General features: G+C 35.1%; 2 protein-coding genes and 1 pseudogene across 2 annotated transcripts; 1 reads left to right on the forward strand and 2 right to left on the reverse strand.

Moving 5' to 3' along the window:
- Nucleotides 1-23,485: 23,485 nt before the first annotated feature.
- Nucleotides 23,486-28,283, reverse strand: LOC150107601 (P-selectin-like). The gene is made up of 5 exons (XM_090391416.1): nt 28,114-28,283; nt 25,067-25,255; nt 24,276-24,467; nt 23,925-24,113; nt 23,486-23,807 (listed from the first exon to the last, which is right to left on the reverse strand). The coding sequence occupies exons 1-5, from the start codon at nt 28,250-28,252 to the stop codon at nt 23,563-23,565; spliced, it is 954 nt and encodes a 317-aa protein (XP_090247542.1). The 5' UTR covers nt 28,253-28,283; the 3' UTR covers nt 23,486-23,562.
- Nucleotides 28,284-29,512: 1,229 nt separating this feature from the next.
- On the forward strand, nt 29,513-29,666 carry LOC150107602 (U2 spliceosomal RNA; annotated as a pseudogene).
- Nucleotides 29,667-32,067: 2,401 nt separating this feature from the next.
- On the reverse strand, nt 32,068-51,754 carry LOC150107603 (P-selectin-like). The gene is made up of 9 exons (XM_090392135.1): nt 51,694-51,754; nt 51,554-51,577; nt 38,004-38,174; nt 34,625-34,804; nt 34,115-34,294; nt 33,782-33,961; nt 32,845-33,024; nt 32,447-32,629; nt 32,068-32,270 (listed from the first exon to the last, which is right to left on the reverse strand). The coding sequence occupies exons 1-9, from the start codon at nt 51,752-51,754 to the stop codon at nt 32,068-32,070; spliced, it is 1,362 nt and encodes a 453-aa protein (XP_090248261.1).
- Between the last annotated feature and the right edge of the window lie 20,335 nt (nt 51,755-72,089).

The raw sequence follows: 72,089 nt of genomic DNA on the forward strand, positions 1-72,089 counted from the left end.
GTACTTACTGACCAGTGTATTACACACGCTAACAATTCAGTTAATTAACTGAGTGAACGCATGACATGAAATTGACCGATTCGTGCGTCTAGCAAACTACAAGTTATGGGCGTTTGAAGATTTGTGCCACACGCGAGCGTAGACCAACGCACGCGTGCAAAGGCACGTTGCCTCAAAAGAGCAGAGTAGATAGCGGAGGACGGAAGACAGTTGGGATGTGATTGTAATAATTTAACCTGTCATTTCCAACGCCGTACCTTCCCCGACATGTCTCTCGGCTCAGCAAAGTTTTGCATACGAAAGAAAGTCCCCCCCCCCCAATAAACTGCTGTTTCCACAAGCTTACAATTCCCAAACAGTAGACATAGTAATTGTGTTGTGAACAGCAATCAGATTTTAAATTTTCATTAAAAATGTTATTTTTATATTAAATCTGTTATCTAATTTATGTGGCCAACTTATATAAGGCAACAAACGATATCCTAAACAATTAATAAAATATAAACTAGATATAAAATATATTAAAAAATATTTGAATTTATTAATTTTTAAGGTACAGGGCAGTTTATAAATCACTTCATTCATCATAAATCATGGCAATTCGAGATAGGAAGGGTTTTGTTTTTATAATATGATCAAAAATATTATAAATCCATCTATATTTTATAGTCAAATATATAAAGAACTTAGTGGTTTTTATCATATGGCGAAAGACGTTGGGTGCACGGTATGTAAGCACTAAAGGCTAATATGAGCCTTATATAAATAAAATCAAATATATAGGTCACTTAGACAGAGTCCGTGTCTCGAAACTTTTACAGTTGCTTTAAATTTGCGTATAAAATATGAATGCATCAATAATATTCTCTATTTAAATATCTTATTTATGTCAACTTGAAGGTTCGGGCTCTATATTTTAGTATAGGAATCTTTTTATTTCTTAGATTCAAAACATAAATGCTCTCTCTATAATTAGATATAACTAAGACATATTAGGAATTTTAACTATAACTCTAATAGAAGTATGCGGAAAAATCTAATAAAATTTTTTAAGATTTGATTTTTATTTTTGCATTCTAGTATTATAGCGTAACAAAGCACCCGTTATTATCATACAAGTATTTCAGTTGCAATTCTGAAGAATACCAGCGATACCTTTTTGTTACTCAAAAAACATATGACTATGAATTACATGAATTTCAAAGACAGTTCATGCAAACAGGGTGACCACCCAACAAAAATATTTTGTACCAACTTATGCAGGAAAAATGTACTAGATCTGAAAAAAAAAAGTACTACATTTTTATTTGCTTTTGTTTCACTCTATTTAGGGCATTTTACGATATTACTACTTTATTATCATAGATGAACTCAATGTAAAACCGTTAAATTAACACATGTACGACAAATCTGAAAAGAAAAAAGTCAAACACACTTTATTGTAGTCATCTATGAGTCCAAGAGCTGAAGTTGTCAACAGAAATCCTAATTGTAACTCGAGCACTTAACACGTATTAATTTACCATATAATATTTATTCATATTCTTATTCATATTATTATTATTATTACGTGACACCTACAAGGAATCCAAAATCTGTAGTTGATGAATGTTTCAATTTTTCTTTTGTCAAAAGGAGTTTATTCATCAAGGGAGTTTGTAGTTGATTTCTAATTTTATTCTTATTTATTGTCACTGCTGGAAATATTCTTTCAGTTGCTACTGATGAATGAGGGAGCACAGTACAGCTTTAACTAATGTTGCTAAATTAGGAATCATTTGTTCTCCTATAGCATTTTTCATTTCAAAACACCATGAATTCGTGACATTTTTTCAATGCTTCTACAGTCTTCAATAGACTGTAGAAGCAATGAAATTGCCATTCTCTATCAAGCCCTTCATAATGTCCCTAGATATTCATTTTCTACATCTAAAAACTGACCATTGTTGGCTGTATTGATCTTTTCAATGGGCTCCAAATTATGCTGTGCATCAATAAAAAGTGGTTACTCATATTAAAATATGTAATTTTTTTCACTTGTTTTCATTTTTGTAATGATCTTATAATGCACGAGAAGTGTTTGAATAGCGAGGAATATAATTATTTGCATTGGCTAATGCCAGTCGGATTGTGTGGGTATGGGATCAGGGGGAAGAGAAGGTTAGCGAACAGTGAGAGGGAGGAGGGAAAAAAGAGAAATCATGCTTGTGTCACTGAATGTAACGTATGGGGAGGTGGGAAAGAAAAGAAAAATATTAAACTCAAATGTCTAACTCTCATGTTGTTGTTATTATTCGGAAGGAAGAAAGTACTAGAAGTGGTCACCTTGTATGCAACCAAAAATATTTTGAACTTTGAAGTCTGTTGATGTTGCTTTTAGTCGTGTGACCCCAGGTTGGAGAGTCGTAAGTTAGTTGCGGTCTGATTACCGATTTGAAAAGGAGGATTTTGTTGCTTATACTTAGCTATTCCTGTTCAAAAGTGGATATAGCTGTGCTATGGTCTGATTACCGATTTGAAAAGGAGGAGTTTGTTGCTTATACTTAGCTATTCCTGTTCAAAAGTGGATATAGCTGTGCTATGGTCTGACTTGCCTTAGTGGCGACACTATCCATATCCATATATGACTTGAAGTTTAGACGTCTAGCAAGATGAACTCAACCAAACATATAGTCCTTATATAAGGACTGGCTTAAAGGGGCGAAGCAAGAATGCTTTTCATCTTCGCCGTTATCTGTAGTGTAAGGATAAGGTGTTTTTGAGCTATTAAAGCTCTGATCATGGCAGGAGAGTAACAACAATAGCCGAGCCTCAGTTAGAACTTCATTGGTTACAGTATTTCCATCCATTACTCTCCAAGGGTATTGCCATATTTAAAGGTAAAGCCGTCTCTAAAAATTCGGACGATCCCTAGGCCACTCAATCGTGGGAGAAAGACCGTCCATCTCAGCGTTGGCTCCACTCACTGATAGCCTTCCACCCACACACCATCACCGGGCAGAACCGCTCATATTCTTCAGAAATTGAGCAGAACTGCTCAATTTCTGAAGAAAGCATTCAGCGACAAAGCCCCTCAGCGGGCCGTGCCGGAGACTCAAATTGCTCCCTTAAGGCAAAAACCTTAAGAGAGCGAACTCAAAACTCTCGAATCTCAGCGCCCCTGGAGGGTAACAGCCGAACCTCAGTTAAACTTCGTTGCCATCCGTTACCCACCAAAGGTATTAATCACCGCATCTCACGGTCGATTACCACCGTCAACCAAAAATATGCTTTATACATTTTCTGAAGTATTTCAATTATTAAAAAATCATTATGGCGTATTAAGAATTGTATATAAAACAGCAAAATATAGAGCTAAAACGTTTTTATTTGAAAAAGAAGATGGCTTTTTCGAGAATGTTATAGATCCAATTATATTTTATATTTTATAGCCAAATCCAAACACAGTCATTACATGAATTTCAAAGACAATTCATGCAACCAAAAACATGCTTCATACATTTCAGAATAAATAAATAGCAATAGCAATTTGAGATAAGCAGTAATAGCAATAAAACAATAAATAGCATAATTATAAATTGAATCTATTAATTATATTATTTATTTTTATTTGTCATATTAAGATGAAATATTTACTACACAAACTAATACTATTTTAAAGTATTCACTAACGTATAATTATTAGAAAGCGTTATTTTGATTGGTTTTAAATTCTGATGAAAGTTTTATCTTCTCCAATTCTTAGTACACCATAATGATTTTTTAATAATTTAAATACTTCCAAAAATGTATAAAGCGTTTGCTTTCGGGATATATAACACCTGAAAATTGAGGAGAAGAAAATTCAGGAGAAAGTCCTTTTTAGGACTTCCAGGATTCCAGGATAACAAATGGTAATGCTGTAGCCAATGAAGTTTTAACTGAAGGCTCGGCTATTGCAGTTACCCAGCCATGACTAGAGCCTTTAGCTCAGTAGCACTCCATGCACACAGATTTTCTTCATTCAGATGACGGGATAAAGAGTCAAGGACTCAGTCCATCTCCCAGTTCTTTTAAGAACTTTAAGATATGCTTTCGGTTGTATGAACTGTCTTTGAAATTCATGTAATGAATTTCAAATTTAATTTTTCATTACATGGCCAGGACATGATCATTGTAGTAGCAAATTAAAATTTTGTTTGGGAAATTAATTTCAGATACATGTTTGTGTGCTATCTATATCTATTTCTTCTTTCCCTAAAATATTTTGAGAAAGAAAAAAATTAGTGCAACTCTACAGACGTGAATCAAAATAGGAAAAAAAAAGGAATACGAAATGGCATAAGTAGGAATAGGAGAAACATTAAGTAAGTGAAAGATTCAAGGAGTAGTCACCATCAGCTGACAGACTCAGTGATGGTGACCTGAGTGGGTCAGTATACCACCCTAGCTGATACCTTCAGATCTATTTAGTCCAATTAAATAAAGGATAAATAAACTATGTTAAATAAATTAACAGGTAAAATAAAATCAGAAACAAATTCGACGATCTTAGTGCAAATTCATTAATATAATAAATACTGAAACAAACACTCCACTGTAATTCTCTCCAAGGTGGCAGGATCAAATCATTAAAATCGTCTCTTATAATACACTCTATAAAACTCAGAGATAAGATGTATACAATGCACAGAAACTATCCTCTCGATGATTATAACGAGCACATCCTCAAACAGGAAAATTCTCGAAATCCAAGATATGACGGTATATAAATGACTATTTTTAATTTGTCGCTGATGACAAACTCGTTTCAAGCTTGCCTACTGGGGGGGGGGATCCTGGTGGGTCCTGGCGTGGCTGTTTGCCATATTTTGTTCCCGGATTACTGTTTACGGTTTCTGTTCCCCCCAGTCTTTCAATGTGCAGTGTTAATGTCACCCTTCAAGGGTATGTCAACATATTGTAGCGATCGAGTACCCCCCCCCTCTAATCTTTGGGAGTGGTACAGTAGTAAAGAAGTTCCGCAGACTGAACAGACGACATGTATTTCCTTACTCGTTTTCTCTTTACTATTGCAATATGAGAGAATGCGATTAAGTTAAAATTCAAAAAAACAAAACTTCGTGCTATAAACACCAACTTACATCACACGAATCATCACCTGCAGACATTCAAGCCTAATCTTCTATTTTAAATTAAATCCCAAATCTCTGTTGTAGTATTTTGGTACTACAACAACGTCAAGTGGGGAGCTCTCCATGACTTTTATTTCTCTTTTCCATAATGAGGCCACTGTTTCCGTTCTTGAGATCCAGATACTTGTTGTGATCATGTTACAGTAATCATCCGTGGTGAAATGGAGGCTTTCATTCCTAACTCAGTTCAGAATTCTTACCTTATATCCAAGCCATGATTTTCTAAAAAGTGGTGTGCCAGGACGTAAGAGGCTTGAGACAAAACTTCAGCTTCATTCACACTCTATACTGAAGACCATCATTAAAAAGGCCGAGTCTAACTTTGATAGGGCTAACTCGCCATCCTTTCGCAAAGGGAGGCATGCCTTCTAGTCCCTCGGAAAAGGCTCTTGGAGATAACTTTTGTCCATCTATGCTTCTATCTCCTCTCGCATCCAAAGAGTAGCATTCCAACATTGCTTGAAGATAAGGTAGGCATCATTCTTCTCATTCAACTCCTGCATAGATGGTGAAGGCAATCGACCTCTGTCATTACCTGGAACATTGCATCGCATGCATTCTGTAGCCTTCCGCCAAAAATACATTAGAAGAACCTGAATACCAATAAAGGCTTTTGTCCTGAGGGAATCCCATGTTTTGTGCTCAAGAGATATGCTCCTGAACCAATATCTGTTCTTTATTATCTATACACTCTATTATACTCCGCTGCCATCCACTCTACAGCACATCGAACACGCCCAAAAGGCGATAAGTATCTACAATCCAACTATCGATCTATTGTCTCACCTCAGTAGAAGTAGTAGTGTAGAAGACCATTAGCCAACTTAGACACTTGGAAAACTCCTAACTAATCAACTACCACCAATGTGGATTTCGACAATTAACGTCCACAGCAGATCTGACCTACACCTCCTACCCCTGGACATGTGACACTTGACATTTGATAGGATGTGGAATCGAGGACTTCTCATAAAATATACATTATATGGTCTGCCTTCTTTCCATCGGAACTCCCACTTTTCTCTCAGGTCGTTCACTACGTGTAATGATGGAAGGTGTTCTCCCTTCATATTTTCCTCTTAAATAGAAGCGACTCTGCTATTTCTCCTACCCTCTTTCTTATATAGATATAAATGACTTGCGCTAACTGACCTCAAGCCTTATTCATTGTTTTACTATTATTGGCCCTCTACACTCATCCTACTCCAATCGGAGTAGGATGAGTGTAGAGGGCCTCGAATGCGGTACTCAAACATTTCAGTCTTCGAGGTAATCTACGATAAGTGCCCTACACGCTGATATCCACACGATCTCTCACTGAACGGTCAATGGTTTTAATATTCAGTCTCACGTTGGCTGTTTTCTCGAAAAAAAATATTAATTCTTCTTCATTTATATTTGATAATGTTCAACGTAACATTTTCGGACTGACTCTTAACGTCTGGTATGATCACATCTTTAGCATTTTCAGTTTCCAAAAATTGACATCCTGTTCGCTCAAGGAGTCTTAAGTACAGTAGTTAAAATATTGCTCTCATATTTGGAGTTGTGGAACTAAGACCTCTCTAAAATTCTTAATGCAGTTCAGAAGACAGCTCTGGTTGAGTTACGACCCCCAACTCTTTCATGGACGGCCGGTTCCATATTATATCTATTCTGAAGATATTTCAATGGGCGCTATTCAGCAGAACTAGAATCGGTTATGTCTCCTTCCCCATTTCAACTGAACCTACAGGGAGACAAGTAACAGCTTCCCAAACCCTTTTACTATTGAACTGCTAACTCACCCGTCTTCTACGCTTATTCATCTTTTATTCCATCTACCTGAGTTCTGTGGAAGAGCCTTCCCTATGAAGTATTCCCAAAGGACTACAAACTCTAGATTTTTAAGAACAATACCAATGGATTACTTTGCTCTTTATCCCAACCCACACATACATATGGAACTTATTCGCTACGCTTGCTACCTCTGATATGTGGAATGATTTAAAAACAATACCAGAATTGTTACATATACTACAATAACAGAATTTAAGAAAGCTAGGATAATAGGAAATATTTGATAAATATAAATTAGTAAAAATGAGATCACTAAAAACATAGTCTAAAGTCTTCTTATTTTAGAGTTTGTTTTCATAAGCACTCTGGTCAAGCATTCTAAACTTTTTAAAGTTTATTTTTATATTTGGCTCTAAAATGTGGATAGATACATAATATCATCCATTTCAATATAATAAAAATGGATTAGTTGATTTTTAGGATAAAAAAAAAACAGCTTTTCCAAAAGTTAATTGAAATTTACAGATAACCGAAGTATAGAACAAACATTGCTTACCTTCGAAAACTTAATTTATTCATAACAAGGTCAACACCAACTATCTTTAGCAATCTTCCAAGACCTACAGAAAGCATTTGAAACTGCATAGCATGAGATTTTAATTAAAAGAAACTAGACGCCATACAAATTAGAGATCGCTCTTGACTGGTCTGAAAGTTATTTAACGTCTTGCATAACAAACAGTAAAATAAAGTAAGCAATATCCTTCAACTGAATTATTTTCCACAGGATTTTGTTCATGGACCAGAACTATTTATAATTTGCATCAGCGACTTCCATGATCTACAATTATCAAGTAAAATAACACATCTTTTAGATGGCATTGCATTAATATTCGCTGCATATTCTGTAAATGAAATGCAACATTTCAGATCTGGCAAACACAGAACTGAATATATTGGCAAATCGTTTCCACGCTAATAAACTACACTCAAAGTGTAGTTTATTAGAAAATCCTACATTTTGGAAAAATAAAATGTAGGATTTTCAATCTGAGAAAAACCCAGTTGTAAAAACCAATTTTTTTCGTCTATGTATTCTTACACAACGTGAATTAATAACTGCGTGGATGTAGAAAACGTGTGCCCGTATGAGAATTATTACATAAATGTAAGATATGTAACGAATATGTAAATATTAGACAAGTGAACGAAGTTATTAAAAGACCATCGCATCTTACGTTGTACTAATACGTAAAATTCTATTCGAAGAATTTTAAAAGTCGCTTCGTGTGAGGAAAAAACAAACAAACTTAAAACCTTAAAGAAACGTCATTTCACATATAGCTGATATGCAATTAAATACTAATTACTGAGCCTGTACGTTTATTACACCAAATATAATTTTAACCATTAACAGTTTAAAATGTTTTAGTAGCATAGAACCAATCATGTCACTTAACCTACATTTCAAACAACACAACATTAAAACTCTTTTCACCTTGACAAAGCTAATATGATGTGGAAGGGCAACTACCTGAGTGCCAACTGGTGAGCTTCTTAAAGGCAACTGTGAGCTTCTGGGTAGTTACTTTTTTTGCTGAAGATTTTTCGGCAGAGAAATGATCTCTCTCTCTCTCTTTCTTGTAATCGCGAGATTACTAATGATAAATAGGACTATTGTAATATTGACCTAAGCGTCTTTTAATTTATCACGTCTCAACAGGTTAGAGGTCCATCTGATTATTTGAGACTGAATGCATTAAACCAAAAATGTGCTCAGTTTTAATAAGATGAGCTCAATCGCCTGAAAGACAGAAGACAGCTCTGGTTGAGTTACGACCCCCAACTCTTTCATGGACGGCCGGTTCCATATTAAACGTTTTAGACACTTTAATGTTTTAGACACTTTTAGTTTTACATGTTCTGGCCTTTCAGAACAAGAAACACAGGTAATCTTCTACATTGAATCTTTTTTTTTAATTTATTACTTAAAAACAGATTTGAAAATTTAAAGTAATGCCTATTAACTCTTTTCCGTGAAATTTTTTTCTTTGACAACAGAACGAACAGATCACAAAAATATTTAAGGATTACGAGATCTTTGTCAAGAATAATAATTTCGCGGTGGAAAAGTTATGCAAACTGTCCATCTCATAAAATCCAGCACACTTAAAAAGTTGACAAGGATTTGAATACATCGCATGAGAATACATCAATTTTCCTATCGGAATTTTACACCATTCTACCCGAATATACTGTAGGTAAGAAAAGTAAAAACAGAAAATAATTACCAGGTTTTGTGGACCAAGGATGCAAAGATATTCCAGAGACTGAGGAAGCCACAAGCATTAAAGTTTATACAAATCAATAGATACGGTGCCCACTGAAAGCAAAAGTGCGGTATATCAAAAAAAGAAGGCGGAAATACTGACAAACACGTTCAATAATACAAGAATAATTATCTGAAGGATCACACTGAGATCTTTGATATACTAGTATGAACAGAAACATTTCCTTAATAATGACGAGGCAACAATTTACTAAATTTCAGACTTTCAACAACATCTATATTGCTGCCAAAACAAAATTCAATTGTTATGTGATTTCCACTCACGAAAACTTGTACGCCTATAGTACATTAGTATCTTAGGTGGTCTAAGGTTGTTTTTTCTATTTTGTAAAATCCATTTTTATTTATTTTTGTGTAGTCTGCAAACCCTGCTGTAGAGACGTGCGCTCCCTACGGCAGGGTAGTGGTATCTAAAGACAATTATGGAATAATGCTGAGCACATTTGGAGTGGAAGGTCATTTTAGAGACAAGAATAGGGAAATGATTCGAAATTATACAAAATATAGCCTTAAAATGGCAAGAAGTAAATTTTTTGTAGAATGTAATCCAAAGACAGGTTCACTTTCCTGTTATAAAGGATAATAACAATATTGAATCTATCGAAAAAAAAACTACTTTTAAATGATTGTCAGATAATCTACATAATATTTTTTATTTAATAAATTGTAACCTATTTGGTCTACTATTATTTTATATTTAATTTATTCTTAAGATTTAAGGTCCTTAAAAGGACTGGCTAGATGGGCGAAGCAAGAATGCTTTTCATATTTCCCATTATCTGTAGAGGAGAGTGTAAGGATAGGGTGTTATTGAGCTATATAAAGCTCTGATCATGGTAGGCGGGTAACAGCAATAGCCGAGCCTTAGTTAGAACTTCATTGGTTACAGCATTGCCATCCATTCCCCCCCCATGGATACCCATTTTAGTCGCCTCGTACGACATGCATGAGATACAATTGGATCTGATATGTAAGTAAAACCCTCTCTAAAAATTAGAACGATCCCTAGACCACTCCATAGTGGCCGAGAGATCGTTCAACTCAACGTTGGCTCCACTCAGTGATGCGCCCTCCCACCACCGCTGATATTCCAGGGATAAGCCTACACCGACGAGGCCCCTCAAGGGCCACGCCGGAGAATACTCTTCCCAGATACTTAAAATGCTCTCCCAGGGCAAATCCCCCCCCCCCCCCCGAAATTAATCCCTCCCCTCACCGGGAGCAAAATTCCAGAAGAAACCCGAGAGAGCGAAACTCTCGAAACTCAGCGTCTATTTTAGTCGCCTCTTACGACACTCATAGGTTGCGTTGGGAATACTTAAGTAAAGCCAACTCTAAAAATTAAGACGAACCCCTACGAGTGGTCAAAAGACCGTCCAACACAGCGTTGGTTCCACTCAGTGACGGACTCCTCCACCACCGAACAGAACCGCTCATATTCCAGGAAAAATCATCCATCGACAAAGCTCCTCACCGGAGAACACTTTCTCCGGAGACTCAAATTGCTCCCTTAAGGCAAAAACCTTAAGAGAGCGAAACTCAAACTCTCGAATACCTGCATCTATTTTAGTCACCTTTTACGACACACATAGATTGCGTCGGCGATAAATAAGTAAAGCAAACTAAAAAAATCAGTTAGGACGATTCCTAGACCACTCCATAATGGCCAAAAGACCATCCAACTCAGCGTTGGCTCCACTCAGTGACGCCCCCCACCACCGAGCAGAACCGCTCATATTGCAGGGAAAGGCATCCACCCACAAAGCTCCTCAGCGGGCCGCGGAGAGAACACCCTCCCCGGAGACTCAATATGCACTCCCAGGCAAACCTCCTGAAATCTAACTCCCCTTCCTCACCGGGAGAAAAATTCCGGAAGAAACCTGAGAGAGCAAAACTCTCAAAACTGCGTCCATTGTCAATTTAGTCGACTCTCACGACATGCTTGGATTTGGATTGGCGATAATTAAGTAAAGCCAACTAAAAAATTAGTTAGGACGATCCCTAGACCACTCCATTGCGGCAGAAAGACCGTCCAACTCAGCCTTGGGCTCCACTCAGTCACTGGCTCCCCCCCCACGAGCAGAATCGCTCATATTCTATTCCAGGGAAAGGCATCCGCCGACAAAACCCCTCAGCGGGCCGTGCCAGAGAACACCCTCCCCTCCCCGGAGACTCAATATGCACTCCCAGGACAACCTTCCGAAATCTAAGCTCTTTCCCCCCCCCTCACAGGGAGCGAAATGAAATTCCGGAAGAAACCTGAGAGAGCAAAACTCTCGAAACTCAGCGTCCATTTAGTCGCCTCTTACGACATGCTTGGATTTGCATTCGGAATACTTAAGTGAAGCCAATAAAAATTAAGACGATCCTCCGCACCACTCCCTATGACTGGCCGAAAAACCGTCCAACTCAACGTTGGTTCCACTCAGTGACGGGCTCCCCCACCACAGAGCAGAACCGCTCATATTCCAGGGAAAGGCATCCACCGACAAAACCCCTCACCGGGCCATGCCGAAGAACACTCTCCACGGAGACTCAAATTGCTCTCTTAAGGCAAAAACCTCAAGAAAGCTAACTCAAACTCAGCGTCCAATTTAGTCGACTTTTATTACACTACACACATGGATTTACGTTAGGGCTATTCTTATCTCGGGCCACCACACGAGAAAAGAATTAAGGTATAGTATTGTTCTTATTATTATTTGGAATATGATAAAGGCAGTTTAAAAATTATTTAATTTGTTCCAAATAATACTAAATAAGATATGAATATTTTAAATCTATAATGGAGAATATTATGGATTCATCTATATTTTATAGCCAAATATTGAAAACAATTGAAAAAGTTTAGAAAATTACCAGAAAGCTTATGAGAATAATCTTCGGCATTGGAATTTCCTTGGTTGGTATAATACGCAAAAGACAGATTTTTTCTCCGGAGCCCGTATGTTCTCCTTATAATATGTTTCAAAGGTTTGATTTCTAAGCAATAGTAAAATATAAATATAGGTGCTCCTGGGAAGCATTCATGTCTTTTATTTAGTGTCAACCATAGCTGGCTATAAAATATGGATGGATCCATAATATACTCCTTAATTATATATTGTGTATATGAGTTTGAAGCTTTTTGGTGCTATATTTTAGTATATAAATAGTTGTTTTTTCAATTCAAAATATAAATGGTCTTCGTGTTTTGTATATATACCATAGCTCTCTGACGCAATAAGTTAAGATGAAAATATATTCAAGAATTAAAATTTTGTTTATTTTTTTATTTAGTTGAGGTTTCATCAGTACTTGTTATATTCATATGGTTAAAGCAGTAATAATCAAGCATTAAAATGTGCTTGATGCTTGAAACACTCCTAAATGACGACTGTAGCTTTTTCAATAAACATTACTAAACGTTAAAAAGCAACTCTTGCTCACAACAGATTATATATAATTAAGACATATTAGAAATTTGAAATGTAAGGCAAAGAGAAATGGGAAAAAATGTAAATAAAAATTAGAATCACCATTTTTATGAATGTTTGTCATTCCAGGACTATAGCGTATATATTTTGAGTAACGACGAGCTCTAAACATCAGGCAACTATGTCCGTTGAATAATTTGCTATTTCCTTTTGTTACCAATTAACATACAAATATTTAATTAAAATATTAATTCTAAAACGTAAATATTAAAGTATGAATCAAATTTTTATAGAGGATATTATAGATCCAATTATATTTTATAGAAAAAATATTAAAAGAAATAAAATTTTCAAAAATTAGTTGTGCTTAAAATAATGCTAATATAACGATGACAGTAAAATCTATAGAGAGTATGCTGATTTAACAGAAGTAACCCAATTGATGATATCCTCATTATTTATAATGACGAGAATAATTAAATCAGTTTATTAGCAGTATTAATATAACGAGATATTTATTATATAAGCTACCTTTATTTTAAATATTTTTGAACTTTATTATTTCGAGCTCTTTCGAATGGCTTAAAATTATTCCGAACATGGTTTTTCTAGTTTTTTATACACCATACTGTTTCTTCATTAATTAAAATACTTGTAGAATAATAATACAATAAGTTCCATTGGTAATTGTTTCCGTTTCCTTGCTGATTCCACTATTTCTATTAAATCTTGAAGGATGCTCTTCTTTTTTTTATCAAGCGAGACATCTTCACAAGGGGCATGAATTCCATATAAAAAAATTCTTACGCATTGCAAGGAGGCTTATTAATCATGGAACATAACATAAAAAGTGCTCTTTACTTTGTATGTATTGATGATGTCATCTGCATGGCTAAAGAACCATACTTATCCAGGAATTAAGTCAGAAAAGAAAGATTCATAATCCTCGAATATTCAAATAGCATTGACGTCAAAAGAAAACAAGGATTTCCCAAGAGACACCAAATAAAACATAAAATAAAGGAGTCTGACTCTAAGAGTAAACAAAAGAAGAGACCTAGCTGGAGGGCCTCATGGGAAAGCCACACCCTTGATATCCACTCGATAGCCCTCTGTGGTCATGTTGATTCAAGGGTTGTTATTCAATATACTGTAACCAGCACACCGTATGTGATGGGATCCCCCACCTGCAATCCAGAGGATGAGCCGTCTAGGAATCACAGGGTGATGGAGTTAAATAATTGGTTCAAATGTTCGGTCTAAATTTATCGTAACTGCAAACTTAATTTTTTTAATACTTCAAAAACTTTTTTTTTTATGTTTAATTGAAAATAGTCCAAATCGATGACTTGTTACATAAACCAATCAAAAACTGTCACATTTATAAAACGATCATAGAAATTATGAGCGAAATTGAACATTCGTAATCTATCTATACTTCACTAGCAAACTTTGTCTGCTTACATTCGGCTAAAGAATTAAAACAAAAGTATAATTTCTTGTCAAGTATCGTATACTTTATAACCAAGGAAAAACACTCTACCTATAGAGTTCATGTGCACAGCTAAGGGATATGTTATTGATGATTCGATATATTTAAGGAAAAAAATCGATAGAAATGCCATAGAGATAGTTTTAAAGGTTTAATTTCGAAGTATGAGAGAATAATTATAATTTTTTACAACTCTGCTTTCACCAACCGACCGCAACTACACCAACGTCATCTACCGCCGATCACCACCACTGATATTTCCAGAGACAATCACGAACATCCATGCGGGATTCGAACCCGCAGCCTCTTGACTGTAGAGCAGACACGCTAATCACTCGGCCAGCCATCATTAATTAAAACAAATCCACTTATTTAATGATATGATGTGACTAATTGATCAGTTTATGCTCATATAAATCACAGCATTAAACATGTGCAAGGATTATGTTAATATTACCTATCACCCACTGTTTGAAAATTAATCTATATAATAACTATGTAATTCACAAGCTCTTGTGATGGATCACATATTTGTAGTGATAATAATTGGTTATATTAATAAATATATTAATAAATATTAATAGATTAGGGTTAAAAAATTCGTTAAATGTTATTTAGGTTTATTTATTAAGAAATTTAATTTCTTCAGAAATCATTTCTTATACACCGTAATTTATTTTGAATAATAATCAAAATAAGTTCAACAATACAGTAGGAACGACTATTTGTTTTAATTGCTGGGAGCAAATGCGATTGGTTTTGTATAGAGAACAATTTTATATTGTTCTTGTTAGAATTATATACCACGATGCAGAATTTAACATGCCTATAAATTGGGCTTTCACATGCAATTTTTTTCCATAAACCATTTCCCGAACATGCTGTGAACAACTCATCCTTCTATTATCTGTAGCATATAGTAACACGAACGTGAGTATTCCATATTTTTTTATCATTTCCCCAAAAAGGTGGTCATGACAGAAGGGTGTAACCAGCTGTACCGAATCAATTAAGTAATGACAGGAGGTGGATGATGAAGAAGATGACGGGAAGGATTACAGAAACACTGTGGCAACCATTTCATAAATAAGCATTTCAGATATTTCCCACTGTTCTAGTATTAAGATAATTGCTTAAGAAAGAAGATTAAGACGTCGGCAAAGCAGTTCCTAAAGTTGCTTCTAAGCCGACAGGAAACAAATAAACAGAATTTATTGCAATGCTAGAAACAAAATTAATAAAAATAATAAATTCTAAGAAGTTGCAATTAACATGGTTATCGGTTGTATGTGTTAAAAATATGAGCCAGTCTTCCGTAATCTTGTTACCAACCAACAAGAAGAATAGATAAACTAATGAAAATATGTAAAATGAGTTAATAAAGGACATTTCAATCGATAGCATATCCTCATCTTGTCGGGCGGTAAAATTAATGAAGGCTCACTAATTAGTGCAACTGTAAGCGTGCAGAAATGCCGTAAGAAAAGCCGATAACAAGGAACTGTGTTTATTAGATCTCCCACGTGCTCTGATTGACATCTGCTCAACCCCCTTTGTCTCCTCTGCAGGCTTTCAAACACTTGAAAGAATGCATATTGGGTGTTACAGTTAGGCAGATTCCATTATGCAATGAACTTTAGATGAGATATTAGCTAATGATTAATTGTGTCTTTCTTCTACCCAGAACGTCATCTTCAAGTTTTCCATTTAGTCTTTGATAATGGTCCATGTGGTTGTCAATTACCTAAGAGAATGACTTGCATCCGACTTAAGTATTGCGAAATCGCATATTGGAAATAAAATTTAGATGGCGTGCGTGTCCCGCCATCTATCGGACAACCCCTAAACTATCACGAAACCTGTTGATAATCCTTTCATCTAGGATGAAAGGATTTTTCATTACATTTTATTGATGCATTTATTTATTATATTAATTTATCAAGCAATTTATTAATTATATGCATTTAATAAATATAATTATTGACTAAATATATCTATTTTAATTAATAAATTGTATAAGTTATTTATAATTGTGTACTTTTATGTTATATTCTTAAAATGTTTCAAATTCATGATATTTCATAGTATTCAAAAAAAAAGTTGCATTTGCAGTTGTAGAATATTTTATGTTATATTCTTAAAATGTTTCAAATTCATGATATTTCATAGTATTCAGAAAAAAAAAGTTGCATTTGCAGTTGTAGAATATATTATCTAAAATACTATGTAGGGAAAAATGTGATTTTCCTTTATCATAAATGTCTTATTAACTCGTCTGTGGTGTCTATATTCTCTTGTAGACAGTACAATATTTAATTTGATATACAGTTTAAATTTAATTAAAGAAAAATATGTCAGCAAAAAAATAATGCTTAGATTAATTGAATGATGACGTTTTTATCCTCAGACTGTCTTGTAAAATCCACTTGTTCGATAAACTTTAGTTTTAAAAGCATGATTTATAATTAAAAAAATATGTAGGGCTAGATATAGATATTAAAGCTAATATAACTAGTGGCTCCATCTGCTGACCATTTGAAACACTATTCACAGTTCGAAACATAAGCTAAACCATTCTTGTTGGAAACTTATCGAGTTCATTGCCAAGAATGCGAGTTACCGAGAGATGAATTACGAATTCCATCAAAATAATGGATTAAGGATTCAATTGGGCGCCATTCCTATACTCTAACAACATCTTTTAAGATTTGAAAATCGCCTTAGAAGACCTCGGACACTGCATTCCACCAAAGTCCATCAGAACACCCCAACTGGTCTAATTAAATCGGCGAATTCATTTTCGCAGCTCCCCCCCCCCATTTCATTAGATGTCCTGTTCGACTCGCAGTGCAGACAAGCCAATCAGCCTCCGGACGATTTGTTCTCCCTAATGGCCTTCGATCTACGCTATTAGCGTGATGCCAAATGTGGCAAGTCACCAAGTTGGCGAGATTAACATACGTTGCAGTGGCAATATCAAGCCATCCCCCTCCTTACAAGAACACACGCCGGGAGACACAATGACGCCTAATTAAAACTAATGGCTCCAGAACGAATGAGCTTCCCTATTCGTTACCGGGCTCGAATCGTGTGGTGCGAACTTAGATCCTAAAAGTCTATTTATATCGTATTGTGTGTGTGTGTGTGTTAAGGGGGAGGGGTATCAGTTATTTAATATATCCTTAAAAAGATTTAGTTATTTCAAGGGCAGTCTAAGTACAGGTTGTGTAAATTTTTATGGAAAAATCTCGTGATCTGAAAAAAAAAAATCTTTATTCGTAAACAAAGTTTTAACCTATCGGATTTTGAATGCTGTTGCATGTTGCTTTTTAAAATTGTTCAAAATTAGAATAAAATATCTTTTAAACAATAATATATTAACATATTTCAAAAAATAAATTACTAAATCTTAAAACTATTTAGATTAATTTAAAATAAATTAAATTAACCTTTTAATTTTTAATATAAAGGGAATATAAAAATTTAATTAGCAGAAAGAGTTCAATACCCGATGTGTTGGGGGAACCTTGAGATGCGGTGATTGATTCATTCAATCCAATACCCTTGGAGGGTAATGGATGGCAATGCTGTAGCTAATGAAGTTCTAACTGAAGCTCGGCTATTGCTGTTACCCTCCTGCCATGATCAGAGCTTTAATTGCTTAATTAATAACACCTTATCCCTACACTGTCCTCTACAGATAACGGGGAAGATGAAAAGCATTCTTGCTTCGCCCCTTTAAGCCAGTTCTTATAAGGATAAGGAGTCCAATACCCTTGGAGGGTAATGGATGGCAATGCTGTAGCCAATGAAGTTCTAACTGAGGCTCGGCTATTGCTGTTACCCTCCTGCCATGATCAGAGCTTTAATAGCTCAATAACACCTTATCCCTACACTGTCCTCTACAGATAACGATGAAGATGAAAAGCATTCTTGCTTCGCCCCTTTAAGCCAATGCTTATAAGAATTGAATCATCTTGAATTTGTGAAATTTCGAATTTAATCGCATAGCAGCCACAAGTAGTATCCTTGCATCTTGTTTTTAGGTATCTTTTCAGAGGAGATGAGGTTTAATAATAAGAATATGTGTATTTATTCTCTCACCTCCATGTGATCAGAAAAAATTCTTTTCTGTTCTTGAATTTTGTAATGGCTTTAATTGAATATTTTATTAAAATTCAACCTGAGTAACCATTAGTAAATTCACTATTTTCAGTTTTTCTTTTTGTATTTCGTAATTTCTTTTTATTTGCTATTTGAAGGGATGTTTCGGTCTACCCTTTTTTTGCAAACCGATAGCAAAGAATGAAGATCGGTATCAAGATGTATATCATTTATTTTTTTAATTTACTTACGATTTTATTTATTTATTTTTATGTTGAGCCCATACATGTGAGGTTGGCTGATCAACCTGTAGTACCTACATGGGTAGTGAGTTAAGAAAGGAGGAACTTGTTTACATTTGATCTAAATGACTGTATATTGTATTCCTTGGGAAACATAGGCAAAATAGAGGGGAAAAGAAGAGGAGGCAGACCAAGGAAAAGCTTTCTTGACCAAGTCAAAGACAGCACGGGTTTGAGAAGTTATCAGAAGGTTAAGAAGAAAGCCAATGACAGAGCGGAATGGAGGAAATTGTTGCTGAGCTACCAGTCCCAAGACTGATGCAACTGATGGTGATGATGGGAAACTTAACAGGGGAAGACCGTCCCACAATGCAGCAGTTGCACGGATGAAGGAAGTGGAAAAGAAACTTGTTCTGTGGATTTTAAGGTGCACTGTGAAGGAATGTTGGGCGGAAGCTATACTTGTTCCGATGGGCTTAGTACAGAGGTTGATGCTGTTTCAGATAAATATTTCCCATGGAAATATTTATAGAATATACAAATTGCAGAGCCGAAACGTCTATGTGAAAGTGAGGGGAGCGATGGGACATTTATCAGTCTAACTGCTCTCCTCTGTATTGAGTCAAGCATTTTGAAGAGCTTTTAGCCCCTCCCCCATCCCATATGTGGGAGCAGTATTCAATAGCTGCGCGGATTTGTGATTTGTATAATGTTAACAGCTGTTCAGGGGTGAAGTAACGTCTTAAGCGAAAGAGAAATCCTATTTTTTTAGAATCCAAGGATGGAATAGTTGTGAATGCGTTTATGCCAGGAGAGGCTTGGTGCCAGGATGATTTCAATTTGAGTGTTGTCAAAAATAATACTACGAAAAATAGTTCTTTTTTGGTGAGAAATGAGACAGAACTGGATTTTACTAGCATTGAAATTGACGACGTTATCTGAACCCCATTGGAGGATGGCTTGGAGATCAGAATTGAGGGAGTGGTGGTTGATATTCTGTAGGTTGTGAGTTGTGTAGAGTAAGGTTTATCAAATGAAAGGCATTAGCACAATGTGCTGTCATATGCAAAGCTGTGTGTTGGGTGGGAGGGCAACTGAAGTAGGTCATTGATATGTAGCAGGAAGAGGGTTAGTGAGAGAACAGAACCTTGTGAAACCTCAGCATTAGTTGAATGGTGAGAGGATAAGAAACCATCCACCATCACACACATATACTGCGAGTCCAGACAGAAAGCTGGCAGTCCAACTGCAGAAGATCTGAGACAGACGAAATGATTGAAGTTTGTTAGTAAGCCTTTGTGCCAGACCCGGTCAAAAGCTTTGGAGATATCAAGAGGAAACCACTTCAGATTCGCCAAGCTTCTCCATGGCATTTGTCCAGAAATGGATGATGTATGAGAATAGATCTCCTGTTCATCGGCAGCGATGTAATCCATACTGATGGTCGTTTATTAGATGGGTGCCTTCGAGGAAGTGTAGGAGTTGAGAACTGATGGTTCTCTCCATTACTTTAAAGAGAACTGAGGTGAGTGAGACAGGGCAGTAGTTTGATGGCAGTAATTTATTACCCTTCTTGGGAATAGGTTGAATATAGGCCAATTTCCGGCTGTGGGATAGATACCAGTGGACTATGGGAGTATATACAGGCGACATTACACAATATTTTTCTGATCTCTTTCTGGTAAAAGGATATAGGGGGAGGAATTATATGTTGGGCATCTGGAATGGTTGGGAGGCATTTACCATTGTCATTTGAGGCCAGGAGGAGTTTGGCTTTTTCTGTGGGCGATAATGCAATATAGGGTATAACACCTATATCCAACACCATTCCCATTCCGTGAGTGGGAATAGTGTTGGAAAAAAGTTACGACCCATTGCTTTGGCAAGTGACCATAAGACACAGCTGCCATTTGAACAGGTATCAAGGTTCTGCTTTTTTCTCTTTCAAACTCTGATTTGGAAGCATTCATAGTTTCTTGAATCTGTTTCGGGCTTGAACGTAAGCACTAAAAAAAGGATGGAGTTCTTGATGTGAATAGTTATGGTATGCTTGGCTTTCCATTTGTGCAGCCTTGGTACATCTTTTGGTCAGGGAACGGCAATTCAGAGAGGTGTTCATGCCGGTGAGGATTACTTTGGTGATACGTTCGGTGCATATGTTTGGGTTGGAAGCAACAATCGAACCATGGAAATGGTTGGACTGCTGCTTCCAGCCTGTCCCACTTGGCACTGTTATAATGCCAAACTACTCTTGTATGGGAGTGACTATGTAAGCGTGGTTGCATGGGGGGGGGACTAGATTGTGGTAGGAATTACCTCGGGGGGGGGGGGGCTCACTAGATTTACCGTGTATTTGGAAGAGTCGTTGGTGAAGAAGAGATCTAGGGTGTTTGGGGAGTGGTTCGGGTTATCAGGTTGTTCATTATTTTAGCGTTATGAATACCTTCCACCACACTCTCATGAGAGATTAAGAACATTTGCGTATTCATTTATAATTTATTTCATATAAGATTTTAAAGTAAAACTATATATTTAAAGTCTATCGCCATTGGAAATAATTATATGGTTTAATGCCAGAAAGATCACTACTGTCTATTAGCTTTTGTTTCGTTTGTTTTTGCATAAATCAATTTAATTGATATATGCAATCAATCAATCAATCAATTGATTTATGGTTTGATTGATTAAATCAATCAATCAAACCATTTTAATTGAAATAAAGAATCCATAGGAATAACGATGGAAATTTTCAAAGAAAAGATATTGAACGAATGAAAACTTAACATGGAACCACCTAGACCTTTTCCGAAAATGTTTCCATCAGTAAGACATTTTTTTAAAAAAATAATATTTATGAATATATTGCCGGATGATAAAAGGGGAAAAAATCTATTACTGAACAAGGGAAGACTAGGTTCGTCTATCTAGAAGACTTCATCGGGTGAAAAAAAAATAAAAAAACGCGAAAACATTACTCGAGTACAGTTAAAGGGAGATGGAAAATCCTGTTTTATTTTATAGCCGGGTACGAAACTCGGATCGAAATTCATAGAGTTTCATGCCGAAAAAAATCGGCGAGCCCAAGTGTAAGTAATCACTTGGGTAGTACAACAACACCTCTTCTCGTAATGTAAAACAGTATATATACATCTCTTAGGAGCTGTGTTTTACATTATGAGAGAATATTAATGTTAGTGACGGATCTTGCTCCACCTTTGCTTGGAGTTGCCCTGGTGTTGTACTACCCAAGTGATCACTTACACTTGGGCTCGCCGATTTTTTTCGGCATGAAACTCTATGAATTTCGATCCGAATTTCGTACCCGGCTATAAAATAAAACAGGATTTACCATCTCCCTTTAACTTATGTCGCCGGTAAAATAGCCTTTTGCCTTATTATAGTAGTAATTACTCGAGTACATCTATCATAGTTTTAAATTATTAACGGATTTCTCATATTAGAAATGCATTCGCAGACTAATGGCGTTGTGGTTCTCGTGCACGAGAATAGCAGAGGAGTAACAATCGGAAAGGCTGTGGCCAAGGTGAACAGGATTTAGTGCAATTTCAATATTTCTCTTTCGAGTTCATCAGAGCATTTGCTAATAATTTCGCATTTAACCCAGTTTACGAAGTGTATGGTGGACTGATGGTCATTTGGATCAGCAGAATTAATCACATGATTGATAAGGCCGTAGCCCTAGTTCTACCGTAGGTAATGTTTATCCATAATACGGTACACACCTGGATACTTCATATTGTTATGTTTAGGTTTTACTAGGTGGGATCGAAACATGGTTGGGGGATGGGTGAATGAATTACGTATCTTATATTTCTTAGGATGAGCCTCCGTAGCTCAGTCGATATAGACAAACCCCTTTGGTCGGAAAGACCCTGAGTTCGATTCCCGTTCAAGACATGAGGAACTTTTATCTGGTCGGGTTCGACTAAAGGTGAGTTTTTTCCGTCCCTCAGAACAGTCAAACCGACCCGTGAACACACACACACACACACACACACTGATCTACAGTCGTAAAATACATACTTAATCCCTCATTAGCAGGGCTCAACCGGTTCTAAGAGACGATGGAGGAACCCCCCATACGAATGAATAAAATTTCTTAGGATTTTTGCCGACTTGTTTGAAATCAAGGAAGAGATTATGAAATAAAAGTGCTCTGTTTAGTAGTCCCAAATACGAACAACTATATAATATGTCAAAAATAGTATAAGTTTTATGGTTGTTTTTTAGCTGCCTGATTAAAAGCCCTAGTTGGAGGAAAATCTTACTTATGTGTGCCAAAGACAGTCTTTCTCAGGATCCGGTTGAAGAAAGGCCTAGAACGTTCCTCTCTTTTTTGGCAATTGGAAGTGGATTACAACTGTCTTTCTTACGGTGTATAGTAAGTTAATTCTGGATTTAGGAAAGATATCTACGTTTACCTTCATTTATTAAACCCTATATTATAATCTCTAATATAATGTTTGATCCAAATTATAAGATGAGATCCAAATAATGTTCGCATCTCAATTTAGGTTAGGAAGGAACTCGTCCAAATAACAAATATAATAAGCAAAGTTGAGATACAGATTTCACAACATTTGTTACACGAAATCATCGATTTTTACAGCTAATCTGAATTCTTTTATAATTTGTTCTTCATGATACAAGGGGGGGGGTAAATCAAGTGATGGCCATGTTATCAATTTCTTATTACCAATACTCTTTACATATGGGAGCGTCTTATATAAAATGCCAATTTAATTTGTTGTCTTAATTATAGATGTCTGGTGATGAATAGTAATATTCTAAACCAATTTATGGTGTAAATTTGATTTGCATTTATATGAAACACAGTTTAAATGCTTTCCGATGATTTTATTAATAAGCACGCAAAACAGTTAGTAACCTACAGCCAAGTCCTGAAGCCACGAATGTTTATTTAGATTTAAATAATAGTATGTATCCAGCTACAGAGAGTTGATTACGTTTTGTTAAAAACAGATCACCCTAGAAGTAAAGTCCACACAGGAACCAAACGGTAATAAGTGTGAGTCGTCGTCGTCCTTGGCTTAACACAACTTGCTGCTTTACCAGTCCAAATTCCAGCTTGGTTACACGTCCTCACCTGCGATCCTTGTAGAACATAACCGTTGTTGCAAAGAGTCACACATTTTCCACCCATCCTGTTACTACATTCGGAAAGTCTACCGTTGCGCGGAGGATCCAAATAAGGACACCCATACGTATCTATAAAGAAGAATGACACGAAGAATTAATCCATTGAAAGATGGAATGTATTTCATGGAAGAAATGAATAGTTATTAAAAGCATTCAAAGAAGGAATTGAAGTGTTTTGTGACTCACCCAAACATCTTGGTGCTAAGGAAGACCATCGTCCTGTTTCTTCGCACACTAAAGTTCGTTGTCCCACCAATTCAAAGTTGTCCGCACAACTGAACACACAGATTCCTCCGAGCTTTCCAGGCGAACAAATACCACGGATTCTACCATTGTCGGGAGGCATTAAAGATGGACACGAAGTTGAGGTCCTACCTAAAACGACACGTAAAAAATGCAAATGTAACGAGATTCAATTATTTTCATTCTTAATTTCTTTCTCTATCTATCAATGCGTCTTTACTTATTTAGTTTTTATGATGGTATAGTTATATTTGAATCCAGGTTGAGTATACGGAACTAATTCGATTCGCTTACCTTGGCAAAAGGGAGGACTATCAGACCAGGAACCATCTTGCTGGCAAAGTAACGTATTTGTACCAATTAACGTGTATCCAGGAGTGCATACAAAACTACAAGTACTACCGACGACCCCAGGATTGCAATTACCAGACGTTAAACTGTTGGCAGGAATTAGAATCGGTGCACAGCCAGTAATACTGCCACTCCCTGAAAATGAACAGTGCGAATGATGAACGAGTGGAATAGGCGAAAGTCATAATTTTAGCACATAAAGTTTGATTATAGTGAGAACAATGATATGACAGAAGTTACATCAAAAAAAAAATCAAATCAACTAACGCCTTTTATTCCTTAATACCCTATCTAGCTTTTGGAGACTGAGTGGGCAGTTCAATCTCCACCGGTAGCCAATCAGAGATAGCTGGCCGATGTCAATCACTAATTATAGAAGCCACCGATGAAGAGGCTGGCAAACAAGTGCTGCCATCTCTTGGTACCTAACCCTAACAAGATATGTCACTGTCTGAAATAATGTGGGTACTACGGTCGATTTTCTTGAGTTTACGGGAGGAAAAACCCGCTTGCCTGTGCCAGAGATCGACTAACTCGGGAACCGGTCGAAGATAGGCTTAGAAAAAGTTCCTCCAGTCAGCGACTAGACTAGAACCTAGGTCCAATTTCAAGCAGCCAAGCGCAGAGGACGCAAGCGCCACTTCCACTAAGCTACATTTCTATCATATTTCAAATATATCTACTAGAACTCGTGGCAATAGACAGAATGTTAGGAAGTACAAAAACAAACTTGCTTTGACATTGTGGTAGTCGTCCACTCCACTGGCCATTGCTAGTACACAAGAGGCTTGATGATCCAACCAGTAGGTAGCCAGGCGAACACGTGGTGTTGCATCGTGTTCCAGGTACGCCTGGAGAACACTGACCAGATTGAAACCCATTTGGAGGAGGAATCAAAGGAGCGCAATTGGTTGTAGAAATAGCTAAAAGAAAATATCTATCACACATTTGGTTCAAATGACCAAATATCATTGCAAACAATTACAGGACTTGAAAAACTCTACATAAAATCAAAGTCCGATTCATTATTAAAATATTTACAGTTTGGCAACTACTGATTGTTCTAAAATAAATTTTAATCTGAATGCCATTATTTAATCTCAGAAGATAAAATGCTAAAATTAAATTCAAATGCTTAAAATTTAATCACATCTATTTTTTAATTTATTTATATTTAAACATTTAAAGAAAAACATATTTAATTAAAAATTAAATATAATTTTACTACAATTGGGATGGATCCCACATTGTAGCTGAGATCGGAAACTATACATTATATTAACTTATATGCATTAAGATTTACCTGAATGATGACGAAATTTAAAAAAAAAATATTATAAACACTGAATTGAACATGTTTCCACATCTATTAAACAGACTAACAAATAACGATCACAAACATATTCACATATAAACAAATCAAAGAAAACTAAACACGTAAAAATATACTTACAAAATATGGTACAACACAAAAAGAAGAATGGCGAACATTTGAAAAATTACAAGACATTTACGCTTTCGAAACAAAGAACGTTGAAGCTTTTTAACAATTTACAAACAGTTACACATTAAAGATTTAAATCCATTTACAAACACCAAAACACAACATTATTTACAAACATTGATCACTTAACACAATACGACATGAACATTTCGCTAAAAGCAGATGTAGGAATTTTAATAGTTCTCGGAACTTAAAAGACAACTATTAAAATTAAAATTAAAAAAAAAATTGGTAGTACATTTCGTATATGAATAAATGTAATCGAATAAATAAGCTTGCTAGACTGGGAATGTTTTTCTTTATAAATGATTATTTCCTTACATATCGTGTGGTTATATTTCCACAATGGCGCATTCTAGTTTTTATAAAACTCAATAAGTACGATGTTTTATGTTTTAGATAAAAACAATGCAATATAATACAGAAATATATAACTAAAGGGGTGTCCTTCATTGCTGAATTTGTGCTCATATTTATTCCGTGTACATTAAATAGTATTACTGAATAATGTTATGTTGAATAAATTCTGTTAATATAAGTTATTGTTAAATAGAATCAGTTACAAAACGTATTTTTATATAAATAAATTAAACTGTTAAATGTAAAACGTACAAAAATTATAAATCATCATAATATTAATCGAAACATTAACTCTTATTATTCCTTAAAACTTCCAAATTCAGAACTTTGCCCTTTAAAGAAAAAAAAATCATGAATCAAAATTTCCGTGTAGCAATTTTAAATATAAATAATAAACAGTTTTCGCAAAGAATTCTACCCGAGAAGTTATTAATCGTTACTAAATTAATAATTTAGTAATTATTAATAACATTATTAATAATTACTAAACTCTAATATAATAATCTAATACAAAATAAACGGTTTTCGCAAAGAATTCTACCCGATAAACTATTAATCATTAACTTTAATCTAATATAATACAATGTGAATTTCTCTTATATATTAAAGAAAATAATAGGTGTGTTAGAGAATGCACAAGTAAATATAATTTTGAATTTATTACTTTATTTTTAAGTAAATAATTAATGTTTTATTTTAGTGATATAAAAAGTATTAAACCCAAGTATAAAATTTCATGGTATCTTTGACATATATATATTTATATATAAATATATAAATATATATATTTATATATTTATATATATTTTTTCTATATTAATTAAAATCAACCTATTCCAAAGTTATTCAATTTAACAAAGCATTGCCATCTCGTGCCCAATTTTGGAATTAATTGTAATATTAAGCATATTAAAATAGCTTCATCTTGTCAGTGAACAGAACGAAATGGTCCAACTAAAGAATGCCTGACATCTGTTAATTGTCCTGTAACAAATAGTTTCAGAAATATATATTCATATTATGTAATGCATTTGTTTGATTTTACACAAGAAATCTTAATTTTAAATTGTAATTCTACTACTCAAACTAACATATTGTTTTCCGTTACACACACGGGCATGCGCACATAGAAAGAGAGCGCACGTTCGCGCGTGTGGCAGGGAAAGAGAAATATTGATTATTGAAAATGATAACATGAAGAGGGGGGGGATACCAGAAATATCAAACATCGAAGAAAAATTAACGTACATAAGCACTTAAAAACAATACGATTACGAAGTTTTAGTGGTAAACATATATTTGCAAGCATGAAAGGATTCAAAATACATTTGCAAACATGAAACAAAACAAAACAAACAAATTTACGAGCATACACTGACTCAAAACAAAACAAACACGAAACATTTCTAAAATGGATGAAACAAAATAAATAGACAAACGCCAAATAGTTCAAAATATATTTACATAAAACGAATTTTTATATGAAATTTTTTTTAAAAAAGTGATAGAATAAAAATAAATTAACAAAAAAGGTTTCGTAACTGTGAAATTGCACTGAAATTTATAATTAATAGTCAAAAATATTTTTAAAAAAATACCATAAGTAGTCAAAAATATATTTACAAAAATTCCAACATTTAAAATACAAAAGAAATAATTTAAACAAATAATTGATGTCTATTACTTATTATTAGTGTCTCTTAATTTATGGATTTTTTTTTATAATCATTACTGTGTTACCTAAGCCTATTTGCTTTATAATAGTCAGCAGTTCATTTCTGAGGATAATTTGGCTAAGAAAGAAAGAAAGACCGCTGATATTAACAAGTGCTTATATTATTAAAAATATCTCTTTATTCGTTGAATATATAGAGAGTAGTCAGAGAACAAGTTAAAAAACAGACAAACAAACATTACCTTCACATTTTGGCGGTGTCTCTGACCATACTCCATTTTGTTGACATGTAATTACAGACGACCCACTTAGTTGATATCCTGGACTGCATGTTACGCGACACTCCTGACCATACATTGCACCTGCACAATACCCTGACATAATAGTGCCCTGAGCGATGCTCAGACCTGGACACATGATTCCTGAAAGAAATCGGTATAAAAGAAAGTATACTTTAAATGCAACATTGATGCTTCTGATGAAAGTTATTCTAGAGCACTCGAAACGTCAACAGGTATATACTCATACCACGTAAGTATTACTTCATTTTCTCTCTTGGTTTAATCGTAAATACTATTCTCAGATTATTACGTCAAAACATCTGGAAGAATGATTACATTATTTTTAAATTGCAACTTACTACGACAATTTGGAAGAGATCCGGACCATGTACCATTCTCTCTGCAGGTGACTGTTGCAGATCCCGTGAGTTGATACCCTTGTCTACAAGATGCGTAGCATGACTCTCCATACACGCCCGGATTGCAAACTCCTGATATATTTCCCCCTTCTGATATTTGTACTGCAGGACAAGTAACCCCTTCAAATATAATAGCATAATATATTTATACTATTATACAAGTATAATATATGCTTGGTATAATATAATTACTGCAGCATTAGTTATTGTAATACTACAAATTTTATTAAGATTACAGAATTATATGATAAAAAATCTATAAAAATGCACGCACTTTTTTAGAAAAATAATTATATTCTTTAATTGGTTTAGCTAGAAGATTAAATAACACAGGGTCCACGTTAATAATCAAAGATTTCACGTCTTATATATTTTGTTTGGTTGTTCATTTGTTCGATTTCACTTCTCTTATTACTAGATGGCAGCACTATATAGGACTTATACTGCGAAATATTTCATTTTCCTTTTTTTATTTTTTTATGACAGGACCATAACTCCGCAAAGAGAGACCTTCTCGAGCATCAAAACTTTTTTTGTTGTTTTACATATTAATTTTTTATTAATGTATTGTTGATGAAGAAACGATTTCTAAATTAAAGGTAAAAGCCAAGAAGCATTCTTCACTTGCATGGGAAACAGAATGAGTATTTTTTTTCTGGGGATTAAAAATTCATTGTTAGCGTGTTACTTTAAGGATATTATTTTATTTTGAATAAAACATTATTGTACTTCAAAAATTAACATAAATTTATAAATAAAATCTTACATATTTCTTTTGATTTTAATGTTAAGCCTAGTTAGCTTAATACACCATTTATCTGCATAATAAAGTTCTTATTATTCGTACTTCGAAAATCAATTTTATTGCGTTGTAATGTAATACATTACATTGCATTTTAACTTTATCTTCGAATTTCGTGAAACTTCTGGTATAATTTTTCATCGCTTCTCGGCCTTTTGGCTAAGATCAAAGTGTAGTATCTGTTCTTATCAGCTAAGAAGAAAACGTATCTGTTCTTTCGGTAGTTATCGAATAAGGGTCTCATCGAGGCTCTAGATAATTAACTGAGTAGCGGCAGATATAGTATAAACCCCGGACTGGGGCAAGAATAAACACTTGGTGGTAGAGGGAATAGTGTAGGAGACCCCCCCCCATCATGTCCTCTGTTTTACCACGCATCAGGACTCTCGGTATAGTAGCAGACGCTAGCATCCCGAAAAGGACGTTTGCGAAAGCTTTGATTGACGCTTTAGGTGCAGACAAGATCTTTGGCTTTACCCCTTATGGGGGCAGGAAGGTACCAAGTAGTAGTAAAAGACGACGCAACAAGAGAGAAACTATTGCTAGGGGTGGAATGTCAAGGAAAGACAGTTTTTCCATTTGTAGTGGGAAGTATTGTAAAGCCCTTACAAATAGATAGGTTCCGTCTAGAATATCTAGAGGAGGGAAACGACATCATTAAGGCAATATTCTCCAAATGGGGAGTAGTCAAAGTGGCCACCGATCCAGATATCTGGTGAGGTCACTGTACTAATAGAAATGAAGACAGAAGTGCCAAACTTTGTTGTCATAGGATCGGCCAGGGTAATGGTCAATTACCCAGGCGTAAAGTGGCAACTTCAGATGCGGCTCCTTTGATCACCTAGGGGCAGACTGCCCAAAAATTAAATGCAAAAACTGCCTTACAACAGACCATGCACTTGAAAAATGCCAGAGCTTGCTTTAAATGTGGGTCCAAGGACCACAAAGTTGACACCTGCCCATCGAGAACCCATGCAGAAAGGATGGGAGGTGCTATCACGCCAGTCACAGTGTCATCAGTAGAAAAGACAAATGATACAGAACGCGAAGGGAAGAGTTTCCAACCCTGAAGGCCGCGCTCAACACAACAGCAACAAAAAGCCATAAGATGAAAAACAAAACCTGCTAAGACTTCAGAAACGATCAACAAACAGTAAAAAGAAACAGCCAGAAATCAAGCTGCCACCAAAGAAACTACAAAAGACGAAAAGGAAAACCACAATGACAAAGCTACTGCCGAAAATACAGAAGAGGGGGAAGCAGGAAAAAATGGAAACAACCAACAACACATCCAAACGACCAATAAGCCGAGTAGAAGGGGGGAAACAAAAAAGCCAAAATCAGATAACATTACGCCAGAAGAAACAGAGATCGCCTACCAAGAAACCCCCTCCCTCCCATGCAAAAGCAGGTAAAACCTTAAGTCATCTCTTAAAAGAAACCCCCATGATATTGGAAAAATTCAAAAAAGCGGTAGAAAAAATAGGGGAACATGTACTCCTCCTCACTGGCAAAAATGGTCCTAAGGTAGTGAGTGCGAAATGGGGTGACCTATTCATAGAGGATATAAGTGAGATCACTCCCGAGCAAGTAATGGGACTTCTGGACATAGAAGAAGAGGCGGAAATAGGTTGTTTTAGAACTCTTTCCTCGATAAATATGTCCCGGGGAAGTAAGTTGGCCGAAGACGCCTTGACAGCCCATAACAAACGGAAGCAGGAAGAATCAAACCGTGTCCTACTTAATGAAAGGTCCAATAACCACCCCGTGGATTCCTTTGCATAGTTTCACTAGTCTTTAGTTCATACAGGAGGGGGTGGACCTGAGAACCCGAGCTGCGAAGGCTGCAGGCGGTGCAGCTCCTTGTGGGATGCATCACTCGGACCAGGCTCTTCCCCCTTTCGTTTTAGTTCCAAATTTGAAATTCACTTGTCCTTTTTTTGTCTTTAGTTTATTTTGTCTTCTCTTTTATTTGGTTTTGCTTTTTTCGTTTGTCAAACATCTGCAGAGATGGTTGACAGTCGAAGGCTGTAAGAACGGATGTCGGCAGATCTGTTTGGCCACAGACCTCTTAATAGGTTATGTGGCCAAGCAGGTCGACTGAGGCCTCTTTATTACCCTGCTACTATCCTACTCTACCATTTTCTCTTCCCCTCTCACTATCTGCTGACCCTCAGCACAACTTTTAGACTCCATAGGCTAGTGACGAAAGATATGAACTCCCATTCTGCATTTTAACTTTAGCACTTCATACAAAAATATATAATTCTAATTGTACACACAATTTTAATTAAACTGTGGTTGTAATATAATGTAATATATTACATTACATTAACTTAATGTAATATATACATTACAATATAGTACTTCCCGTTATGGGTAAACAACTTAGTCACAGTAAATAAAACGGTTTAATAAAAATACATTTTAATTTTAGCATTTTATACAAAAGTATGTATACACACACAATTTTAATTAAACTGTGGTTGGATACGAAACAGCAACGTGTTTTATATCTCGTTTCTAGGACAGTTAATTTCACTGCATTATAAGCGCACACTGAAGCACATTTAGTGGTGCCATCTAGGAGGTATTTCTGATCCTAGAAAAATCGAAGTGTGCAGGCAGAAAGTAAAACATGCCCTGAAACAGACATATTAACATAGCGATTCATAACTTATTTTAGAGAGTAATCTAAATACACGTATTTTGCTCACTTATGCAAGAAGGAGCTGCTGCAGACCAAGTCCCTGTTCCTAAACACTGTATAGTGGCAGTGCCCTGAAGTCTATAGCCAGCATTACATGTCAGGGTGCACGTTTGTCCAAAATAGCCAGGAGAGCACACACCTTGTTGCTTTCCACCAGTAGGTGCTTGTATAGCAGCGCACGAAATTCCTATGGAGAACATGTATTCATTATTAAAAAGTGTGGGGAGTCAAATATTATTTTAAATTGTAAAATATATTAAACATTATATAATTTTAATTACAAATGCGCACAGCAGCAACTTTTAAGAAACAAAATGTTAAAAATAAAATACATTTTGTATATTTCAACCATGCAGTTCTTACTCTGGCAAATAGGTGGCGCTGGATGCCATATTCCATTGTGCGTACAATTCACAGTTGGACTATTTCCTATCAGTCGGTATCCCTCGTGACAGCTGAGAGTGCACGTGCTGCCGAAGACGCCTGGAGAGCAGGAACCAGAAAGGGCACCTCCTTGAGGAGCAGCCAAGTTAGCACACACATTTCCTTCAAAAGATAATAAAATTAAAATTGGTCGCAATGGTTCAAAACTATTAAAAAGCTATTCTGAAATATATCTGCATCATATACTAAAATAAGAGCATCAGATTGTCATATAAAATATTAATAGTATAAAATCAGTGTATTAAGAGATAAAAACACCTGACAAGTTTAGAAAATGAAACCATATGATTGATTGCAGGTTACAGTTTGTTACTTACGAACGCATTGAGGGATAGAAGAAGACCAATTTCCACTTTTCAGACATGTTAATTCTTCAGTCTGACTCGAAGAGAAACCATCTTTACAGATAACACGGCAAGTTGATCCATAAATGCCTGGATTGCATTTCCCTTCCAAATGACCGTCAGGTGGCGTGCTAATACGAGGACATTTAATTCCTGTAATAAACGTAGTAATGACATTAGACTTTCTTATGATATATATATATAAAATTCTTTTGCGATTTTACAAACATTTTTAATATTTTAACAAAAAGTTGAAATCTCATAGCCAACATCTACGCCACGCTGGAATTTGAACATACGGCATGTTGGTTTCATTCATTTTGTTTTCCATTATTTATTTATTTCTTTTATTTTAAAATAAAATGGGTTAAATCCTTATTTTTCAGGGTGACCTTCGTCAATGAAATAAAGATAAACACGAAGAAAGCTAATAAATCATACTAGAGAAGGGCGATTTTTTCCTCATGTTATATGACGTCATAAGGATCTTCTTTCGAAATGTCTCTGAGCTCAGGGAAGTTCTTCCCCTTAGGGTTTCCCGATAATATCTTTTTAATTTGCAATGACCGAGTAATGGAAATCGGTAGATTATATATTTTCCAATTTTCTTTTAAATTCTTCTCACTTTTTGGGTTGCTCTAAGCTTCGGTGACTGCAATCATCTCTCTCTCACTCTTTCTTTCTCTCTCTCTCTTTATTGTTCTTTCATTATTCGTTTAAGAATTTCTTCTTCCCCCTTTCTCTCTCGCTCTCTCTCTTATTCGCATTAATAGTCTAATAATATTATTTTTAGATTGCAACTTGACATTATTTTTTCATTGCAAGGATAATGGTATTGAAATTTTTTTTCACATTTCTTCAGTTTTTTTTTTTTTTTTAGGAGAAACAGACTAAAATATCCAACACTTACGTTGACAACTAGCACGGGAAGATGACCAAACTCCGTTTTCTTGGCAGGTGAGTATTGGTTTACCAACCAGATTGTACCCGTCTTTACAGTATACTTGACATGTTTGTCCGTATAATCCTGGTCGACATTCCCCACTTAAGGTGCCACCTCGTGGTGTTGTAATGTTAGCACAAGTAATTCCTACGAAAATAATTGAACATATTCGTTAATTTAAAAAAAAATTATTGCCTTCTTGTTGTATTTGGTATATAGGTGTTAAAATGTTATAGTTTTAAACGACAACTAAAATAGTGAAAATTATTTGAATCTCAAGTGCATATTGTTGGTACTTACTTTGACAGACAGGCGGAGCTGCAGTCCACATTCCGTTTTCTTGACAAATGATGCTAGCTGTTCCAGTCAGCCGATATCCTTTCATACAACTTATGCGACATATTTCTCCATATCGACGGGAAAGGCACTCGTCATTGACAAGAGAACCATCTGGAAGGTTGATGCTGGGGCAAGTGATGCCTACAAGGAAGCGGACGGAAGAGGAATTAGAGCGGGATAACAGGAGGAAGCTGAATTGTATTCGCATCGATCATAATTCACAATAAGATGGAGAAAGAGAGAGAGAGATGAAGCAAAGGTAAATAATGAGAAAATAATGAAGAAATAAGGCTCGAAAAAGAGAGCGAAAGAGATATTAGAGAGAGAGAGAGAGAGAGAGAGAGAGAGAGAAATGAAAAGGGAATAAACGAACAAGAAGAGAAAAAAGGCTGTTATTCGTTTTTTTTTTGTATTACATTAAGATAAACACGTTTTCACATGATGTATTTCTAACAAATAGACGTCACTTACTCTCGCACACGGGAAGTTCCTCGCTCCATCCATTTGTCTCTGTACACGTCAGCACAGAACTTCCCCTTAGACGATAACCTTGTTCGCAAAAAAATTGACATACTTTCACACCATGCTGCTGGGTACACTGGCTGGCGATTGACCCGTCCGAAATGGAAATCGTATCGCTGCACACGGCACCTGAAAATTAATTATTAATTCAGCATCATCAATGTTTGATAATTCAGTATAATAACAGGAAGTTAACAATGACGTATTTCCGGATTACTGAATGATCTCGGGTTTTGCGAATTACGAAAAGTAAATTATGGTCAATTTCTAACAATGGAATTATTCCAGATAAAAATATCAAGCAACCGAAGTCTATTTCGTCACAGTGACGTCATCCTTACTTGGTGACGTCACATGTATATTAATTTAAGCGCTAAAATTAGGATGACTAGATCGATCGTAGATATTTCGAACAGCAAATTTTTATGCTCTTGCTTTGCAGTCACGTGCTCTTACAGACTGACGAAGAAAGGACAAGCGATTCTAACAGTCACCCCATCTAAAAAGATAATATAAAATAAGATTTGAATTAGAAAAAAATATAGTTACCAAAGATCTACTACTGTGAAGGATATTATAAAGATATAATACACTGCAACGGTTTTAATAATCATTTATTCATAATAATTATCAAAATGTAAAATAAATCATGTTGATATATTTAGAATATTGCCTGTGTTCTAAATTTGTAAAGCGTGTTATAAAAAATAAATCTTAGTAAAAGAAAAATGAAACGAAGGACGGAAAATAAATAAACATGGAATTGTGTTTAACTGAATGAAGAATCTTAGTTTCAAATAAAAGGACGAAAAAGAAATAAAATATAGAAACGAAGTGTGCAAAAATGAGAAGGCTATTATAAATTCAAAATGAAAAGAACAGAAAACAATTGTAACGAAAAAGGTATTTTTGCCTTCAACGTCTTCCTTATAGGAATTTTTCCCGATCTTTTTCGTGAAGAACTAAGAAAAGTTCTTCACGACTTATCTCAAAATTACAAATTCATCATTTAGTCTTTTTGTGTTTCAGAATACTAAAGGATATCGGAATTTTACCAATAATAATTTGGAAGTGAATGTTTAAATCATTCTTAGTTGTTTTTTTTTTAAATCTATGAACTACTCGTAGCTATCATAAGAAGTCGTTGATATAATATTCACTTCGAATCAGACAGATCTCTTTTATTTACTTTATTTATGTTAATGGATTCAGTCATCGATTAACTAACAATTAGTAATACTTAATTATAGTTACAAATGTACATTATTTAGAACTTTAGCTACACTTTTGTTTCTAATATAAAGGATTATCAGAGCACTAATTCAGCTTGGAAAGAAACCCGTTTAACAGATAAGCATTGGGCTAACTAAAAGAGAGAAAGTATGAGATGATTCGATTTATCTTTTCCCTTTATGCTACTTACGTTGACATCGGGGAGGCTGACTTGTCCACCGACCATCTGCTAGACACGTGACCTGCGATGACCCCAACAGTACGTATCCACTGGCGCAATAAAACGTACAGGAATCACCTGGATAGCCTGGATTGCAAGTACCTTCCATTCTTCCATTGGGGGGTGCATAAAGGGACGAACACGATCCCTGACAGTTACTGCATTTGGAAAGCTCTGTATTAAAATTATAAACAGAAACGATTAAAAAACTCGTGATCATAAATAAGAATAGAACATCTTAAAATATCCTAAACTATATTTTGCATGATTATTTTTCGATGGGCTAACTAAAGCGTTTGGTTAATTTAGACTGGCTTGTTACAATTTCTGTACTGTTATATTCAAGGCATGTCATGTCGCAATTCACTAGAATCATATTAATAAAAAAAAGGTTATTTCTTAAACTTATTACAAGTACATCTATTATTTTGAAACGACATTACTTATTTTGTATTTTTTGTGATTTTTATGAAATACTTATTTTTGTGCTTGGATCTAATGTATTTTACAGCTCCATAATCTTTTCATGTCGCAGCGAACATAGAGTTATCTCTGTACACAGTTTATATACTTTGTATGCAGTCTTTCGAAATCAACTGCATTTCATTATTGTCCACATTGAATCTGTTTTATTGGTCTTTGTAAAATATACAATTTAAATGAGTGGATTCTTTAAGTCAACCGTGCACTATGAAATATATAATTACTCGATATACAAATTTCACGATATCATTTAAATGAGAAAATTCTTCTAGATCCCTTAATGTTTCTATTGTTCCCATATCCGAGAGGCTCCCACATACAATAATAGTACCGTGCGTGAGGTGGGGAGGAATACATGTGTGGGTCAGGGAAAAAATCTGACATTAAATTCCTTTACTTAACACCAAATCTGATATTTAATGAAGTATTTCATTCAAATAATCGTAGTAAAAAAGTAACTTATACAACAATCAATCATAGACAAAAAAAAGTCCTTAAGAGGACTGGCTTAAAGGGGCGAAGCAAGAATGCTTTTCATCTTCCCTGTTATCTGTAGAGGACGATGTAGGGATAAGGTGTTATTGAGCTATTAAAGCTCTGATCATGGCAAGAGGGTAACAGCAATAGCCGAGCTTCAGTTAGAACTTCATTGGCTACAGCATTGCCATTCATTACCCTCCAAGGTTATATTTGATCACCGCATCTCACGGTCGATCCTCAGCCAACCACCAAAAAAATTCATTACCCTCCAAGGTATTCGATCGGCTCATATCACGGTCGATCTTCAGCCAACCACCGACAAAAAATTAAGTTCTTAAAGTTCTTAAAAGAACTGGGCGATGGACTGTCCTTGACTCTTTATCCCATCATCTGAATGAAGAAAATCTGTGTGGGTGAGATGTTATTGAGCTAAAAAGCTCTAGTCATGGCTGGGTAACGGCAATAGCCGAGCCTCAGTTAAAACTTCATTGGCTACAGTATTGCCATTTGTTACCCTGGAAGTCTTAAAAAGGACTATCTAATAAACATTCATAATATTCATAATAATAAAATCAGTATTGATAAAGAAAAAGGGTATATTAATAAAATTCATTTAGATTTAATACACTTTCTATTTCTATAACTGTATATATAAATTTTACATAAATTATTTTATTATTTTATATATAGTATATAATTAAAATTAACTAATTTTAAATAGTTGTTAATTCCATTTTAAATGGATTATTTTGATTCTACCCCGTTCTCAGGAGATTTACACAAAATCAATATAAACCTGAAAATAATTCTCTCAACAGTGGCGACCTCTGATTTATACAACTCAAAATGCAAGTACTATTTATTTATTTAAATTTCGCTTCTTTAAGTGTGATCAAAGCACTTCCAACTTACCGCAATAAGCAGGAGTTCCACTCCACGTTCCATCCTCGAGACAAGTACGAACACTGCTTCCACGCAACGCATATGGCGCTCGACAGGCAAAATTACACTGTTCTCCTACAAATCTCCGACATGGTCCTATGGTATGCCCATTTTTAGGTGAAAACAGTTTCTGACATCGCACTAGAAATAAGAATTCCAAGTAAGATTAAATTAAGAAAGATAATTGATTTTATCATTTGAAATAATGAAAAAAACAACAACTTGGATCTTCCTCAAAAAGAAATTAATTAAAAATAATTGAAATGATGATTTCATCAATTGTTCGTTTTCAGAAGATTATTAGTACACGCAACTCCTTCACATTCTCCTTGCAGTTTTATTCTTTGAAAAAACAAGGCAGAAAGTTGTTGCTTATAGTCCTTGTAAGGACTGGCTTAAAGGGGAGAAGCAAGAATGCTTTTCATCTTCCCCGTTATCTGTAGAGGACAGTGTAGGGATAAGTTGTTATTGAGCTATTAAAGCTCTGATCATGGCAAGAGGGTAACAGCAATTGCCGAGCTTCAGTTAGAACGTCATTGGGCTACAGAACTGCCATCCATTACCATCCAAGGGTATTAATCACCGCATCTCACGGTCGATTATGTTTCCTCCACAGAAAGTCGTTGCTTTCAGCTAGAATTTTTCTGAGAAAGATATTCAAAAACGTTACCGGTGTAAGACATAAGACTAGTCTCCGTAGCTCAGCAGGTTTCGATGAGGCCGTACTTTTAGAAAGATTTGGGTTCTAATTCCATCTTTACATTCTAATTCTAGAAGGCAAATAACCTTTACAATGACTAAGTTAATCGCGGTCGGTCTCACACAAAAGTGGTCGAGTTTTTTCACTTCAGATATGCTGGTTAAATTTTTTATTCCATACACAAGCGAACCCACCAAAGGAAAAGATATTAAAGAAATGAAAAACGAGATAGCGGCAGAACATGATTGTATCACAGCAGAGGTTCTAAAATCTGACACGACAACAATCGCAAATATGCTCTACCCGCTGTTCCAAGATATCTGGGAAAAAGAGACATTTCCTAGGGACTGGAATACAGGAATAATGGTAAAAATGCCAAAGAAAGAAGATTTTCGGAAACTGTACTAACTGGAGGGGCATAAACCTGCTATGTGTCACCAGGAAGCATTTCTGCAAATTTATTCTGGTTTTAGGCCAGTAGATCATGTATAAACCATTTTAACCCCTTAAGAATAATAATCGAACACTCGGTGAATTTAATCCTCCTTTATATTTGCTGTTTGTGGATTATGCCTTCGATTTCATTGCTAGAGATTGTGTGTGGAACGCACTTCAAAACAAAGGAATGCCACAGAAGATAATAAACCTCATACAGGAAGGATATAACAAATTCCATTGTCAGGTGCTGCATGATGGATGTCTGATACAACCCTTTCAAACTGTATCTGGAGTGCGACAGGGATGTCTGCTATCTCCGTTATTATTTATACTGGTGCTAGATCAAGTTCTAGAACAGACAGCAATGAGACATGCCAAAGGACTATCATGGAAAATAAATAAAACTTTGGGTAATCTAGACTATGTAAATGATGTATGCCTAATTGCTCACAGAGATGCGAATATCCAAACTAACCAATTAGAAAAAAGAATCACTGTAAGTCGGTTTGAAAATAAATACAAACAAAACAAAAGAAATGAGAACAAATGTGAACAACAAGACACCAAGTACAATTGAAAATGGAAAAATCGAAACTGTTTCACATTTTACATATCTTGGCAGTGTTTTATCTGCAGATGGAGGAGCAATTAGAGATGTTGACATAAGGATTCAAAAGGCAAGTAATGCAAATGTAGATGGCGTTGGTGTTAGATGAAGGTTGGTGGAGCAGTGAGACAAAGAGTTGTAGAGTAGATGTCCTCCCTAGATGAGTCTTTGGACTCCCTGGAGGTGTGATATAATAATAATAATAATATGCTAAGCTTAGTAGTACAGTATGGAAAATGAAAAATATTCACACAAATACAAAATTAAAAATATTTAATGCATGTACTAAATCAGTTCTTTTATATGGATGAGAAACTTAGTTAGTTTTGAAGGAAATGCAGAGAAAACTATGCAGAGAAATATCATCATCATCATCAAATTCCTGCCATGCACCCTCAAGGAGTGTACAGGATATGATAGTACTACATGAAAAATTTACATCATTACTAACTTCCTATCTACAATTTTCCTCCAAATCAGTCTATTACTTGTCAAGACTTCAACATTATCAGATCTTATATTTTTATCATTTAAGGCACTTTGTACCGTATCAATCCACCTATATCTTGGTCTTCCTCTGGGTCGTTTTCCTGCCAACCTGGGAGAGAACACTTGCTTTGCTAATATTTCCTCATCCATTCTGTTTAAGTGACCATACCACCTGAGATTAGCTCTTCTAACGCATTCCTGGATGCTGACAATGTCAAAACCTTTCCTAATATCCTCATTTTTAATATGATATTGCCATTGATGCCATCTGTTCGTGCCCCTAATCTTTCTCAGGACTCTCATATCTGCAGTCTCTAGTCTTTGGTCAAGTGTTTTACTTCTGACCCAGCTCTCAGATCCATAAGTTCAAACTGGTTTGAACACTGTCTTCTATACAGCTAATTTAGTGTTCCGACTAATTTCTCTCTTATTCCATATGAATTTATTCGACTGACTTCCTACCATACCAGCGTTGTTGATTCTGTTGTCTATTTCCATATTTAAGTTACCATCTTCACTAAAAATCGTGCCTAAGTAGCTGAAATGTTTTACTTCTTCCTCAGGTTCTCCATTCACAACACAGTTGATATTTTCAATGATTCTGCCTGTTTTCATTTTCTTTGTCTTTTTATTGCTGACCTTCATACCATATCTATTACAACAGCTATTCAATTTAGTCAGAGAATCTTGCAGACTTGTAGCAGATTTATTTAGAAGTATAACATCGTCCAAATAAAGCAAAGAGCTGACATTGACATCTTCAATTCTGATATCATGTTTAATACCACTTTCCTTCATAATGTGATCCATATAGGTAATGAATAATAGAGAGGATAATGTACATCCTTGTCTCACACCAGATTTAACATTAAACCATCTTCCTGTACTTCCTTCAATTCTAACTGCTGACTTACAACTCAAATGAAGACTAAGTATTGCTTGATGTAATGCCCCATTGACACCATATAACTGCAGCATTTTGAATAGCTTCTCTCTTGGCACCTTGTCATATGCCTTTTCCAAATCGACAAAACTTAAATACAGATCTTTGTTATATTTCCATGATTTCTCCACTATTTGTCGTAAAGTGAAGATTTGCTGACAGCCTCTATTTGACCTGAATCCAGCTTGTTCTTCACCAAGCTTTTCTTCCACAATTCTTCTCAACCGTTTCTCAAGTATACTTGCATATATCTTAACAGGAACACTCAATAGGTATATACCTCTGCAATTCTCACATTCAGTTTTATTTCCCTTTTTACATATGGGTACTATGAGAGCTCCACTCCAATCGTCTGGAATTCGTCCCTCTGTCCAGGCTTTCTGAACTATGCAGTGCAGCCACTGTAAGACTTTTATACCACCATACTTCAGCATTTCTGGTCGAATATCATCTACTCCTCCTGCCCTTTCGACATTTCAAGCCTTTGATGGCTTTTTCTACTTCAAGTATGGATATGTATTCCTGACTGCATGCCTGGTCAGTGTGTTTTTATCACTGTGCTGTCATCACTGCTTGTTTCACTTAGCAGTTTTTCAAAGTAATTACTCCATATTTCAAGGATATATTTTTCTCCTGTTTTCATGTCACCTTTATCATCTCTAACTCCTTTTACAGCACTCTTTCCTCCATTCCTAAGCTTCTTCAACAACCTCCAGAATATTTTGCCACCTTCTTGATATTTATTTTCTATGTTCTTGCCAAAGTCCTCTCATGACTTTTGTTTAGCTAGTTTTACACACTGTTTAGCTTTCTTACATTCGTCTCTGTATTCTCTAAGAGCACAAGCTGACTTATTTGCCAGGAACGTTTGATATTCTTTCTTCTTTTCCTTCACTGCCTCTTTAATTTCCTTTGTCCACCATGGAGTTCTGATTTTTCTATCCTTGCAGACAACCTCACCACATGCCTCTCTAGCTGAATCAATCAGGGTTTTCTTCAAGGCTTCCCACTGAATCTCCAAGGTTTGGTTCCTGTTCTCAAACTCTTTCATTTTTCCTTCAATAATCTTTGTGTATTTTAGTCTACAGTTCACATCTGAGAGCTGCTCAACTTTTATTCGCTTTAAAACTTTCTTACATGTTATTCTTTTCAATATGAAATTCAATTTTATCCTGCTCAAGACTAAATAGTGATCACTTCCAATTTCAAATCCTCTGAACACTCTGGTGTCCTGCACCAGGGAGAAAACATCACTATCAACAATAACATAGTCAATGAGACTTTTCTTATTCCTTGCCTCTTCTCTCCATGTGAATTTGTGCACATTTTTATGTTGGAACATGGTGTTAGTAATAACCAATCCATGTCCTGAGCAGAAATCCAACAGATATTTGCCATTATTATTAGCTTTGCTCTTTTCTCCAAATTTTCCCAAAATATATTTGTATGTCTCACCATCACTTCCTACTCTACTATTTAGATCCCCAACTAGGAACAACTTTTCCTTTTTCATTGTGTCAGTTGCTTTTTCTAGAGCGTCAAAAAATTCCTCCACTTCTACCTTAGTAGAACCTTCTGTGGGACCATAGGCACAAATAAGTCTCATTGTCCAGTTCCCCATTCTCATATTTGCCCACATTACTCTACTTGAGATTGACTGCCATTCAAGAAGATTAGCCTCGTATTTTGTGTTGAATACTATGGCTACTCCATCTTTTCTTTGATTGTCATTTCTTGAATATAACATTTTGTATTTATTGCTCAGAAAGAATTCGCCAGTTTTTTTTTGTTTGTTTCAGTCACCCCTATTATGTCGATCTGGTACTTATCTAATTCCTCCGCTAGCTCCATTTCTTTGCCATTCAGGCTTCTTATATTGATAGTACCGATCTTTAACTCTGGTGATGTTGAGTTGGGGTGTGTTTTCAGATTTGTTCCAGTAGCTGACTTTTCGCTGTTCGCCCTAGTTCCCTGGGGAAACAACGGGGGCCTTGTTTAACCGGGCGACACCCCAGCCGGCATGGAATTTTGTCATGTTGTACCATCATTTTGTATTTTGGTTTAACCAATATGTATACAATTTGGTCGGCTAAATTCCAAATTGCCAGCCCATCCTCGTTCGTTCAGTATCCAGGTAGATACCCAACAGGGTGCACCACGAGATGGTGAGGATTGAACATTAGGTCAGAAGCACTGATCAGTTCTCCGCATTCCTTTAAAGGCTATGTGGAGGTCTCCTCTCAATTATACAGCTTTGACCCTTATGCAGAGAAAAAAAATATATATATATATACTATTTTAATAAAAAATTAAACAGTTTTTATTACATACTAATTTTTTGTTGAAAGTGGCTGACGATGTGGAAAAGAATATATGAATGAAACACTTCAGCTAAAATGCTCGATTTCTACGGTACCTTTTACATTCATATCCTCGTTTTTTTTAAACTATGGAAATGGATAAATCCTGGTCAATTCTTTCCACTAACGCTGCAGTAGCCTAACCTACACACTGAACGAAGTGTATTGGGTAAGTGATACATACGTAATAGCTTGTTGAAACACCGCTGTAATCCCTTCGAAAATACTTCGCTGCTCATTAACATCAGCTTCAGATCTGAAAATGCTCTTGTTTTACTGTCGCAATCAGACACGATGCCTCTTCAATCAGCTGTGAACTTACCTTTTGAAACATCGCATTCCACCACATCCCAAAGCATCTCTGGGATCCGGTGGAAAATGAAATTTGGTAAATGAAAGAGCCAGTGCGTTAACATGAAATTTTTATCATGGCCTGGCCACTATTTCTGGAAGACATTTGTGCTTGTGATGTGACGCGCTACCTGTCGGAAAAATCTGGAATATGGAGAGGTTTTTTATATCGGTGAGATATATTCAGCCATTCGCATTCGAAGTCAGGGCAGTGTAACTTGACTTAGAAAGGCCTAATAAAGTTATTTATATTAATTACAGGATTTGAATTTAAGAATCTCTTTCAATGAAAGACATACAAGGATTTGAATGAGAAGTAGAATTAGTTTAAGGAAAACATGCAGCAAAGAGCTCATTATGCTGTTGTTATGTATAAATGCAAGCACACTCATACACCAACAGAAATAGTTATAAATAAATATCATGAAAAGATATAAACGTAAGTAAATAAAAAGTAAGTAAAAATAATTTAAACGAGTAACTTAACATGAAAATATATAAAACTGTAAATAAATAAAGCAAAAGAAAATAAATAGCAAATTAAGAGATTAATATTTCTGAATTTCTAAATTCAAATCCAAAAAAAAATAAAATAAATAACTTATCCAAATCCATATCATATCCAAATATAATATTAAGATAAATAATAAATGTATTTTTTTTTACATTTTATATATAAAAATAGAGCGCTAATTATAAAAAGTGAAAAAGAGTTTGAGAATTAGCATTAGAATTTTAAATAATAAAAATGATTAATTTCTTTTTATATTCTGTTCTGAAACTGCAATTTCACATGTTGCTCATTGTTACCATTCATTCACCTTTGCTCTGAAATGACAAATAAGCTCAAAATACCTCACACACAGTTTTTTTGCTTTGTTTTTATCTTTATTTCATCATTTATTTTATAAAAGATAAAGAGACTTCATATTTATATTATTCATTTTTAAATTTTAAGGTTTTTGTTTGACTAGATGGGTGAAGCAAGAATGCTTTTCATATTCCCCGTTATCTGTGGAAGAAAATGTATGGATGTGGTAATATAGAGCTATAAGCTCTGATCATGGCAGGAGGGTAACAGCAATGGCCGAACCTCAGTTAAAACTTCATTGGCTACAGCATCCCCACCCACCCTGGGTACCCATTTTAGTCGCCTCGTACGATATGCATGGGCTACAGTGGAGCTATTCTTATTCTTATCCCGGCCACAACGCGGTGTTAAATTTTAAGTCCTTATAAGGACTGGCTTAAAGGGGAAAAGCAAGAATGCTTTTCATTTTCCCCGTTTACTGTGGTGGACAGTGTAGGGATAAGGTGTTATTGAGCTATTAAAGCTCTGATCATGGCAGGAGGGTAACAGCAATAGCCGAGCCTCAGCTAGAACTTCATTGGCTACAGCATTGCCATCCAATCACCGCATCTCACGGTTGATTCTTTCTAAATTTTAAGCCCTTAAAGGGGCGAAGCAAGAATGCTTTTCATCTTCCCCGTTATCTGTAGAGGACAGTATAGGGATAAGGTGTTATTGAGCTATTAAAGCTCTGATCATAGCAGGAGGGTAACAGCAATAGCCGAACCTCAGTTAGAACTTCATTGGCTACAGCATTGCCATCCATTACCCTCCAAGGGTAGTAATCACCGCATCTCACGGTCGATTCTTCTCCCAATTTCCGAGAACCAAAATTTTAAGAAAATTTTACGTCATTCTTATATTGGTCATTTATGAAGTAAATCTTAGGGTGTTTAAAGATTGCACATTTATTATTTTCACATTTTACGCATTCTATTCAATATACGTTTGACATATTATATAAGTTTAAGCCAATGTTCAAGCAGCATTCTGATAGCAGACATTAGACCAGTGGTCGCCAAAGTGGTCGATATAACATTGTTAGGGTTCGATTCGGGACAGGGATCAATAGAAAAATATAAGACATCATTGTACGGGTAATATTTAATTCGGTTAACTTGGATTACCTCCATCCTGAATGATAACGCAATTAAGAGTGAATCGTGGGAACAGTGACATGAATAGGACCTGTAAGATGGAGCAAGGTCATGAAAATAGTTACGGAGGCCAATCAAGTAGGCCAAAATGACGTATTTACCAATAAAGGGATGTAGGTGGTTTTATATAAATATATTTTAGATATTATTTATTCCTCCTATCAAATATGTAATGTTAAGAAGGACGTCAAAAACAAAAACGTATCCCTTTGATGTTAAGCCAATATAATAATATTATACATGCAATAAACACTGTAACTCTAAAATAAACAATCTAAAAACTCACGTAAGCGTCTTTTTTTCTTGTCCTATTATAATTACGTAACAGTAAAATAGAGGGAGTCGATAAAAAGTCAAGAAACTCCTGAAGGGGTCGACGGTCAAAGAAGTTTGGCGACCCCTGCCTTAGACCATTTTATTCCAAAATAGGTTTAACGTAGTACAAGGATTTCATAAAATTCATGTCTCAATATACCACTAAAGTGTAACAACTAACAGCCAACGAGATTGACTACGTAAGGAGAGAACTCAATACAATACGTGTGATATCATTTAAATAAAACAAATTATAATAAATTATGAAATATATTTCTCGTATAGTATAAATAATAATATATATAAATTAAATAAATAATAATGATTTTCTTGATCTATATATTTGTAATATTTTTATCTTTGTATCATTAGTACCAAAAAAAAGATACCAATATCTTGAATATTGTATAAAATTTGATGTTGATGTTATTGATCCATTCTAATTCAATTACATATTTCCTGAGAATTTGTAAGATTTTGTAAACTGTTTTAATAATGTATTAAAGAATAAAATATTTTGTTATAATACTGAAAACGAAAAAAAAAAAGGATGAAACTGAATCAAATAAGAGGAAAAGGAAACGAGAAAAAAAAAGAGAAAAGTATATAAAAGCTAAAAATGACTTGCATGCATTGTAGCGGTACAACGAACTATCACATCCTGGTGATGTTCATATTTAAATGCATCCCATAATTTCTTCTCTCATTGCGAAACTATACGATTCATCGTCACACAATTCTGTGTTTGGACGAATCCGCCTTCCATCACGACACATCTGCTTAAACAGCGCACGTGTCACGCACACACAGATGAATCAACATCCTGATCATCGCCATGAATACATTCAACTACCCACAACTAACAAAACGACTGGCGTGCACTTCCAACTTCAAGCGAGGGAGTGTAAATGGTAGCTTTCTCCAATTCTTGTGACTACTTAACGAGAAACACATAAATGGCATGCAAGGCACTCGAATTGGGACATCTGTCAGATATTGTGATTTTCGTTTGCTCATTTACGTAATAATGACATGTTGAAGGCAACGAGAAGTGTCAGAGATGTTGTTTCTTGATGATGAGAGACATCACAAACAAATTTCGCAGAATAAATAATTTGTTTCTCAAAAATAGAACAAAGTACGGTTTGTATATATTGTAATGTGTTCTCTTTTGTTAATATACGTAGAAGGATTGATGAGAAGATACAAGTTGTACATAAAAACTAGAATGGAAAAATGACCTGAATTTGGTGTATCAAGCACTAGTAATGATGTAAATGTAATTGTTGCGATATAAATAACACTGAAGTCATTGCATATATGGGTGATTTGGATTAGATACAGATTAGAATGAGCACATTTTTTTAAATTTCATATAATGTCGATGTACTCCGAATCGGCTAAACATATAATACTTGGTAATACTTGACGGAATTGCACTTTTGGAATCGTCTATTATTTATCAGTAGAGTGTTTCAATCATTCAAAAAGGATAAAGGTAATCTTTATCTTTTTGGTATCAAGGATCTAAAGAATACCAGGAAATCATTCCTCTGACTATCACTCTACTACTACCACCTTCTTTTTGCATTTTATGACCAATGTATGATGAATCCATGTTCATCATAATATTCAACATCAGAACAATATTCAACCTTTGAATATTGTTCTCAATATTCAAAGGCTCGAATTTAAGATTTATAAAGTGTTAAGAGTTGAGCAGGAGAGAAGTGATGTTTTGAATGAAAGAAAACACTACGTTTTTTTTTGAGGTATGGATGTGATATCTTTTAACACATCCATACCTCATAGAGACTATGGCTGCGATGTCTATGCCTAAATAAGCTACGTGGAAAGTCGTTCCAAGAATAGTAAGCAGATCTTGAAAGAAATCGGAACATTATCAAAAGTAAAAGTGAGTGAAGATGACTATTTCTTCCGGATGAAAAGACAGGATTATAACTTAATAACATCGAAAATCTCTAGAATATCTTCACCCCCCCCACTTGAGAATGGTGAAGAGGTTGAATCTTGCTAGAATCATTTGATTAATTCAAAGTTTTTTGAATGAAAAAGAGGAATAGAGAGTAGAAGATACGGATAAGATTTGAACTCAGAGAGAGAGAGAGAGTCAGTGATTTAGGAGGAAGAGTGTGGGAAAGAGTATAGAACTCTGGAATGATAGGAAATCATCCACCATGACACACAGTGAACTAACGGAGAGAACTGACAGTCCATTCGCAAAGGTCAGAAGGGAGGCCATAGGATGGTAGCTTGTTCAAAGGGCCTCGATGTCAGACTGAACCAATGCCTTGGAAATATCAAGAGCAACCATTTGAGTTTCTCTAAATATTTCCTTATGTTGTGTCTTAAGTGTGTATTGTTAGCAGGTCTGCTGTAGATTCTTGTAGAACAAGAATGGCGGAATACTTATCGGTGATCAATAATTAACTGATGGATCCCAAAGTAGTGAAGAAGATAGTTGCTGAGAATACTGAGGTGGTCAAGACAATCGAGCTGTAGTTGGGTAGCTGCTATTTTATCTCCTTTATCAGAGAAAGGCTGGATAAAGACTTGATGCCACTGTTGGATAGATAACAAATGAGTATGGTAGCTTATATAATATGGAGGTAATTTCGATGTCAAGATGTATGCTTCATCTTTAGGAGAAGCATACATCTTGACATCGGCAGAGAGAGAAGAGGTGAAAACAAAAAAAGGGTAGAGGTTACTCGCGACAGCCTTAGCGAGGCACCAGGAGGCTCAACTGCCATTTGAGCAGCAGGAAAGCTTATAGCAGAAACTGCTTAAACGCGTCGTTGATTTTTTTACTGTTCACACAGGCTATACTGTAAGTGAAAGTAAGAAGAGGAAATTTTAATTTGAGCCATTCAATGGTTTTGCCTTGGACTACTTTGGTACATTTTAGGAACCGGGACTTGGATAGAGATAGGGATTTAGAGCTAAGCGGGAAATGAAAGCCTCATTCCGGTAATGATTATTTTATTATCTAATCGAAGCAAATGTCTCAGATTTCGCTCTGCTGATAATAAAACATAAAATAAAAGTAGTAAGTATTTTAAATATTGGTTGTTTTTCTCTCTAATATTTATATCTAAATTTTTCTTAGATATAAATATTAGAAAACAACTTCATGACGGTTACCCAAAGCAACATGTACGTGGAGCGGCTCGCTGGAATAGGAGCTTGGATTTCATAATGACTCAGTGATGGACATATCAGTTCGCTGGAACTCTGCTTTTCCCTTTAGGAGCAGGAAACTAAGGTGAAGTGCAATAATTAGAAAACATTAATGTAGAATTAAAAAAAAAGAATAAGTGAATTATGAAGTATTAATTCAGGGTCAGTTTTTAATAAAATTTATTCATGCAAAATAGGGAGCACAGAGTGAAATCTTGTATAATATATTCCTAGAAATTAAGTTTATAATAAATCGGAAGTTAAGTTTTTCCCTTGTGGGCAATGGCTACGGTCGAAAACGACTGAAAGGGAAAAACCACCAACAGTAGGATGAACCTTCCTGTTGTTGGATGAAATTGCCTTCTCAAAGAAATACAATGCAAGAAAAAAGAAAGCTACAGAAAGTGTACGACCATGATATGAATTTATTTCATGCTAGGTGTTTTTTTATTAATTATGATGGATATGAAAAACATAATCATGATATGAATTAAGCCGAAAAGCTTTTTACTGATTTGTAATAAATGGATTAAGTGTAACTTTCCACTAGTAGAGCCTCCGTCGCTTAGTTGATTTGCGACGAGCCATTTGGTTATAAGGGCCCGGGTTCGAATCCCGTTCATGATGTGTGAAACCTTTATCAGGTATTTTCAATCGAAGGGTGAATTGGCCAATCTCATACTGAGGTCGAGTGTTTTTTTTTTCGTCCGGCAGAAAATCGTTGCTAAGGATATCTTCGATTTTAAATTAATTTTTTTTTGTAAACAGCATGTTTGTAAACATGCTGTTTACCTATTTACGATGAAGATGGAATGAACTAAGGTTAAGGTAAGGAAAATAATGATGCGATGTTTTAGATATCAGTAAAGAGTTTGATATCATTTTCTACACAAGATTCTAATGATTAAAATATGTCAAATGGGAATTGATAATCACCTTCGGGGGAGATGGATAGATAGAGAGGAAGTAGTATTTAGAAGAATTGCTAGGAGTGGCTCATTAAGGATTCGATATTACCTCCCATGTTGTTTAATCTGTTTAATTTATTCATAAGCGATTTAGTTTCAAATTTTTTTTAATTTAATTTACTTTCATATTTAATATTCGAGCAAACTGGTCGATACACACTTAACACACATCATAAGCTGGCTTTATAGACTTGGCAGCAGTCAAAGAAAAAAATACATGATGATGACAATGCGAAGCATCATCATCATCATCAGTTCTTAAAATTAAGAGCTTTTTAAGCTGATATTAAAAAATATTAGAATTGTGGTTTAACTTTTAATATGAGCAATGCAAGTTTTCCTGCTAGTTGGCTTAGGTGGTTAGCATACCCGCGCTCTAACCAGCAGACCGCGGGTTCGAATCCCACCATGGGCATAGGATATTTGTGATTTTCTTACTAATAGAGGTCGTAGTAAAAGTTTGTGAAGAAAATCATCAAGATCATTATTTACTCTTAGTGTTGAAAATATGTAAAAGAGCTTTACCGAAAGGGTTATTAAAAGTGTGGATTTATGCAATTTTAAGACATTTGCATACTTGTTATACACTTTGTGGCAACTCAGTGTATAAGGATAGAGAATTTGTTTTTTTTTTAATGTGACTCCAACTCAAGAAAGATTGTAAACGTGTAATACATTAGTACCATGGATAGATTAAGAGCATTTTTTAAATTTTTTTTTAATTGTATATATTTTCTGCATTTCTAACAATCCGAGATCCCTGCTGTAAAGACCAAACATGGAAATTTTGCAATTCACTTCAGGCCTCCAGTAAGCAGCAAGGTGGTTTAATAACGGAAGATGAAATCTATCTTCCACCTAATAACAATCACAAACATCCATGCCAACGCAGGATTCTAACCTGCAGCTTGATGGTTGTATACGCTACCCATTGCGTTAAGAGACCGACATCAATTAAACATGTCGACAGTATCAGAAACGGGTGGAGGAAAAGTTCGAATTTCGCAGTGTTCAACAGATTCGTGTTTTTATCACGTGTTTGTGTATAAATACGTAAATACATAAAATAAAACAAAATAAAAAATAAAGAAAACAATAATGTAATTATTGTAAAAAACTTTATACAACAAGCTAGACATACCTTTAGCTGTGACGTCATTTATAACTAGAGAGAAAAAAGCAAAAATTAAACATAAAATTAATAGATTGTAGAGATAGTTTACGACATCTTTACTATTCAATCAATATTCAAATAATGATACAAACTACAAATGTACTTACCTCCTACGATAACGACAATTCCGACGACAATTCTTAAAGGAAACTGTGAGCTCTCAACCATCTTCATTTACTACGTATTAAAGCTAATGTGGAACGGCAACAGAATGTGTGTTATTAGGCAGAAATATTTTTTATATAGCTAACGTCGTACGCCGAAGTTTAACACTTACACAGTGGCCGCATTATTTAACTACAGCTGATCACACATCAATATCCTCCCTGTCCCTCCCCCGCGTTATTACCTGCTGCCCTAGTTTGGATTTCCCCACGTGTGATGCTGCGGTGTTAGGCTGTTCACAAAAGGTCCTTTTCAAGTGGATGTTTGGCCTTTGTGGAGTCCCACACACTTGGTTGGTTGCATCCGTCTCTGTTGGGCCAAAATTGTATCCATAAATTCTATTTGTGTGACAGTCAGTACTACAGTCGAGGGGGGGATCCTTCCCCCCCTCTTTAGAAGCATTTCACCGAAACAGTTCGTAAGATGATACGTAATGCTATATAGGAGGGCTTTGATTAACTAGAACAACATTGGTTAATCAATTGTTATTATCATTATTATTAAGTTTGTTTTCATTATATTGATTAGTATTGTAGAAAAATGAATTAAACTTCAGTTTATTTTAAATTAAGCAACAGTTTCTATAGGAAGGATTTAAGGATATCGTGAATGTCGACCTCATCATATTTGATAACATATTTGCTTAAAATTCTCATCTGATCATCTGAAGTACAAACAATCGTTGTTTGTTCGGGATTACGTCAGACGCAATTGTTTAAATGTAATCTCGAATTATTCGGGATTACGTCAAACTCTGAGAAAATCTCTAAATAGAGCAATTTTATCTTTCAAGTTAGCTGAATATCAGAATTGCAACAAAGTGAAAAAAAGTCTCCCAATGCACTTTCTAATGTGAATTTATTTTCTTTTTTCTTTTTCCTCTTTTCCATGTTGAACCTATGCTTCCATTAATCAAAATATCAATATAATCTCAACAAAATTCATTCCCATTTTAAAAATTAATCTTGGACCGACATAACGACGCTATTCTAATAAAACACTTCTCCAAATCTCGCACACCAAGAAAATAAAGTATTTTTATAAAATATAGTTTGACTTTTTTTTTAGCTCCAGATATACTTTATAAAGTCTGCTAACATCGGAAACTCAGAAGAAAGAGTGGAAATTACCCTGTGCTGTATCGACCACTAAAAGACAGTAGGTAGGTGTCGGTAGAGAGCGTGAAACTGCAACGAATTTTGCACGACACTTTAATCAGTGTCAAAGGACGTTAGATTTATGGCGATGTAATTATATGTGTTGGAAATGTCCCATACATCACCACTTCTCTGCTGAAAAGAGGGGGGGGGGGTATTTCGGCCCACTAAAATCAATCAAAAGTTTCTGCTTCTTCAGCAGAAATTTCAGTATTCTTCATACAGTCGTAATATACCACTAGAGCATATCAATAGAGTATTAAGAGTACTTTTTTCATATTACTCTTAGCATAGCAACTGTAACTTGAGGTTAGCTAAGGTGCATACACTTGGCCTGATTTAAAAAAAAAGATGAAAGACATTTAAATCAAAAAGTCACATCAATATATCAATATCAATAGAAAGGAAATTGCAATCATTTACAGATATTGTAATTGTAGATTTAATTTTTTAACAAAAAAAATCGTAATTATATTATATAGAGAATTAATTAAACAATGGAATTCTGCCAGGCATTTATTAAGTACCTATAATAGCTTGTATAGTAATTGGTGTTCTGAATATTTTACCATTTTATTTAGAAATATTTTAAAATTTAAGAATTTTTAATTTTATACTCAAATATTTTTAAAATTTATTTCTACTTTTATATTGAAAATTTTATATATTTTTCTATTTTTATTAAATTTTATTCGCTATCCATTATTGTGTCTGTCAGTATTTTCCTCAGATTAGATATAACTGAATTATCGGAATAATGCATTTATGTGTCTGTTCATTTTTTTCTTAGTTTCTTTATTTATTAAATGTTTTCTTATTACAGGTTAAGTCACGAGTTAGTTGGTAAGGGGATATTATCTTGAAATTCTATTTTCATCATTTTTAGAACTATTTTTTTGACTTACGGGTTTGGTTTTGATTTCATTCATTTTTTTTTCTTGACGTTTTTGGTATATTTACTCGAAATATGTTCGTCTGTTATGAGAATGAACAGAAGCACGTGTTCTGTCTTTGTCGATTCGTGATGTATTTCGGTATACTTATGATTTACAGACAACTCAATGTAGAAAATGTTGCCTGAGTCAATTTTATAAGGAGGTGAGAGAAATTTTCTTTCTGTAAATTCTGGAGAAAGTTCATCTCGAAAATCAGACAAGCCAGCCAAAAGAATAGACATAATAGAACATGATACACTGATATCATACCCTTACTTTCTTCTGCCATAATTCTAACCCATAACAAAGCCTGACTTCAGGTCATTGATAGTGCAATCGGAAAAATTACAGTGTCTTTTGGCTCAAAACAGTGCTATAACTAGGGAGAAGCGCTCGCTTTGGAAGCAGAAGCTTTGCCTCTTTCCAAATATTATTTAGAAATTAGTATTGAGACGGCATGATACATAGAACCTAAACTGCACATTCCTCAGTTTCATAGTCCCTAATCGCCTTTTGGACATGCTCTCTAAGACGTTTTGATAAATGATATGAATCAGCTATTTTGAACCATTGTTTTCTTCCACATGACCAATAGTCCATGCACTATTCTTGAGGCATATTTGGGAAGTCTCTACACGTTTAAATTCGTTGAAAACATTATGGGAAGCAGTCGAGATGCAGGCCTGCCAAACTTTTCCACATAATTTTCTTAAAACTATGTTGCAACAACACCCAAGTATGGCATCATCATCATCCTGAGAGAGACGTGTTTATTCCAAATGTATGCAATTCAATGTTGAATATCATCATCGTTCACCCTTTCCAGATAAAAGTGCAAATCCATACCAGGAAACATCGTCATACTATAAGATGTCCGCCACCAATCTTCAACCTGGGCTGATACATTCTGATATAAGGCATGTGCCACAAGCATTCACCACATCTGCTCATGCAAGCGGAAAAAAAAGGTATAGTGTGATTCATAGCTCTACGGACTAGTCATGACGTTCTTTGCTCCACGTGATTGCCATATTCGATGTTTTATTAAGATAAAAACTGTCTCTTTCTAGAAATCGACAATGCACAGCCGTCCTAATACTAACTTGAATTACTGTATACTCTTTGAACTCCAGGTGGATCGTTTTCGCCTCAAGATGCCGACATTTCTGTGCAACTATTTCTAGCAAGTAGCTTTTTTGTATCTTGGTGTTAATATTCTATATTATATGTACTCGTGTATGTTTTGCCCTATGTGGGCATTTTAAAGTACAGGCCACATGTGATACAACACACACAGTAAGTTAGCACTGAAAATAATTTCTGTGGGTATTAGTATTGCCTATTATATAACAGATTACTGTTAATTTTTAAATGTAGAGATAATAGCTTAGTTGACTCTACATCTAGCACTGTCGAATATGATGTTAATTTTATTTATTATATAAAATTGTATATGCATAATTAATATCAGTATAGCGATTGTTCACTGATTTTTAGATGTGTAATTATTACTATCGAACATGCTAATATTGCTTTGCTATAAAATTTAAGAAGTAAGGACATGACTGTGGGCAATCATATAAAGTTAGGTTTAATTATTGCAGCAGTTAAAAGGTAGAATCATTTTTAAGTCATAATTCTTGCCGTTTTTGACAAATAATCTGTGGTATCTTTCGAACAGTTTTTCAAAACTTCGATATTAAACTGGTTTCCGATTTCAACCTCCGATTTCAAACTGAATTGACCCTGCAAACAACAGAGAATGTTCCTAATTATAAATTTTATAAAAATATTTCAAAAAGAGAGAAATAGCTGCTAGCCAGCTGACAAAAGGAATCGAAAATGCACTGCGAATTTTTCGATCTCCCATGTTATAATAATAATAATAATAATAATAATAATAATAATAATAATTAAAATATTGAGATTAAAAGAAATAGAGGAAGTGGTTATGATAAAAAATCGCAGGCAAACTCATTTAAGATGGGAAGGAGAGACTTGATACTTGTAATAATTTTGTCGCCAGAGTCATTAGATATCCGGATGATGATTAGATTTTTTTAAAATTTTTTTCATGCATTATGCAATTTCACACAGTTTTATATCCATAATTTCATGGATATAAAAATGTGTGAAAATAAAAATATTCTAACTGAAGAAAGAATTGTTTATCTGCGAAATTCTATGAAGCCAAGAATATTTTTCCTGTATTTCAACATCCGTAGCTATATTGATGTCAAATAACAAAGGTTCTTGTTCCTAGAAGCTGCAGTTGTAATTCTCTTTGCTACAAATACTCCCACTCGCACTTTTTAGTCGCTTAACAAATCAACCCCCACGTACCGTAACATCTGCTAGAACTGTACACTTAGAGGATGAAATACGAATACAATTTAATTCCGAAACTAACACGTGCTCTAAATAAAAATTTTAGAAACTTTGCTCCATAACAGTTGGTACCAGTCTCCTATAAAACTTTGTATTGATTTCGTGGGAACATGGTAGTGTCTCTATTAGAAGCTTAGGTAACACAGTCAATGACGTCATTTCGCGCATGTGCGTCTATAAACCAAATAGGAAGTATTGCATACTCTCTTAATTTAACATAACTTCTAGAGAAGATAAGTTTTGCATGAGACTTACAAACATGTCTTACTGATGTCGAGATTAACATTTGAGCGGTATCGATGAGGCATTCATGGCATTACAAATTAAAATTGTGATGTGTTCTTACTTAACACACTAATATAATGGAAGAAGTATTAATGCATCCTTGAATTATGCTCATTATAAAGGTTTAGTTATCAACTGATGATGTCAAAACAGCATTTCATTCATTTCGATACTGTTTGACGCATTCGTAGTAAAAGATACCGACCAATATCTGGAACAAAGAATATCAAATAGTTTTAGGGAAACGCAAAAAAGTTTCCTAAATTACTGAAATGCTAAAAGTTTATGGCAATTACAAATATTAAACCTCATTTTTACGAATGGTAAAAGGATTTCTTCAGACAAAGAATGTTTGCTACGGAATAGCAACTATGCTGCTATTCCATAACAACAAAGTAGATTAATTTTGACTGGAAATTTGTAAAAAGAAGGACGTTTGTCAAAGAATGGCTTCAATAATCTCACGTATTCGACAAAAAAGATCGTAGTCCTTGAATTCAGTTGTACAGAGAATAGAATGTCTGAGAAGGTTCGGCCTTGGCATCTGTCCACGTTTCAACTTACTGATTGAAATGTGGACAGATGCCAAGTTCAAATTTCACATGATATAGATGCCTATAAACATCTATATCGTGTGACGATTTTTGTTGTCCAGTGTGACACCAATACCAAACTTAACTAAGTTATCATGAGAGAAAACCATGTTTTATTTATAGAACAGCAGTTGCACTTTATCTAAATCCTTACTTCATGCATGAATTTAAGTGTTGTAGATGTCTAATCTTTTTGTAGGTGGAATACATAAAAAAATTCTGAAACGTACGACAAACTATCTCCACGCATGACACTTTCGTTCCATAGAAAACATTTAAAATACCACAGCACTTTTACAAACAGATTGAGAACTGGTAAAGAAAAATTCTGGCGTTGATTCTTGACTGAGAGAGGCGTATTACCACAAAGTAGAATCAAAGGCAATTCGAAGGGAATTTTACATTTACATATGTTTATCAGATATTCACAACTTTGATATCAGTCCTCCTGTATAAACCAAGGATTCCTGATGTCAATGGATGTATTCTTGAACCTCACGAATGTTATCATAGCTAAAAATAGACACCTTCAACAAAACTACTGTTAGCATCTGGTCCAAACCCACAGTTTTATCGTGCCTCAAAGGAACACTATGACATCATTATCTTTTATAGTTTACGTAAACTAAGTATAGTATTATTCTTCCTGCTATAATTACATTTTTGATGCCATCATGAATGTAGCAGTGACGTCAGTGTGAATACTCAGCTTCAAACTAGCCGGATTTACATGGAAGGAGCAGTGATGATATGACTGGATACGTCAATGTTTGGTTTGTCATAATTAAATTTACCGTACTGGGTCAAGAAATGTAGACGTTGGACCTGCCTTCTTTCTTTTATTTTATTTTAAAGATATATGTCTCTTTTTTTTCTCTCTCTCTCTCCCTTTATCCGAAACTGTGTCTTTCGCCACAGTTTCGGATAAAGGGCGGAGCACACCCTTACTAAGTGTTCGCTATTTCAGCGGATTGCTTGACGTTTACAATAAAGCAGTTCCATTTTTGTCATCGTGTAGCCCACCTACCCTACCCGAAACACTAAATAATTAAAAGTATTCACGAAAACTTCAAGCTAAAGTGCCATAATCCTTACCCCCAACTCCCCACTTCCTCATTTTTTCCCTGTATGCTCATTTTTGTTTGCTTTCTTATCCTGATGAAATATAGATTTCCCACTACGGCCGTGCAGCGAATATATGATCAAGTAAGACACCAGGTGGCCTTTATCCCATGCTCACCGCACAAGGAGAGAGCAGATGGTAACTATTTCCGCAAAATATCCTCACAAGGTTTGTCCGTAAGATTCTCAAGGACGACATCTGACGTTTAATATACTTAATTCGCCTGAGAAATCACAAAAGATGGGGATTGAGTTTCGCCACATGGTAGGAATACGAGATTTCTATTTAGTTTTCTATTTAAGGATTAGCTAAGCCCTCCTTCTCTCTCTCTCTCTCTCTCTCTCTTTATTTCCTACTTTTCTCTTTATCCTCCATTTCTATCGCTTTTCCCTCTCTCGTTCCCTTACAATTTCATCTTTTTCTTTTTCTCTCTTTACCCATTTCTTTATATGTTTAAGGTCTTTTTAAATTATGCTGAATTTCCTGACATTAAGATGGTAGAAACTTTCCTATTCTCTTGACAATCGTAACGTCATCTTATCTCATAACTCTAAATCCATATGAGAAATATTATTTGACTCTGCTCATTCTTCCGCATAGCCAGTTATTTATCAGCAGGTTTCCTCATCGATTTTGTTTAGTTAAAATAATACAGAATTCCCATAAGAATTGAGTTTTGTTTATCTTCAGCGGAATGTTAACTAATGCTCTTCTTTTTTCATCTCTCCTTATTCGTGTGTTTTGTCCTCGTTCAAAGATTTCAAAAATAATATTGTAATTATCAAACAATATTATCTACAAATTAATGACGTTGTATACGATTAAAAACACAAGGTAAACAGCAGCGAGATTAAACATTACAATCACAAGCAGGTTTTTTTTTTATTATGGATTCAGTTAACCGTCCGCGCGGTTAGCCTAGTGGCTTTGCGCTTTGCAACCATATGCCTGGGGAAGGAGTGTCCTGGGTTCGATTCCCGTCGGAGAAGTGAGGAGCTTAAGGATCTTCCTCAGCCATAGTCAAGTTAGCCGGACGTGGACAGCAGGGTTTTTTACCCAGTTTATCTGGGGTTTTTCATCCCACAAACCGGACTGGTGAACACACAGGATACAGCCATAGGATATAGGAAGGTAACGGGAAACCACCTTGCTCATAGTTACTTCCCTAGTATGGTAACATAGCTGCTACTACCATCCGTATGGATGAAAGGAAACAAATTAACATTCAGTTAACCACAATGAGCAAAGCGATCGAGTACAATTTATTATGTTGAATTAAATACAAAGTTCATTTCATTTCCAATAAACGGTGATATTTATAACCGTATATATATATATATATATATACATAAACAAAATATTTTTAGTAAAGAAGATTTTGGAATATCATTAAATTAAAATTGATAATTTAAATTTATTTCTACACCTTCTATTTTTCTAAATCTTTTTGTTATATTAAAAATACTAAAAGTGAAGAATTACAAAAACTAATGCATTATTAAGTAAGCGTGTTGGTTTTTCCTGGCAAACTTTTATTCATTTTTAAATATTAAATTACATATTTACTAATTATATGAAGAGCCAGAGTTTCCTATTTGGCTATGAAACAATATGGGATGTAATATCCCTTAATTTAAATAATTAAATTATTGAAAGATTTTAATAATGAAAAATGTTTCATTATTAAAATCTTTCAATAATGTTTAAAGTTTAATTAATACGTTTAAAATACTTTTCCGTATAGTGGCTAAGCACAACACAGAATACCGATAGATTACACGTGGTACTCGTATATCTTCTCAATATTCTGCATAGGTTAAAGTGAATTCCTTCCTCCTCCTCCTTCCATCTTTCCGAGCCCTGTGTTTGCCTTCTGCCCACGCACGTTCCCCCTACAATGTTTACACTCCGATTTCCTCCATGGTTATTATCAACACTTGATCTGCTCAGTACCACCCTTTTTTGCAGTCGATATTTCACGTGTCATCACCATTTTAGTGTTTTCATCCATATTTTGGCACCCATATTCTCTCTGTGGTTAGGCGAGATCCAATGAAACTCGTATTCGCTATCGGAGAGAGAGAGAGAGAGAGAGAGAGAGAGAGAGAGACGCATTCGAGCTTATTGTTGACACTCCTTATAATTTCTGATTCGCTTGTCGGTGTGTTACCGATCATTTTCGCCGAACATCGGAAGTTCATCACATCTTTCCGTTTGTAGTATGTCCAAAGTGGTGTCCTCAAAGAATTTTGCTGAAATAAGTTGTACAGGCAGGCAACGTTTGCCATCATTTAAATTATCTGACTGTGTGTGAACATTAAGAATGAGAACATTGTATCTTTTTTTTCCTCGATCATATCCTGTACTGCTTACATTATGAGGTCATATAACTTACCGACACTTTCAGGGAAGAGGGGTAATCATCAAGATGCGAGTTCCAATTTTTTGGCAGAATATTAAAAAAAAGAGAATAACAGAAGAATAAAATTGTTAGTAACCATCCCTTCGCTTCTTGAGGTTTAAAAATTTCTTTACTGACGAAAGGTGCTTTTTTTACTTCCTCAACTGGCGGACTGTCAAATCGTCAAAGTACGCACAGGAGGCGTACATCCACACATAAAGTTCTTGTGAGGTTCAGGAACTTCCAGCTAACACCTGTAGTCTCATTTGACTTGCCTGTGTTGATCGAATGCTTGATGCCAGCGAGTATCATGGTTATTTGACTTCATTGGCTTTCTTCCTGCCATCTTTGATTCATCTAAGCAGTTAGGGGTCTTAATTTTGTGCACTACGGAACCCATTAACGGTCAGTGCTAAAACAGTGATAACATTGGAAAGAAGAAGATACAGATTTTGGCTTGAATGCTTCCGCACTTTAAGAAGATTTGTTAGTACAAACCTTTATTTGTTGAAGCATCTAGGAAGGAATCACTTCTATAAAACAAGCGCAAAATAACAGAATGCAATTCATAGCAACGCCACCTACTGTTGTCATATTTCAGCTCACTGTTTTTAATAGATTAATGGCACAAGAGAACTACCGTGAACAATTGCACGAAACGGTTCTACCCATGTTGAAAATGTCTATCTTACAAGACTTCCATTTCCTATAACAAAGATTTAAAAATCAACTTACAAAGATTCACCGCAGACGTGCTGGAAGATGTATAAGGGATTAATGACAAAGATGATTGATGTCAGTCAGCCAACGAACAAAACTGGCATTAACAATAACCAATATGCAATCCCATTTTCTTGACAATGAAAGCAGTATTACGTTAATACCTATAACATAACATTTAAACAAATAACAGAATTTGCATTAGTGCCAGTGAAAAAAAATTATTCACAAGCTTTTTTTTATATTAGTATTAACATATTTCCAGCTATGTTTCTAGTCTACAGTAATAGCGTGTTATAACATTAGAAACTCGAAGTGCATCGCACGCAAATGAACCTCTGTTTACTATCAATTGAATCTCTTCTTTCTATTTCCGCGTTTGGTTATTTATAGCATATTGCGTGTGTATTCACCGATATCAAGGTAAGCTGTAGGTTGGCAGATTCGTGCCGCATCTTGTAAACAACAGAACAAATAAATCTATGCAAGAAGAGGTTATTTAATGCTGTGATTCGCTTATAATCGAATTCACAGTGGTGGAAAATGGAAGAAAATCACTTGGGGGGAAATTGTCAATGATGTTGGTAATGGAACCAATTCTAGTAGAAGTAGTAAATTCACTGGCCTGTAAAAGAATTGCAATCTGACTTCAGCAGGCACTAGAAAAGGAACAATAGGCGCTGGGAAAATCTCCACGTGCTCCTGACCGGAAGTCAGTAATGAACATCGGCATTCTTCCAATTAGAGATTGATATCACTGTTATCCGAGCAGCTGGAAAGCCAGAACCTCTTTTATATACCCGAAGGTTATTGTGTGAAGAATCATTAGCCGATTTTATGTCTTTTACTTCGTTCGTATGATCATTGTATTCACTGTCGTTTGTTTCGTGCCCTTTATGTCTGCCTTACCGTGTTAATCCCATCTAGTGCCGCTCTTAATCTCATGTGGGCATTTAACGATATCGCTGAATGAATTATGGAAGGGGTTAAGTAGCAGAACAACGACTTCGTCCTGCACATCCAGTATCCAGCAGCTAGACTTTTTTTTTCAGTGTCACCTAGTTTGACTTATGGTTATTGGATTGTCTTCTTAGAATCACCAGAAAGTACTGATTGCGTGCATTCATGAAGACAAGTGAAATTATGATCCACTCAGATCAACGATCATTTATATTAATAAACTTATTTTGATATTTCTTTCTCTCTTTCTTCTTTACCGGACAGCGATTTGTATATTAATTTTTGGAAACCTCTCTCTCTCTCCAATATTTTTAATTTGTTTGTAAACGTCTTTAGGTGGCAGATGAATCGACTCGTGTGAGACCACTCCACTACCTTGTTCAATGGATGCTTGAAGTGACTTGGAAAAAATGCCATTCTTGATCTTCCGAGGGTTTTTTTCTAGATTATGATCCTCAGTCCAACTAATAAGAATGCTTAGAAAGCCAGATTTATAAAGTTTGTGGGTGGAATTTATATAAAAATTATTAACTATTTCTCTTTAAATATAACAAGAGTAAGTGAATGTTTATTTATTAACATATTCCTGAGAAATATTTAAATAGATTATAAATTCGTTTAAGGCAGCCTGTGTAGCTCAGCGGATGTGGCGTTTGCACACCGCCGCACTTGACCGCACGAAGGAAGACTTGGTTTCGAGTCTAGTCGGCGACTAGAGGAAATTTTTCTAAGCCTTTTTTCGACCGGTTCCCGAGTTAGTCGATCTCTGGCACGGGCAAGCAGGTTTTTCCTCCCGGAAACTCGGGTTTTTCGTCCTGTAAACTCAAGAAAATCGACCGTAGAACCCACATTATTTCAGACATTAAATATATTGTGTTAGGGTTAGGGACCACGAGATGGCGGCACATTTGAGCCGTCTCTCTTCACTGCGTACCGCTTAATTAGTGATAGCCTTGGGCCATCTGTCTCTGATTGGGTACCAGTGGAGATTGAACTGCCTACTCAGTCTCCAAAAGTTAGATGGGGCTAAATGGCCTCGCCTACTCCCGTATATACGGGAATAAAAAGGCGTTAGTTGATTTTTTTTTTTGATAAATTCGTTTAGTATTTCTACTAAGCAAACATGTTTATAAAATGTTAAAATATTTCAATTAAAATAATTAAAATACGAAGTCTTTTATCTCTTTATTTTAATGAAATATTTCTTTAAAAATGCAACTGTGATTTTAGGAATAAATGTTCATTTATTAAGATCTGTAACAATCGATACTATTCAGGAATGGTTTGCATATCGTATTTGACCAATACGTCGACTAACTACACTTGAAAATTCAATCACGATTATTTCAATTCATATATATTTGCATACTAATGAAACAAAGATTCCTATACTTGTGAAGAGAGCCTACGTAGCCCAGTTGCGAGGAAGTTGCGATATTTACCCTTCTGTTCGAAAAACTTGAGTTCAAATCTCATCAGGATGCAGAGGATTTCTTTATACTGTGAAAGTGAATTATTGTTCAACGAGTAGAGTTCTATGGTTAGGGGTCACTGCGAAATAATGCAGCAGTCATTCCATTCGTCTGCTCTATTCCCCTAAGTGATGTCTATAGATCTGGTGTTTACAGGATCGGTTTCCCTGTTTTGAAGGCCGGAAAACCAGAGGTTCTCAGAGATTAACCGTCTTGTACGGAAGTGAAGAAACCCTTCACTTCTGTACAAGACGGTTAATTCACCATTTGAATGAAAAATCCAGATAAAGGATGCTCGCGTCATCATCATCAGAGATGAAATTCGAACCCGAGTCTTTTCACGTAGCTCAGTCGGTATAGACTGAGCTATACTTTGTTCGGAAAGACCTAGGTTCAATTCCCGTCCATGACGTGATAAACCTTTCTCTGGTCTTTTTCGATTAAAGATGAGCGGTCTCGCACGGAGGTAGATGGTTTTTTCACTCGGAAACTCGGGTTTGTCGTCCCTCAGAACAGGCAAACCGGCCTCGTGAACACACACGGATTTACAGCCATGAATACTTTCGACAATATGTGGAAGAGATAGGGTCCTCATGTCGTAACGCCCGTAGTTAGCCATGAGTCACATGGTAGTCAACTTCCTAAGTAGGAGACGTCATATGAACGGAGTGGAATAATCCAACCATTATCATTAGACACAATGCAGATGGTGACATTCAAATTTCTCTCTTATCTTTTACTTGCACCAGAAAATCTTTGATTAACTAAACAGAATATTTTGAAGGAATCCTGCTGTAGATTATTTTTGTTCAATATTTTGGCGTTGTGGAAGAGCCAAGTGAATTATGAACATGGAGCAGATGGTTGTACAGTACTTTACAGAGGTAGCGTCTAAGTGGGAGGAACATTGCAGATTTCACACGTATAGGGTGTAAATGATACAACTTGAGGTCTCTCTCTCTCTATCCCTCCTCCATTTCTAATATTTCATTTTCTCTTTCTCTTCATTAAAATTTCTCGAGCCAATTAAACAATAAATGAAATCAATGCACGCAGTCGACTTGATAGAGGATGTTATGCAAGTATAATCTCATTACTTCACAACTAAGACAATGGTCTCGCATCTATATTTAACGGCAACAGCAGTAAGAACTTATGTTAATAAAAAGACCGAAAATAGGATTCCGATTGGTCAGGAATATACTATCTTTTAGTTAAATATTCTCTCATATTTCTTTTATACTCGTTATATTTTATTTTGTTTATTTTTTTATTTATTGGTTTTTATAGCCCTCTCTTTCTCTACCTATCTATCTTATATCTCTCATACGTTCTTACATGTTTCATTATCATTTTAATTTTATATATTTTATTTATTCTCTCTTTGTTTTACTTTATTATATAGTATTTTAAAATTACGTGTGAATATATTGATCTATTGAAGGACATATTTGTTTGAATAAATTAATCTCCGAGCACGCACGCACGCACGCACACACACACACACACACACACACACACACACACACACACACACACACACACACACACACACACACACACACACACACACACACACACACACACACACACACACACACACACACACACACACACACACACACACACACACACGCCTAATCTTAAAATACCGTCTTGATTCAGCGTACAAATAACAACTGCATCTTTATGATGGCATCTGAACTAATATTTTCAGTTATCAAAGGATGCAAAAAAATCTTTCGTGCATGTTTATCCACCTTATTGATCAACAATGTCAATGACCCCACATCTAGCATGGGAACGCAACTGCTGTTGAACACTTTTAAGCTTCGGTTTGTTTTTCGCCCAAAGTGATTACAACCCCCCCCCCCTCTCTCTTCGCCCTCCTCTTCTACCAACCAACCTCCCACGTCTCGAACATGCCTTGTTCGCTCCACGTGTTCCTCTAATGTACTGTGAACATTTCCCGCAATATTCATACTAACAAACACTCTGGCGAGGTAAGCGCAAATAAAAAAAAGGTCTTTTCAAAAGCACAAAATTACGATCCGAAGTCATGTGATCTGGTACAAATGCCTCTCGTTTGTACTGTTAAAAAAAAGCACACGCCAGCAAGAACGGGAAAAAAATAATAATTTTCGCTTTTCGCACCATTTGCTTCGCCGTTTACGATAAGGTCAGCAAAAGGTAACTTGAAAGAAAAGATAACCCAAACGTTTCGAGGACTTTTATTGTAAAGCTTCTTCAGATTTGTTTGAATAAATAAGAGGTTTTTTGTCTTCTTTTGTTAATCGATGTTTGTCATACTGGAATGTCACATGATAGCAAAAAATGAAATGGTTGTCCATGACCTTTTATAGTATTTACATAATCACATAACGTATAAATATGCATCCTTGTTAAAAATGAATTAAAAATGAAGTTAAGAATGTAAACGAGGAAGATGAAAATATTGCATTTGTGGTTAATAAAAAGTGTGTATGCAATTTGTTGCTAGTTTAAAAACTGAATGAAGAAACAGAAGAAGCAAAATAGGCAATCCAGCCACAAAATCGTTCTTTTATGTGACTTTATTTTATGTTTGTTTCTACGAAAACAAACTCATCTTTGCAAATGTAACACTACAAATTTTAGATAAAACCAACTGAAATCGAAATTATTTAAAAACTCACATGAGAGTCAATAGTATAATGATTGAGAAATTTTGCTAATTAAAGAAAATTGTCTGAAGAATGAAAGAATAGAACTTACCAAAATAATTCTTGTTTGATAATAAACTTTTCGTTTTTCATTTTATATTTTCCTAACTTACTGGACTCAGATCTCTTTGAACCCTCATCTGCGATTAGACAGAAAACCTTCTTTAATAACATCATCATCAGTGGTCCTAGGAGCCACTTAAACATCAACGTTTTTCCGTTTGGATTTCGTAACTATAATTCTAGGATAATGAATTCGTAAATGTATTTTGTAAATTTTGTGTGTTTTCTAGCAGATTTTCATGATTGCAAGATTAAAAAAAACGAGTTTCCAGGAGTTAAAAACCCTTCCACCTCCAGAAGAGACTGACTAACTCACCCTCATTTGAAAAGCCCCATAAAGGTTCTTCGCTTCCCAGATTATTGGATTCGAACACTGGATTTTTCAACAGATAGCATTGGTGGCTCTGGCACAGAACTAGAGTAATGAAAATCCTTATCGAGACTTGTACTTAAAACACTATCAGAGTGAAAAGTCTTAACACCTGTTCGTGCAGAAAGAACACAAATTCCTAAACGTAAAGATTGTTTTTATTAAGTTAGATGAGCTATTCTGAAAGAAATTGGAATTTTAAACAACAATTTACATCTGTAAGATAACTTTCCAACACCATCGTCAAAATACACCGTTGCTTAGAAAACAACAAGCGTTCTGGTTCTAAATATCGCCTAGTAGACGATTAGAACGAAGAGGATCTGTATGTGTTTGATAATTCCATTGGTTTTCTGGAAGCATCTTTTTTTTTTTTGTTATTCCCCAAATATGGTTGAATCTCACTTAACTGGAAGAGAGAAGACGGAGGTTTCTTTCTAAGTTAGAAACTAAGTTGAAAACTGTAAATAGTGAATCTTATATAAATGAAATCTATTAATTTAAAAAGGAATGGAAGTCCTAAACTATGTCAGTTGAGTATCAGGATCGGATCATAAACGAATGTTTCTGGGTTTCTGTATCTCGTGTAGTTTATTTACTCTCTCTGTTGATGTTTTTCGAAGGTTGAATTCAGTTTTATTAGCCTTTTTTTTTGGCAGAAAACAATGCTTAGCCTTGCATTGTTTTTGAAGCTTTTTAAAGGATGTTCTTCGTTTTTTTTTTTTTTTTTGTAAATTTGTACAATAAAGTATTTTCTCTTACTGAAACAACGAACTTCAGTATTGAATAAATGGTCTTATATAGATGTAGTCGAATTTGGCGCAATTTCTAACTAAGAAAATTCCAGTGAGTAAAGTGAGCTAACGAAAGCCAGAAAATAACTAGCAATGACTGACAAAAAAAAATAATAACGAAGTCAGTTAACGTTACATATTCTTCGATAATGCAATTTCCACTCAACATTGAGTCCTAGGCGATACTTAAGTATCCGCATAGGTCAAAATGCCCACGAACATTTTGACCTATGTGGATACTTAAGACTTTCGTGATGTTCGCGAAAGAAGAACTGAAATGCATCTCTCTCTCTATCTCTCTCTTATGAAGGAAAAGATTGAACATCTTTTTCTCACATTTTTGTTTGAATTACGGCAAAAAAGAAAGGCAAAGGAACTCCTTCAAGGTTGCATTAAAATTCATCGAAAACAGTTAATCAAAAGAGGTTTATTTTAACAATTTATCGAATGGAAATTCATCGAACGACAATTTAATGAATGTCAATCCAAAAGGAAATTAAATGTGCGACAGTTCATCGCACGACAATTCTTCGCAAAAATGCAACCGAACAAAAAAACAATTCACCGATAATCTTTCGATGAAGTGTTTCATAATTCATCGAAATGTCTTGAAAACTATTGTTTTAAAGTGTTCGCTAAGAATACCTAACGTTACCCGAAATGTAGACAACGTTAATATTAGGTAGATGGCTGTTAGTGGGATGTTATAATTATTTTGTGGTTCTGCGACTTCATTGCGTAGATAGTGATTTATCTCTCTAGATAAAAAAAAAGTTCGTTCTACCTTATTTTTTCACTACGACAATGATCAGATTAAAATCAAAACTGAAACATTTTAATATAGATCTTAACTATAGCAGTTCATTAAATTTCATTTCTAAAAAACATTTCTAACCTCCTCAGTATGAAAGTGACTTCTACGGAATATTCTTATAAATGTTCCTTGCGTTTTATATACAAGATTTGAATTTTATCGCCAAAGGACAAACATCGCATCGTACTAGCATAACTGTATGTCGTTTTCCGTTATAAAATGCGTAATAAAAATCCCTTCGGTTATTTTGTAATCAATTTCGGTTAACTCTTACCCTACGTTTAATTTCTAAGAATCTAAACATACGAATTAGTGGACAGCAATAAAATCATTCAAATAATTACAAGAAAATCAAATCAAATGAGCAACAACACTTTTATGACTTCCATCTAAGAAAGGTTGTAACATACGATTCATCAGGAGCGTGGATGGGATAAGGAATTTTTAATATTTGCTTCTCTATTTTTTTCTTTTATTTATTTTTTTAAATAGTCCTGTTGTGAAAACGTGCAACCATTATCAAGACACTTCAGACCTCCAATAAGCTCGACAAAGATGTCACCCCCCCCCCGGGAAGTGAAATTCATCTCGAATCTAAAGACAATCACACGTATTCATGCCCAGGAAGGGAGATCATCGAAAGATCATGTTGACGCTGCTGGACTTTTCGTCTTTTCTCTTGAGGACATTAAAAACGTATCTTTGGAGTCACATCTTTTGAAGTCGTTATCAGATCCTGTTATTTTTAAAGCACATGATGCTAACCATTCTTCTAGACACGATGTTTTGATAAGAGGCATATATCAAATATCAATTTGATTATAATTTTATTATCATGACTAATATCTCAGTAAGGAACTCGTCGATACTACCTTGCTGTTTTGTGTTCAGATAATTAATATTCTTCACGTTGCTTTTCCCTCTTCTGGGAGAGGGAAATCGATCAAATAATGATTAATTGATTGATGGATTCAAATATACTGAATCAATCAATCAAACTTAATTTATTCATTATATTTGAAATTATTTATTGTTTCTTGTGGAGGAACAGTCAAATTACATATTAATGTGTTCTGAATTTAATTTACTGTAGCACTATAGATCTCGAGGCCCTAAATGGAGGGGAATAATGAAGTACAGTGCCCATACACATCGCATAGCATGTTCTAGGTCATCCTATAGGAGTTCTGTCGGGTTTAGATCCAGTGAATTTGTCTGCTATTCAGAAAGAATGATGTTGTCTTTTAGGATTCCTTGAAATAATTCCTTACATGGCTTATTGTCATCTGGAAATACCTCGACTTTGTCTGGAAACAAGAGATGCAACATTGCACAATCTACTGCAAGTTATCTTCAGATCACACTGATCATACGTTGGTCAATATGCAGTAATATTCAATACGCAACCTCCTAATTCTGACCACCAAACATGCTTCATACGTGATTACATTTCCACCACCCTGGAAACTGTGCACAAGGGAGCCAACGAACGTGCTGCTACTTTGTTCCCACACCAGTCATGGCACTTCCAAGGATGACCTTCGAGAGGATAGGAACTTCATTTCTGGATCCCCATAAATGCGAAAATAGGACACTTCATCACATGAGATATTATGTTGCACCCTGTGTTGTATTGCGACATCATCTATGGTAACTTCACCTATCGATTAGCTCGTGCGAGATATTGTACTCACTACGAACATCTAATTTCAATCCAGAGTACAACACTCTCAGTCTGCTCAGTATAGTATAGCAGGGTGCTTAGAAACAAAGCGAGGTTTCTAAGTTGAAAGTATATATATATAAACTATTATTTAATAAAACCCTCATTAATTGATAACATTTATCTCTGGGAAGGGTGAGAGACCAGACCAGGCGTAGAAAATACTTGTATGATCGAAGAGTACTCTCAGAACATAAACTCAATAACTCAGCTCTTGATATAATTCGGTCTTTAATATACCTGCCTGGATATATTAGAATATATCCAGCCAGAGCTTAGTTATTGCTGTATGGAATTGTTAACAAACGGTTCGTTTGAAAAGACACTGAGACGATCATTTTTATAAGCACTCTCAATATCGATTTCATTAAAATATCTCCGAATCTAGGAATAAAAATTATTCCAACATGAATGGATGCTTGCGCATTTTGAGAAATGCATCCGCAAATGAGCTCTTTATATCTTTTGTAATCGATTTCTTCACTATCTTTTTATAGTGTTCTCTGATAAAAATGATATCTTCGTTATTTTATTTCAATAACTGAATGTAAACACTAAAATCAAGTTTTCAATAATTTAAATAAACGTATGTTAGTGAATCTGAAAGAAATCAAAAAAGAAAGAGCGCAAGAGATGTTTTATTTTACCTACGGATTTAGTCATAAGGACTGACTTAAAGGGGCGAAGAAGAATGCTTTTTATCTTCCCCGTTATCTGTAGAGGACAGTGTAAGGATAAGGTGTTAATGAGCTATTAAAGCTCTGATCATGGCAGGAGAGTAGCAGCAATAGCCGCATCTCACGGTCGGTTGGCTCCTACGTACGGATTTCTCTGGATAATTTAATTATAACTCAGAGTATAATGAAAACAAAAAGGTGGAAGAGACAGAAATAAGAAAAAAAGAAAGAAATTATAAAAAAATAAGTTAAAGTATCATTATATTTCAAATAAATAATAACTTTTCCTTTTGTATATAAATGAAGTCAAATTTAAAAAAAAAATAAAATAAATATTAGTAAATAATACAATAAACCAAATGATAAAACTAACAAAAAATCTAATTTTCATTTATATGAAATGTTTTATTTATTTTATTTCATTATGTTTTATTCATTTAAACTTTTATTTCAATTTTGTATGGAACTTATGACTTAGTTTGAAATGGTACTGTTACTAATTTTTAATGTTTCTTCTTCTTTTTTTTATCTCTTCCTTTTCTGAATGAATTTAACTATAATTACAACTGTCGATCGGGTTGTTATTACTGAAAAACGCAAACTTTGCCATTACATTTAGTTTTCACTATGTCTGTTACTAGTGTTCGTTTACACTGAATGAGAACCTAAACCTCTAAGGTATTCTGCATTATGTGCATCTTACGTGGGGGGAAGGTGCATCACAGAATGGGAACAATGATCAAGTTTTCGTTTACCATAGTCGCATTATTTGTGTAAGGTTTTTCTCTAAAGGTTTTTCTGTTTTCTGTACATCTTACTCCCTATCAAAACTTAAATCGTGCAAGCTACGAAAGCTCAAGTATCACTTATTCGGCATGGAAATTCTGGGTCCTATAGAAATTGACGAAAACTTCTAGAATGGGAAATCTTCGGTGATAAATGTAGATTAATTTATTTTTATTTGAAGAAAAGTGAGTGGATGCAGGTTTAAGAAGTGAGAGAAGATTGAGTTTTATTTTTTGAATCATGAATTGGTGGAGGCGAATACTGCCAGTGATACCGATCTGATTTATGCTCCATAAATACCTGGTTTTACTGATTGAAGATGATGAACCAAAAAAAAAAGCCGTGAAATGTATCAATGAGATGGTTCATCTCTTC

Source organism: Typopeltis vanoorti, chromosome 4, assembly GCF_054136105.1.
Source record: "Typopeltis vanoorti isolate ZY-2024b chromosome 4, IOZ_Tvanoo_1.0, whole genome shotgun sequence".
In the NCBI taxonomy this organism is placed as follows: domain Eukaryota; kingdom Metazoa; phylum Arthropoda; class Arachnida; order Uropygi; family Thelyphonidae; genus Typopeltis; species Typopeltis vanoorti.

Bases quoted from the DNA above. Each gene is read 5' to 3' on its own strand.
- LOC150107601 (XM_090391416.1), bottom strand. From the start codon at position 28,252: ATGTCAGGGTATTGTGCAGGTGCAATGTATGGTCAGGAGTGTCGCGTA. The intron at 25,256-28,113 runs GTAATGTTTGTT...ATTTTCTTTTAG, and splicing joins GACACCGCCAAAATGTGAAG to CTATTTCTACAACCAATTGC. The intron at 24,468-25,066 runs GCAAGTTTGTTT...GTTCATTTTCAG, and splicing joins ACGACTACCACAATGTCAAA to GGAGTGGCAGTATTACTGGC.
- LOC150107603 (XM_090392135.1), bottom strand. From the start codon at position 51,754: ATGGTTGAGAGCTCACAGTTTCCTTTAAGAATTGTCGTCGGAATTGTC. The intron at 34,805-38,003 runs GTAAGTTGGAAG...ATTAATTTTCAG, and splicing joins TGGAACTCCTGCTTATTGCG to GTGCCGTGTGCAGCGATACG. The intron at 33,962-34,114 runs GTAAGTACCAAC...TTATTTTCGTAG, and splicing joins AGCTCCGCCTGTCTGTCAAA to GAATTACTTGTGCTAACATT.